The sequence below is a fragment of the Rutilus rutilus genome (assembly GCF_951802725.1).
Source record: "Rutilus rutilus genome assembly, chromosome: 4".
Taxonomy (NCBI): domain Eukaryota; kingdom Metazoa; phylum Chordata; class Actinopteri; order Cypriniformes; family Leuciscidae; genus Rutilus; species Rutilus rutilus.
In genome coordinates this window covers 30,586,106-30,658,194 of record NC_140212.1, presented here as the reverse complement: position 1 = coordinate 30,658,194, position 72,089 = coordinate 30,586,106, and the positions used below count along the sequence as shown (strand labels likewise).

The following is a 72,089-nucleotide window of genomic DNA, read 5'->3' as shown; positions in this document are numbered from 1 at the left end:
ATTGGTTTAGATATTTAAAAAGCAAGTCGAAGCAAGTTTGGTCCACTGCCGCAGCAGTGTCATCTACTCCGCTCCCACAGGAGCTCAGTTTCTATGTCCAAAATTGGTTTAGATATTTAAAAAGCAAGTTGAAGCAAGTTTGGTCCACTGCCGCAGCAGTGTCATCAACTCCGCTCCCGCAGGAGCTCCATTACTCCATGCCGCAGCAGTGTGTAACGATGTAGTCATATAATAAGCAATTAAATGTTCATTTTTCCCAGATTATCAGTCAATTTTCATTTGTAAAAATGCGGAATTGACGGTTTGGGAGCCTCCAGCCTGTATACTCACGTCTGGGAAGTTTAAGAAAAACGTGGACCAGACTATAAGGAAAACGGAGTCGTGAGTACACTACTAGGCCAGTTCTGGATGACTGTTTTCAAGTGACTTGACTTTTGACTTTTTGACTGTTTTCTTTGATCAGGGAAATGTATTTATATGACTATGTGAACTATTGAACTACATGAACTAAACTGTTGGAATTACTGCTGATCTTGTGACTTGAGCTTATTTTGTTTATTTTTTGTAGTCTTTGTGGGGAACAATTTGTGAATTAATTTGTTTTCTTTTTCCTATTCAACTCAAAGTCATTTTTGAGACACTTAAAACTGTGTTGACATTTAATAATATACATATTTGAATGAATTCTATTTGTTTGTCATATTGAATGCAGTAGTGGTCTATTTAAGAGTGTTTTTTGGGAGTATTATTGCATTGCAATTCTTTTCTCAAATAAGTGAGGGGTTTTGTGAAAGACTGCACAAGACCTTTGTACGTTTTTGTACTGAACTAAATTAATGACAGAAAACCTGTCTGGCACCCCAGCATAAAAAAACCCAAACCAAAGAGTGTGCGAAAACGTTACAAGTGTCATCTACTCCGCTCCCGCAGGAGCTCCATTACTCCATCTAAACTTGCTCCACTGCCGCAGCAGTGCCATCTTCTCCGCTCCCGCAGGAGCTCCATTACTCCATCCAAACTTGCTCCACTGCCGCAGCAGTGTCATCTACTCCGCTCCCGCAGGAGCTCAGTTCTATGTCCAAAATGGGTTCAGATATTTAAAAAGCAAGTCGAAGCAAGTTTGCTCCACTGCCGCAGCAGTGTCATCTACTCCGCTCCCGCAGGAGCTCCATTACTTCATCTAAACTTACTCCACTGCCGCAGCAGTGTCATCTACTCTGCTCCCGCAGGAGCTTAGTTCCGTGTCCAAATAATTTGGATATTTTAAAGCTTTGAAAGCAAGTTTGGTCTACTGCAGCAGCAACATCTCCACCTCTACCGCAGGAGTTCCGTTCCCCGTAGCAGTGTTTACTTTTCCGTCCTTTTGCTACCAGCTAGTTGGATAGCAAGCCAAAATAAATTTGATCCACTGCCGCAGCAGTGTCATTTCTAGAGCTAGTTCTCCATCAACTTGCTTTCACTGCAGCGGTTATTCCTTTCTACTCCGCTTACGCAGAAGTACATCACATATGACCATCTCCAGCCTACCACCTTAAAGGCACACCTATCCAACGCCATGTTAGCTTTGCACTCTGCAAGTTTTGGGGGGTCACCAACATCATGGCGGCTGTCCGGCATTTATTTGCAGCTTTTGGGGGGAGTACTCTGGGTTCGGGCCGAATACCGAGCCCGGAGCCCTCTCCTCGGACAGCACGCCAAATACGCATTTATTCTATCTGACTTATTTGTAAGTGTGAACTAGTGAAATTATGTTTTATAAACAAAGTTCGGGAGGAGCACGTTCAAATAATCAATCCAATCTACTCGTCATCAAACAATTATGTCTACCCTAATCAGCATGACAAGAAGTATATATATATCCACTCTGTCAACTCACCTAATATTCCTTGACAGTTTTCCAGCATCCCTCCACCACCCCGACTCCTCACTCTTGGCTCAATCTTTACAGCCAGGAATACGGGGGGAGTACTCTGGGTTCGGGCCGAATACCGAGCCCGGAGCCCTCTCCTCGGACAGCACGCCAAATACGCATTTATTCTATCTGACTTATTTGTAAGTGTGAACTAGTGAAATCACCGACTGCAACTGTGCGGTTTCCGGATTTGTAACTAGTGATGTGCTGGACCCCCTGCCACATCTGCGTTGTGTTATTGCTGTTGAAGTAGTCCTCAATCCTCCTTTTATAAGCAGCCTTGGCCTTCCTGATGCCTTTTTTCAGGTTGGCTCTGGCAGCGCTGTATTGTGTCCCATCACCCGACCTGAAAGCAGTGTTTCTGTCCTTGAGCAGACACCGGACTTCTTTCGTCATCCAGGGTTTCTGGTTAGGATATATGCGGGTACACTTGTCCACAGTGACAGTGTCCAGGCAGTGTTTAATATAGCACAATACATTTGTTGTGTATTCCTCCAGCTCCTGATGCTCAAAAATGTCCCAGTTCGTTCTCTCAAAACAGTCCTGCAGCTGATGAGAGGCACCTTCAGGCCATATTTTAACAGTCTTAGATGTGGTAAGAGCACTTTTCCTGAGTGGGGTGTATGCCGGAATTAAAAGCAGGGAAATATGGTCAGACTGGCCCAGGTGTGGAAGTGTTTTAACCCTGAACCCTTGTTTGATGTTAGAATAGGCCTTATCCAGTGTATTTATTCCTCTAGTAGCACACCTTATGTGCTAATGGAATTTAGGAAGTACCATTTTTAAATCAGCATGGTTAAAGTCCCCCGCTATGATGTGAACAGCCTCAGGATACATGCTCTGTTGCCTGCTAATGGTGTTATGTAAATGTCCAAGAGCTGAGTTAGCATTGGCATCCGGTGGAATATACACGGCAGTTACTATGACAACAGTAAACTCCCGGGGAAGATATATGGGCCTGCATTTAACAGTCACAAACTCCAGATCCGGGGAGCAGTGACTGAGAGGGTTTCAAGAAAAATCCTCCTCCAAAAATAAACTCCAGCATATTCAGTTGTCAGACATGACTGGAACTTCAAAAGGGACCGGATTCTATGGTCAGATGAAACAAAAAAAAAGGGCTTTTTGGCAGAAAACCCACCAGATGGGTTTGGTGCAAACAGGGATAAAAAGTACCCCATGCCTATGGTTAAATATACTGCTGGATCTTTAATGTTGTGGGCATATTTTTTTACTGGAGGTCCTGGACATCTTGTTCAGATACATGGTATTATGGATTCTAACAAATACCAACAGATAAAAAATCAAAACCTGACTGCCTCTGCTAGAAATCTTATAATGGGCTGTGGTTGGATCTTCCATCAGGACAACGGTCCAAAACAAACATCAAAATCAACGCAAAAATGGGAAACTGAGCACAAAATGAAGCTTCTGCCATGACCGTCCCAGTCCCCTAAACTGAACACTATAGAAAATGAGTGGGCTGAACTGAAGAGAAGAAGCACCAACATGAACTTGTGAATCTGAAGGATCTGGAGAGATTCTGTATGGAGGAATGGTCTCTGATCTCTTGTCAGTTATTCTCCAAACTCATCAGGCATTATAGAAGAAATCTCAGATCTGTTATCTTGGCAAAAGGAGGTTGCAAAAAGTATTTAATAACAGGGTGCCAACAATTATGGCCAGCGTGTTTTGGAGAAAAACATTTATTTTATAATGTGATTTACCCCCCACTTTCAATTATTTTACTTCAATGAAAGGTTAGATTTTTGCGAATTTTTTTAATGAAAGAACAAAAGGAGAGTAAACAATGCAGATTTATTTTTTAAAGCCATTTTTGATCTTATTTACCAGGGGTGCCATTAATTCTGACCACCACTGTATATATATATATATATATAGAGAGAGAGAGAGAGAGAGAGAAAGAGAGAGAGAGAGAGAGGGAAGTCGTGGTACCGATTCAGACAAGGGTTCCTGCCCCACGAAAATGTATGGTCAGCGCACCAATGATTGTCAAGTCTATGCGCCGCACGTTACTGCAAAATACACATTTGCAGCATAAAATCAATCGCCTGAAACCATACTTTCCAGCGCAGGCAAACCGCTGGATGGCTAACCCCCTTTCGTCAAAATCCAAAGATGAGGGATTTGCATTTGAATCTATCGGACGACCCTCTACGGCAGTGGTTCCCAAACCTGTCCTGAAGGTACCCCAACACTGCACGTTTTCTTTGTCTCCCTAATCAAACACACCTGATTCAACTCATCAGCTCATTATCACATGGGTTAATGAGCTGATGAGTTGAATCAGGTGTGTTTGATTAGGGAGAGAAAGAAAATGTGCAGTGTTGGGGGTCCTTCAGGACAGGTTTGGGAACCACTGCTCTACGGTGTCAAGCGACGAAGAGGGGCTTACGCGGATATTACGTCATTGACAGGAGACAAGCGAACCGGGATGAGCCATTATTTAAAATTGGAATTTCTCTGATATTAAACATCTTTGGGAACTTTTGGGATATCGTCGCTGTCAGGTGGAATCCTCGTATCTCCAAAACCATTATTTTTCAGGAAATAAAAAAAACTGCATATTTTCTTGAGTTATTAAACATTGTATCGTTAAAGTTGGTATTATACCTTATATTGCTATCATATACTGTTGTTGTATACCAACATTAACACAACATTTCCCCAAAATCATGTTAAATCGGAGATACGAGATTTATGACTTGAGCAGGGAGATACTACCCTGGTAATCGAAGTCATTAGTAAACATTGCAAGATGGCTATGGATGAACACCAGTTGTTTGAAACGGCTTTGGTCTCTACAATGAACGAGTTAGACTTGGCTTTTTATCTAAAACAGGAACAGAAGATGTCGCTCGAATCGTTCCTTTGCAAGAAGGGCGTTTTTGCTGTTTTGCCGACCGGATACGGTAAGAGTATAATCTACCAGTTAGCTCCGCTGGTAGCTAAGCGTATGGGGTTTATTGTTGTGATTGGTCATAGTGTTATCCAATTGCGTGCAGTGAGATTTTCAAATGCATGCTTGGTGCCGCCCCTCGAGCTGGGCGATTTTCATTAGTCGACGCCAGACCATTAATCTTTTAGATTCTAAGGAAATCATCTCTGTTGTCACTATCGATAAAAGGCAGACCAGCCGTAATTCTGTCATAATGGAGAAAGAGGCTTTTGTAACCACAATGGACAAGCTTCTTAGCGAAGTGCGGATTTCAGAAATATGCACCGATGCTCACGCACAAATCGCATCTATTATGAGTAAGTTGGTAGTTCTTGTCATATTATGTACAAGGAAAATATAAATTTGATATTCAGCAAATGTGTATGAATAGTCTGTTGTTTTGTTTTTCATTACAAGATCAAACAACTGGGCGATATAAGGACACTGGAGTTGTGCACTCATGGGACATATGGCATGGAGCAAAGAATTTAGCCAAGATGATTACTGCAGTATGTTTACTTTTTTCATTTTTATAAAATACTTGAACCTATATCTTTTTGCAGATTTGTTATAAAAAAAAAATTATTCTAAAATGTATTGAACCACATCTGTTATATGCATACTTAGGAGGCACAGCAATCTGGACAAAAGATCCTGCTGCACTGGGTCAAGCACATTGTGAATCACTTCTGGTTCTGTTGTAAGAAGGCAGACACGGTACAGCAGTTCATTGTAAGTAATATATCTCCCAGTAGTCATCTCTTCCTGTGACTAAATACAACAACATTTCCATGTAGCAAACTTGCATGCATCAAGTACAATGCTTCTATGTGCAGTGAGATTCAGTGTTTTAGGATAAGATTCTATTTGTGCACAGCATACTCATTATAAAACACATTACAATACCGACAATATCTAGGCTTTTTTTGTTCTTTGACTGTATGGTCTGATTACAAGATTTGTATTTTAGAAACTATGGAGCAGTGTGCTGCACCACGTTACAAATGAGCACGAATGGTATCTTGGTCACTGCCTGCACGGTAGCCTGCCAGAAATACAAGACAAGCAATGGCTGGAGAGTGGTTCCAAAGCTCACAAGGCACTGGAAGCGATAGTTCTAAAAAAGAGGTGGCTCAGAAATGTCCACCGATATCTACCTTTCAGGTAACTTATGGAAGCACCTTCATGTCTTTTTCAAAATGGAATTAGTCACCAGTAGTCATCACTGTGATCAATGTTTTGAATACTACTCGAAATATGAACATAGGCTAATTTATTTCTCCAGATCAACCTGTGAGCTGGAATCATTCCACAATCACATGTTGATGTACGTCAGCAAGCGGTTCAGCTTCTCACCACTGGTCTACGAGGCAAGAACTCTCCTCGCAGCCCTGGATTATAACCACCATAGAGATCGACCGCCAATGCTCAATATAAATGGCCAAAAGATGTAAGATTTAAAAATATATTTTCAATCACTCAGAACTTTCTGTAGAACTTGATATTTCGTCCTTCGAATGTGAATTTTTGTCTAAAATACAAATTATTTTTCATTACAGCTTTCGCAGACAGTTCCAGAAGAAAACTGGTAGATGGACTGTATATGCCTTGAAGGTTGCAAAAGACTACAGTTACATTCCTGATCTGCAAGCGGAAATTGTGCGCACAAGACTCCAGGCTGATGTGGGGATGCCAAGGCGTAGGGTTCCAAGGCCTGAGGACCCCAGGACACTAGGCCTCCTTCCAAGTGTCTAACCTCCTTCGATTGACAGCATTCTGGAGTCACATGTCAGTAGAGGCATAGGTATGTACAGCAAAAAATCTTTTTTTAAATACATTTAAAATAGAAGTTATTTATCGTAAGTTAGGACAGATTGTATGATAACTCTCTATTTTATTTACTAGTGTTATCGATCAGTGCAATGCACTTATTACTTTTCATCTAATTTCAAATCTTTTTTTTTCTTCAAAAAGGAGCAAGCTCTACACTACCAGAGTCAAGAGACGAGCACTGAGCTAAAACCTCAGCAATCTGAACCCCCAAGTTCAGAAGTCTACCTTCAACTGAGTCAGCCAAACTATTTTTGTAGTTTAATTTTATCCTGAAACTTGATGCATATACCTAAAAATGTTTGTAACTATTACACCTTAGAAAAGTTATCAAATATGTAAATAAATTGTCAAATCATTTCACACAATTTATTTTTATTTGTTGTTATAAATAAATCTTACAAAAAAACAAAAACAATTGTTTTATTTACACTATCACTCTTCTAAACAGGTTCTTATCAAGAAGGCAGCAAATAAAGAATAACATTCTTTATATTTGTAATACATTTTAAATTGTAGAGTGGCAAACCAATTTTTTACCAAACAGGTATGACAACATATAAATAAAAATTACAATGTAACATTGAATAAATAAATATAAATAACAAAAAATAAAAATAAACAAGTCCTTTAAACATAAATACCCGTTTATAGGAGAACATTACTAAGCAGCATGTTTCTACAACACAGCAGCGATGAATCCAGTGTACTGCCCATTTGGGTCAGGGAATTTCTCACGTACTCTGCGCACACAACAGCTAGGGATGACAATGCGGTTTCCCGCCCCAGGTGAACCACACTGCCACAAGACAAAATTTCTGTAAGCAGCATAGCGGTATTCCCGGTTGTCATCCCCAGGCTCCTGTGTGTCAACGGCGTGACAAGCGCAATACCTGCGCATCCAATATGTATAACGACATGTGGGGCAACATGCTTACACATGTGCTGTCTGTCATGCCACAACATTTTTTTTCAATATCAGATGGCATTTCAATGCATCTTGTACAAGAACACCATCGAGGTACATCCTGTAATTGTTGTTCCTCTTGATGAGCAGGCGGTTGGAGGACATCAAAGATGAGGCCTGGTTCTCTATTCATGACTCTAAGCAAGAGTCCTTGAGCTTCAGCCACGTTCATATTTCCTATAAGATTCTGAAATTGATTCTGATTCAGATTCTGAAACGCTGAAACTATTTTGGATACTTGAAGTATGTCCATACTCACCTGTGTCATCAACATCCTGTCCTCTTGCAGCCTAGACACCCTCAATCTGTCCTCTTCACACAGTCCAGATGATGCAGTGTTTCCTCTTCCTCTTGCTGCCTGTCTTCCCCCTGTAGACCTTCTACGTCTACTTGCTGTTCTTCCTCTTGTTACACTACTGAGTTCAACAGCTCTCGTTTTTTTCTTCCACTCTGTAAGCTCTTCCCATCCCTTTTCTTTTTCCTCTGTCCCCACCTTTTGTTCTTCCACGTGATGCTTCATGGCAGCTGCTCTGGGGAGGACTCCAGGTCTCATCAGTATTTGACATGGATACATCCAATGAGGATCTATCTGTGTCTTCCTGCAACATAACAACAAATAAGCAAATATAAATAATTGTACAAACAGATATGACATGGCAGCTGACAATACATAGATATACATAAAAATAAACTTGAAAATGTATATAATGTTTTCACTTTTACATAGTTATGTGGAGTGCATAATCCTAAGTCACATAGAAGTTGCAATTCAGCATGCTTAATTTTATATATTTCAAATGTAGCATTCGGTAATAGTTATGTTTATGTAAGGAAAGTATTATTGCTTTAGGTTTGTGTTTAGTTTATTGACATTGTTTATCACGTCTGGTGTTTATAGCCATGTAAATAAATATAGCATGTGTTATACATAAATGATGTGGGTATGTTCAATGTACTTTTACAACAATTGTTTAGAACACGTAAAACTGCGCAGCGTTATCACAACAATGAATTCGACAAATACAGTAACATCTATGATAACCAATTTAGAATTAAACCTTACTTTTCTTGCGGTTAATTCATTTGAATGAAACAAAAGCATGTCATTAAACGCAACATTTACAAAAATAGAACTTTACCTCATCCATGAATGATTTTTCGATTCCTGTCTGACTCAATATCCACGGTGGAGTTGAAAACGACAGTTCCCATCATTCCACGATCCTACACATCGTCATCAAACTATGCCCTTGTTGTTGTTGTTTGGAATGTAGCGCCCTCTAGCGGCCAAAAAAAGTTGCATATTGTAGCTTTAACCAAAGCTAACGACTGTGGTTACAAACATCTTCCTAAACTCCATTTTAAAGGTTTAAGAGCTATAAGTGAAGCAGAACAAAAATCGATGAGCTGACTACTAGGCGGAAATTAGCCAAATCTGCACGCAAATTTACCTTCGTGGCTCACGGGCTTTCTTCTACACCGAAGCATTACAGCTATCGATTTTTAACAAAACAAGTCTACTCAAATGTATCTAACCTAACTATTTTCACTCGTTATTGTCTAAAAAACAGATCCAAAGATAGGCTTACTTGGCACCAGTAGACAGCCCTTTTTTCTCCCATAAATAAAACCTTGTTACTTGGGGTATTTTACATGCACAGTGCCAACTTCGAGTCAGTAAAATAATAATAAAAACAATTTAATGCTGGTATCCAAAAGATTTAATTCAAGTATTATATTAGATACATTTTAAAACTTCATTGCACACATATAATAAGCCTAGTAATAATAAGCCTAGTAATAAGTTGACATTTAAAATAAATCAATAACTGATATCATAGTTTAACACAGATAAAATCAGAGTTAAGGCTTGCTTTACGTGTTGCTCGACGAGGATTTCTTAATCGTTGCGACTTTCAATCTTGAGGAGACAAAATGCCGCAATGCTCCCGCCGCGGAGTGAAGAAGAGGAGGAGTTACGAGGATTCTCAGACAGTTGAAGTGTCCAATGGAGTAAAGAGATTTGCTCTCAAGCTATTTTCAACACTTTAGATTGGTCAATAATTTGTAAAAATAACAGACCCACGTGGGGAATGACCAATAGCATCGATTTGTGAAAAAATATGAAATTGACAAAATTTGGACATTAGAGGTTTCCGCCCGACAGCGACTATATACAAAATATAAGTACACAACTGCAGGAAATATATCACACTGTGCAAGTGATTTTTTAATATTTTATTACAAAAATCTTACATATTGTACCTTTAAGGCCAGTTGCAGTAGAGATAACTTCTGTTTCTGTTGCAGTAGATTTAACTTCTGTTTTAGAATTGAATCATTGTGAACCACTTTTAAATACCTTATTAATTTAAATATTAACTAACTGTTGATATTTTGCTTTATAATTTGTTTCATTATAGACAGTCAGCAAGTGAGAAAAAAAGGTTTTAGCAAAGGCCAGGTTAACAAAGTTCAGGAAAAAAATTATACAGCAACCCAAGAACTACTCGAGGAGTACAGAAGGAAGGAGAGAGAGAGAGGTTTGTGTAACAAGTGTCTAAAGAATTTAACAATTTATTAATTAAATGAATTGCTGTTGGTGCAAATAGATTCATCATAAGATTTTAAAATTCGTAAAGGAGGTAGCGGGTTGTGGTGAGAAACAACAGACAACACAAGTTAGATGCAAACTGGTATGTAATTTGATTTCCAGTGAAAATAATAAACAGGTTAATTACAATATCAGGCAATAATACACAAAGTTCAAGCATGAAAACCTCCCCTTGAGTGCACTCTTCTTTTTCTCTGTAAATCCTCTGGATTTTTTTTTCTTCTTCTATTCTATTCATTTTTTAAAAAATCTGGATCTGTTTCCTATCAGTCCCTGTATTTGTCAGTCAATCTCGAAAGGGAACTTAATAGTCTCTAATAGGAATTGTCTTTATTAAAGCAAGACTGGAGAATGAAAGAAAGGATATTGTCCTCTTCTTTATGAATTGTTGTCCTTTCGCTGTAGCAGATTCGGGTGGCTCGGCATCAAACGTGAGATTTCACAGGATATCGCAGAAGATCACAATCCGTAGAACCAAGGAAAAAATAGAAATACAAAGAAGAAGAAAAAAAAAGAAAAAAAAAACCTGGCCTGATCACAGACCAGAGCATTCATTTAGTGATTTCAGAAATAATTTCACATCAAAGATCGAAACAATCAAAATAATCAATTAAACATACAAATATAATGTTTTCAAGAAATGATATTACACTAATTTACCTCTAGAACAATCCTATTCGTCTTTCTCACACAGGCGCATGTGACCAATAATGGCGCCGGTGAACTGAAATGGAGGAATAACCACGCGGTTCACAATGACCACACTTATAATCATTTAGAATGAAATAGTAAAATTAAACAATAGAACATAGCAATATTATTTTTTTCACAATAACTTTTAATCCTATATTAATCATTTCCCTCTATAATAATCGTCTTTTGCTTTCACCCAGGCGCGTCTCACAGGCACGCATGGCCAGCAATGGCGTCGGTGAAAAGAGGAATACCTACGCGATTCTCTATAGGCCCGGAGTAAAATGTGACTCAACAACATTTACTCAGCTTCTCCATACACTGCACGGCATGAAATTAATCAAATTAAGGTTTTCTACTTTTCTTTTAACTATATACTTTTAACTTTGATCGCAGAGATCAACTCACGTCTTCTCTCCTCTATGCTCAGCTCTCTCTCTCTTCGTTATGCAGGCACGTGATGACGGAGCGCTCTCATTGGTCAATCACAAATCAACTAATAATAACTTAAAACTTCAACCGTTTTACTTAAATCGCTTTTACACGTCACTTTTCAATCTTTATTAGGGAAATTAGATGTTAATAAATTGTGAATAAATTAAACTTGATTTCCTTTATTTAACCAGGGTTACATTTGGTTTGCAGATGTTACAGCAGGTGTACTCAGCTATAAACACCCTACAGAGCCTTTTAGCCACTACTATAACAGGGTAATATATTGATTATGTAAATTATATAACAAATCATTTTGTAATAATTATAACTGGTAGAATGGTAGTTCTGTAATTCATGTTCCTGAAAACTTCTGTTAGATCTACCTGAAAAACTTGAAGCACTCTTGTTACGTCCCTCAGCTCCGCTGTGTTCTAATTATGTGTTTGAGTTTCCCCTGCTCTTAATTACAGATGAGCCACACCTGAGCGCAGCCGTATACTGAAGCTACAAAAGCTATCCCGGACGAGCCCCCAATATGTTACGGGCGGACGGATACCACCCCTAACATAAATGGAGAGGCGCACACAGAGCCTGAGCCAGGAGTCTATGCACTGCCGTGCTGTCGTTGAAGCGTTAGGAGTCCACCCCGGGAAACAAAAGCGTTCCGCCTTAGTATTACTGCCTCTGTTTCTGAACAACCTACTAAATAAACATACCCCTTATGTTGGACACGAGCTGATCTGTGTGCGTCTCTCCATTTATGTTAGGGGTGGTGTCCGTCCGCCCGTAACACTCTTTATTTCAAACTGGCAAAATAAAGAAAACTGAAGAGCTGACTAAGAAGCAACATGAAAAAAAAAACAGTGGCGGGAGAACTCAAAGTGTTATTATAAAAGAAAGAAACAGCTTTACTAGACACAACACCATCTAGTGAGGAAGATGATTCACTTCAGCTTATTCAAGAAGCAAATGAAGTTCAAGAAAATCTTCAAGTAGCCGCCAACTTAAAATGTCAGGTTTTGTGGTCAGACCCAACTAACAGGCTGCTGAGCATGCTCAGATTGTCACAGATGATGCTCCTGAATAACCTTTTTGTTTAAATTTTTTTTTGTCAAAGTATTCATTCAGTTGTTACTAAGAATTAACACATTTTAGCGGTGAACTGAATTCTCAAGTTAGAGAAACTAAGGAAGTTCCACATCATTCTAATGTGATGTTAATGCAAGATTGAATACTTATAATTTTAATAATAGTAATTAAATTCTCATAATTCTCAACATACACTATTATCAAAAGATCTAAGGCTCTCTTTTTAAAAGTTTTTGAATCCTCAACTTGTGATTTATTTTTTTTACAGTGTAATTCCATCAGCTCAACTCCTAAAAATTTTTTTTTATTTATATTCAGTCACCAAGACAAATAAATCTACCCCAAAAGAAGCACCTAAAATAAAAAATATATATAAAAAAACTATCAAAATTTAAGGGAAAGTTGCACCTCACAGAAGAGAAGCTTCTGGACAGGACTGAAGAGATTGTAAACCTAAAGAAAAAACTGAGAAGACTTGAGAAGAGGGAGAGCAAGCAGGTACTTTTGTGAACATGGAAAGCAGAGAGGTCCATAAAAAAAACTAGAAAGAGAGGTCACCAGAAAATATTACCCAACAGCCAGAGAAGATTAATCTGCAGAATTATTATTCTTTCACCAAGATAAAGTTTATTCTGTAATAAATAGCAAATCTGGTGAAATTCGGAAAAAGGGACCAATATTTTGCAAGAGAGCCTTGACAGACAATATGTGACCCTGGACCACAAAACCAGTCACATGGGTCAATTTTATGAAATTGAGATTTACACACCATCCGAAAGCTGGATAAATAAGCTTTCCATTGATGATTGGTTTGTTAGGATAGGACAATATTTGGCCGAGATACAATTATTTGAACATTTGGAATCTGAGGGTGCAAAAAAAAACGAAACATTGAGAAAATCACCTTTAAAATCGTCCATTTATGTTCACGATTGTGCTGCATTCGCCCACAAAAAATTCTTTATATATATATATACACATATATATGTGATGCGATCTGGGAAAACCCGTCCGATGTCGCGCTGGGCCGTTTCAGTAAATTCCAAAATAGTTTGAATGTCAGTTTTTTTGTCCAATTTTTTTTTCCCATTAAATTATTATTCTATAACATCTTTTCTCTTATCTCTGAAAATATCTTGGCAAAATTCCCTTGTTTAGTACAGAAAAACAGCGATTTATAGTGTCAAGCTGAAAATACTCTCTTTCTCTAATGCATTCTATGCGACCATTTTCTCTAACGCCCGTCAGAGGTGAAAAAAACAAAAACAATCGCCGTATATCCCATACACCTGTCCGTCTCTTACACTACAAAGATAGTTTACCTTTAAAATAAACCACATACATGTACAGTGAATGTGTATAGTGCGCATTTCGCGCCAATCCTGTTTAAACTATAACGTCACAGAGTTTTATAACAATCGCGAGATGGACAAGAAGCGTCTCGACGGTGACAGTTAATTAAACTTGTTTTTCTCAAAATTCCGTTCCAGAAAATCATAGCGATCGGCCGACTTCAGATAAACATAACTTTTGCTACCAACAAGCTATGATAAAAATAAAAACAGATTTGGAAAGTGTTTGATTCCAGCTTCCATATGATATCACAACCTGTAATAGGTTAAATTTCACCATGTGGTGGGTTTTCCCAGATCGCATCACACATGTGTATATATATATATATATATATATATACACACACATATATATATATATATATATATCTATATATATATATATGTGTGTGTGTGTGTGTGTATATATGTATATGTGTGTGTATATATGTATATATGTGTGTGTATATATATATATATATATATATATACACACACATATATACATATATACACACACATATACATATATACACACACACACACACACATATATATATATATATATATATATATATATATATATATATATATATATATATACACTCACCTAAATGATTATTAGGAACACCATACTAATACTGTGTTTGACCCCCTTTCGCCTTCAGAACTGCCTTAATTCTATGTGGCATTGATTCAACAAGGTGCTGAAAGCATTCTTTAGAAATGTTGCATATTGATAGGATAGCATCTTGCAGTTGATGGAGATTTGTGGGATGCACATCCAGGGCACGAAGCTCCCGTTCCACCACATCCCAAAGATGCTCTATTGGGTTGAGATCTGGTGACTGTGGGGGCCATTTTAGTACAGTGAACTCATTGTCATGTTCAAGAAACCAATTTGAAATGATTCGAGCTTTGTGACATGGTGCATTATCCTGCTGGAAGTAGCCATCAGAGGATGGGTACATGGTGGTCATAAAGGGATGGACATGGTCAGAAACAATGCTCAGGTAGGCTGTGGCATTTAAACGATGCCCAATTGGCACTAAGGGGCCTAAAGTGTGCCAAGAAAACATCCCCCACACCATTACACCACCACCACCAGCCTGCACAGTGGTAACAAGGCATGATGGATCCATGTTCTCATTCTGTTTACACCAAATTCTGACTCTACCATCTGAATGTCTCAACAGAAATCGAGACTCATCAGACCAGGCTACATTTTTCCAGTCTTCAACTGTCCAATTTTGGTGAGCTTGTGCAAATTGTAGCCTCTTTTTCCTATTTGTAGTGGAGATGAGTGGTACCCGGTGGGGTCTTCTGCTGTTGTAGCCCATCCGCCTCAAGGTTGTGCGTGTTGTGGCTTCACAAATGCTTTGTTGCATACCTCGGTTGTAACGAGTGGTTACTTCAGTCAAAGTTGCTCTTCTATCAGCTTGAATCAGTCGGCCCATTCTCCTCTGACCTCTAGCATCAACAAGGCATTTTCGCCCACAGGACTGCCGCATACTGGATGTTTTTCCCTTTTCACACCATTCTTTGTAAACCCCTAGAAATGGTTGTGCGTGAAAATTCCAGCAACTGAGCAGATTGTGAAATAATCAGACCGGCCCGTCTGGCACCAACAACCATGCCACGCTCAAAATGGCTTAAATCACCTTTCTTTCCCATTCTGACATTCAGTTTGGAGGTCAGGAGATTGTCTTGACCAGGACCACACCCCTAAATGCATTGAAGCAACTGCCATGTGATTGGTTGATTAGATAATTGCATTAATGAGAAATTGAACAGGTGTTCCTAATAATCCTTTAGGTGAGTGTATATATATACAGCAGGAAATTTACAAAATATCTTCATGGAACATGATCTTTGCTTAATATCCTAATGATTTTTGACATAAAAGAAAAATCGATAATTTTGACCCATACAATATATTGTTGGCTATTGCCACAAATATACCCGTGCTACTTGTGACTCGTTTTGTGATCCAGGGTCACATATGGCAAACCTTCATAGAATCTTCATAGGCACAAACTTTCCATGTCTCAGTTCTGTAAACTTAAGCCATTTTGGATTGTCCACCGTAGAGTAAAAGACAGAGAAACATGTGCATGTAAAACACATGAGAATTTTGGCCTGAAGATAAAAAAGCTGCACCGGGCTTGGATTCATAGCCACATCCTCTCCAAATGACATTGTGCAGGCCAGTGTGTGTGTAGTGACAATGACATGTCCTGCATGTACAGGACATGAAGCGATTGCAAGTATAAGAAATTTCCCACAACACTGGATCCTTCACTGACAGGAAACATCATAATATGGGAGGGGTGGGTTACAAAATCTGTACCAAGAAAAGGTACAGATGGGTCCACTGAAGAGAAGGAAGTGAGGAATGTTTTTCTTCAGAAGAGACATACTTCCATCGAAAAGCTTGTAGAACTGACACAGGACCACCTCTCAAACTTCTCAAGACACATTTACAATATCAAACATCAGTATGAAAGAATGAGGAAATTGAGAGAGTTCCTTACCCAGAATTAAGTAGTAGTTCATGATGACTACAGTGAGAACTACTCCTGTAAATATGCCAAAGAAATAAAAGAAACTCACTTTGGAGGAGGCAACCAGCAGGAAACCCTCCATACTGGAGTTATTTATCTCAGTGGGGAGAAGGTGCAGTCCTTTGCATCGCTTTCAGCCTGTCTTCAGCACAATGCCATAGCCACATGGGCTCACCTTAACCCAGTACTGAGGAGCATACAAGAGGAGCATCCAACTGCAAGGAACATCCACTTCATTTCAGATTGCCCATGGGACAATGAGAATTCATCAGGTGAGTAAACATACTGAATAACATTTTCAAACTAAATGCAAACAGGCTAAAGTAACTGTACCTAAAAAGAGAAACATTTTCTTTATATCAGGTTGCTGGATGAAATATCCTTAAAACTGTAAATAGGAGATGGTTTAAAACTAAGGTAAACTGAGTACTGAAATGTAGTTAATTACTGTATATGCTAGGAGTATGGATGCAACTAAAAAGAAACACAGTTATGTGGGTTCATTGAGGTAATCTCCTGCAAACTCTAAAAGAGAGATGTTTAATTTTAAAAGATATGTTTAACATACACAATCTGTCATTTGATATTAGTATGTCTGTATTTAATACATGACTTTTAATCCATCTAAAATTTCTATTCTTTTCTCCTTAAGCTGACATCAACAAAACCAGGCCTTATCGACACCTGAGAAGTGTCCTGCTTTTGTAATTTTGCCTGTGGCTGTTTCAGTCCAAAAGAGTTTGACTTCCGAGCCAATGTGGAGTCAGAAAGAGAGAATGCTGAGTCAGTTTGGGAAGTAGGAAAGTGGGTCCTTGTACAATATACCGGAGAACTGTTCCCTGGTACAACCACGCAGGTATAAAGAAATATTTGGTGGTATGGATATGTGGTGTTGTTGTTGATGAAGAAAAATCCTTACATTTTTATTTATTTATTTTTGCCTTCTAGATTGTAGATGGTCAGTATGAGGTTGACACTATGAGTTGTGCTGGACCAAATCAATTTTACATTCCATCCATAAAATATGAGGTAGAAAAAGTCTGGTACTACTTTGATGACATCAAAGTAATTATTCCAGAGCCTCAACCTGCAACATCCTCAGCTTGACACTTATGACAATCTAGAAAGTAAATGCGTGCAATCCCGAATTCAGTTCTCTTTCACAGTTTATTGTGCTTGAATGGTCAAATACAAATTATTTATTCACATAAAGTAGATAAACAGTCTGTTATGCCTACGTGAGTGTAAACTGTTGGGAGCAACTCAGATGTGTAACAGTATATTAGATCTGTGGATTTGTTCTTAAAGGGAATAATGTTAATCCAAAAAACAGCTTTTAACTGAATCACTTTGTATCTTTATTATTAATCCATTTATATTTAATTCATACAGTGAAGACTATAGTGTTTTTTTGTTTTGTTTTTACATTTGATTTTTCAATTTCTGTAGTATTTATTAAAACATGTTAAATAAACCTATGCTATTGTACCAGAAAAACTTAGTGTATTTAATTTGTATATTTTTTCTATTGTAGTTCTCCTATTTATTTAACAGTTTTATATTTGCAAAATGTTTCTTTTTTTTTTTTTGTATCAAGGAATTTTATGTACTAAGTAGTTTTTCTGTTTGTCTCTGGGCTGCCTTGCTTTATTACAGAAGTAACTAACTAAAATGGAAAGGAAAAACTACATTTTCAAGGTTTACAATTAAATTAATTTTAATAAAAAAATCTACTATTAAACTATCTACTGTAGTCAAATAACCCTAGTGAAAATAAATGTACTAAAATGTATTTGAAATACATTTATTTTATGCTAAGTATAATACAAATATGTTAACATGTACAGACCCTTTCCAAAAAATTAGAATATCATGGAAAAGTTTATTTATTTCCATAATTCCATTCAAAACGTTAAACTTCCATAGATTATAGATTCAGGGCCCACAACTTAAACGATTTCAAGTATTTAGTTGTTTATTTGTACATAATTTCAAAAAATTTGAATATTACATGAAATCACACAGTAATTACAGTGATACCATGGTCATTGAACCAGGTTTTGGTTATTTTGGCAGTGTGGGAAGGTGCAAATGATATTCTATGATATTCTAATTTTTTGGAAAGGGTCTGTATATACTTAAAGGGATAGTTCACCCAAAAATGAAAATTCTGTCATCATTTACTCACCCTCAAGTTGTTCCAAACCTGTATGAGTTTCTTTGTTCTGCTGAACACAAAGGAAGATATTTGGAAGAATGTTTGTGACCAAACAGATCTCGGTCCCCATTGACTACCATAGTATATTTTTTTCCTACTATGGAAGTCAATGGGGACCGAGATCTGTTGATTACAAACATTCTTCCAAATATCTTCCTTTGTGTTCAGCAGAACAAAGAAACTCATACAGGTTTGGAACAACTTGAGGGTGAGTAAATGATGAATGATGATTTTTGGGTGAACTATCCCTTTAATATAAATACCCTGCAATTGTACTTTTGGTATACTAAATTCTTATATGCTAAATTGAAACAACTAACTTACTGCACTTTAGTTATCAGGAAATAGTGCTGAGGTGCAACTAAAGATATACTTAAGTATATTTGATTGTGCTACAGTGGAACTATTGCAAGTATACTTTAGGTAGATTTGAAATATCTGACATTTAAAGGCACACTGTGTAGAAATTGTGTTTTTGTCAAACAGCGACCCTAGAGTCGCTGTGGAATACTTGCACTGTCGTAAACACACACAAAAAAACTTGGACAAAAACTACGATAAAACCTGTTGGAAAGCATCTTTTGCAACGATTTTTGTGTGAGCATATCAGTGAACACCCCTGACCACTCGGTGAGTTTCACGTCTTTGTAAACGAAAGTTTAATGCGTTTTTAGGAAGGATTGTTCCAGTGCCCATAGGCTGCCATTCTGTAGGTGGGGGGGAGAAGCGAAAGAAACCTAAAATTCTCGGGACAGCAGCATGTGTCCAAATTTTAATCTTAACCGTTCTATTTCATCAGAAACGATCTGTAACCAGGGCTTTAAGTGTAAAATACCGAACTTGTCCTTTAACAGCTCTGATAATCGAAAGCTAGCTAGACATATGTGGAAATTATTGGACTGGTCTAATTATCAGCAATGGATGAATGAACAGCATGTAAAAAAATGACATACTACAAGCAAGCGCAACAACATACAACAGAATGCAAACAAGTTTACAAAGAGATTTATTTACTGGCCACTTCATGCGTTTTCTCAGATCGGATAGCTATCTGATTTATCAAAACGATTCCATTTACACCTGGTCACATAAATGTGTTTTTGCGAAACGGATTTAAATCCGATCTTCAATTCCCACACTATATGCAGATTTAAGAGTGCACGTCACCGAAAGCAACAGATATGAGCTGCATTTTATTGATCATCAGCTAAAATTTCAAAATCAAAGACCGCAATAAGAGAGAGCAGCAACAGCCCTGGTAAGATCATTTCATTTCTTTACTTTTAATGATGATGATTGTGTGTTAAGCGTCTGTAACTCACTTTCACTTTGATTTGCGATAGTTTGCACGTTGTCTTGATGAATAACGTTAGATGCTCAGCTTCTCATCTGCGATGATGCGTGTTCCAGTAGCTAGTATCGTCATATCTGGCTATAACATATAGCCTATAACACGTTTTTTTTTTTTTGCATTTTTGGGAGGAGTACAATTTACATATGTGGTTTCAACAACCAGATGCATTTACACTTGTCCAGTTTCGTCTGGAATGCGGCACAGACCTCCTCCTGAAGTGGTTTGAGCGATCGGATTCAAATCCGTCTTGAATGCATTTCGGAGGGCATTCACACCTGGTCTTTTCACGATCAGATAGCTATCCGATCTGAGAAAACGCATGAAGTGGCCAGGTGTAAACAGCCCCCATGACAAAAAAATACGCACGAAAGCCGAAAACAAATGCTGGTTGGCCTCTCACATCCAAATTTGAGGAAGTGGTGGGGGAAGTGATGTACTTTTTTCTTGACTTTTTTCTTGAGTAGCAAATCATCATATTATGAGGAAGAGGCTTTTGGACTGCGCATGCGCCGCGACTGAGTGCGTTGTTGTGTTTGGAGCTCCGTCGAATTAATTCAGAAACCTTGTTTTTCTTCTTTACACTCTTTTACAAACGAACTTTTTCATTTTTATAGCGTGTGAACATATCTGGAATACTATTCTCCTTAAAAAACAATCGGATTGCTCTGATATCGCTACATATATCCAACCTTTCGAACTTCCGCTACTAGCCTTAGCCCGCTAGCATTACACGCGTGGTCGCGCCTATCGATCGACTTATTTACACCCGTATCACTGAAAGCTATAATTCGCCATTATAGCACATCTGCTATAATGGCGAATATAACGGATGTGTGTCTAACGTTACCTTTGAGTGCAGGTGAGGACACCTTCGAGCTGCATTCTGTGCAGTTAGAGCTGGAATCCGTGGAGAAGCAGATCCGCGACCTACTAGAGAGACAGGCCGAGCTACGAGATCGACGTTTCGCGCTTGAAACATCACGCGCCGATGCTCAAAAGTCAATGGTTAGTGCTAACCTTTTGACTCCGACCTCGTCTACTCCATGTGTTTCTCTGCCCAGGATGCGATCATCCCTGGTTTCATTCACTCCGGCACCGACACAACAACATGGACCCTGGATGATTCCACAGCGGAAGACGCGGGCCAGGACCAGAGCTAGGACCTCTCCGCCCCTCCCGGCCTTCGAGATCTCCACCCAGAACCGCTTCTCCCCTCTACGCGAGACGGAATGCGACGCTGTGATCATCGGCAGTTCCATCGTCCGGCATGTCCGTGCTACCATAGGTAAAGGTAAGGTTCGCACTCACTGCTTTCCTGGTGCTCGTGTTCTCGATGTCGCTGCACAGGTTCCCGGGATTCTGAACGGTGACGAGCCCGTCGGAGCTGTCGTGCTGCACGCGGGAACGAACGACATCAGGCTACGGCAGTCGGAGGTTCTGAAGAAGGACTACAGGAGCCTGATCGAGACGGTACGCAGCACATCGCCTGAAACAACGATCATCGTGTCTGGACCGCTTCCCACCTACCGACTAGGACACGAAAGGTTCAGTAGATTATTTGCTCTAAATGAATGGTTAATGTCATGGTGTAATGAACAGAGACTGCTCTTTGTAAATAATTGGAATCTTTTCTGGGAGCGACCTAGGCTCTTCCGTGCTGATGGCCTGCACCCCAGCAGAACCGGAGCGGCTCTTCTGTCGGACAACATCTCCAAGACGCTACACACCATATGACTAGTAAGTCAAAGTCCAAATCACACTCTTTGCTGTCCAAACTTAATTGATATAAGTACCAATGTAGAACATTATATTGAAACTGTGTCTATTCCTCGTTTAGTGAGATCAAATAATAAATCTACTGCAGGATCTAAGAAAAATCTAATTGTGATTAAACCAGAAAATCTCAATATTAGTGAACAAAAACAATTTATAAAGCTAGGTCTTTTAAACATCAGATCGCTTACACCTAAGGCGGTTATTGTAAATGAAATGGTCACAGATAATAGTTTCGATGTACTTTGCCTTACTGAAACCTGGCTTAAACCAAATGATTATTTCGGTCTTAATGAGTCTACTCCTCCTGGATACTGTTACAAGCATGAGCCCCGTCTGATTGGTCGTGGCGGTGGTGTTGCTATAATCTATAAAGATATTCTTACTGTTACTCAGAAAACAGGTCACAGGTTTAATTCGTTTGAAGTACTTGTGCTAAATGTTACTCTCTTAGATGTAAGAAAGAAATCCATATTATCTCTAGCCTTGGCTACCGTATATAGACCGCCTGGGCCTTACGCTGATTTCCTAAAAGAGTTTGCAGACTTTCTCTCAGATCTTTTGGTCAATGTCGATAAAGCATTAATTGTTGGAGATTTTAACATACACGTAGATAATTCAAATGATACTTTAGGGGCTGCGTTTACAGATTTATTAAACTCCTTTGGGGTCAAGCAAAACGTAACTGGTCCCACTCATCGTCTTAATCATACGCTAGATTTAATTATATCACATGGAGCCGATCCAACCGATATAGATATTATACCGCAAAGTGATGAAGTCACTGACCATTACATGGTCACTTGCATACTACGTACCGCTGAAATTTGTCATGTTGCGCCGCGTTATCGACCAGGCAGAACAATCCTTCCAACAACTACAGATCATTTCTCAAATAGCTTACCTGATCTGTCTCAGCTGCTCAGTGAACCCAAACAAACAGATGAACTAGAGGAAATGACTAGCACTATGAGCACCATTTTCTCTAGTACATTAGACATCGTTGCACCAATTAGATTAAAAAAGGTTAGAGAGAAAACTAAAGCACCATGGTACAACAGTGTTACGCATGTTCTAAAGAGAGAAACTCGTAATTTAGAGCGTAAATGGAAACAAACTAATCTAGAGGTCTTTAGAATCGCATGGAAAGACAGTATGTCACGTTATAAAAAGGCCCTAAAAGCAGCCAGGGCTGAGCATCTCCGCAAACTAATAGAAAACAACCAAAACAATCCAAGGTTTTTATTTAACACCGTCGCTAGACTAACAAATAAACAGACGTTACCGGAGCAAAATATTCTGTCACAGTGTAGTAGTAATGATTTTATGAATTTCTTCACTGAGAAAATAGAAAGCATCAGAAACACAATTGTAAATGTACAATCTTTAATGGTGTCTTATGATTCAGCCTCAATTATCACCCCGCAAGAACAATTACAGCGCTTTGCAACTATAGGACAGGAAGAGTTAAATAAACTTATCATTGCATCTAAACCAACAACGTGTTTATTAGATCCAATACCAACTAAACTACTGAAACAAGTGTTACCTGTAGTGGAAGAGCCTCTTCTCAATATTATTAACTCGTCTTTATCCTTAGGTCATGTTCCAAGAATATTCAAGTTGGCAGTTATAAAACCTCTTATTAAGAAACCACAATTAGATCATAATAACCTAGCAAATTACAGACCCATTTCAAATCTTCCATTTATGTCTAAAATATTAGAAAAAGTTGTGTCCGCTCAACTGTGCTCTTTCTTGCAAGAAAATGATATCTATGAAAAGTTTCAGTCAGGATTCAGACCGCACCATAGCACAGAAACTGCGCTCGTTAAAATCACAAATGATTTACTTTTAGCTTCTGACCAAGGCTGTATCTCAATACTAGTTTTACTTGATCTTAGTGCTGCGTTCGATACTATAGATCACACAATACTCTTAGACCGACTACAAAACTACACTGGTGTTCAGGGACAGGCATTAAACTGGTTTAGATCGTACTTATCAGACCGTTACCATTTTGTCTGCGTAAATGGGGAAAAATCGAAGATAACGTCAGTAAACTACGGTGTACCGCAAGGATCTGTGTTAGGCCCTCTGCTATTCTCAATATATATGCTGCCACTTGGTAATATTATAAGAAAACATGGAATTAATTTCCACTGTTATGCTGATGACACTCAATTATATATTTCATCACGACCAGATGAAAACGCTAAATTATCTAAATTAACAGAGTGTGTTAAAGATATAAAATACTGGATGACATGTAATTTTCTGCTATTAAATTCAGATAAAACGGAGGTATTACTTATTAGTCCAAAAAACTGCCCACAAAACCTCTTACAATACAACTTTAATTTAGAAGGGTGTCCTGTTACTTTATCCTCTACAGTAAAAGACCTGGGTGTTATATTAGACCGCAACTTGTCTTTTGAAAATCATATTTCATATGTTACAAGAACAGCCTTTTTCCACCTTAGAAACATTGCTAAGCTACGTAACATGCTATCTGTTTCTGATGCAGAAAAGTTAGTTCATGCATTCATGACCTCGAGACTAGATTACTGTAATGCTTTATTAGCTGGTTGTCCTGCATCCTCAATAAACAAGCTACAGTTAGTCCAAAATGCCGCCGCTAGAGTTCTTACTAGATCAAGAAAATACGATCATATAACACCAATTCTGTCGTCTCTACATTGGTTACCTATAAAGTTCCGTATCAATTACAAAGTATTGCTACTGACCTATAAAGCCCTAAATGGTTTAGCTCCCGTGTATTTAACGGAACTTCTATCGCCCTACAATCCATCGCGCTCTTTAAGATCACTAAATTCGAGGCTTCTGGTCATTCCTAGGATATCTAAGTCCACTACAGGAGGGAGAGCTTTTTCACATTTAGCTCCTAAACTGTGGAATGGCCTTCCTGATATTGTTCGAGGCTCAGACTCGCTGTCCCAGTTTAAAACTAGATTAAAGACGCATCTCTTCAGCCAGGCATTCACATAATACTTACATTTTATACTACAGTTGAGACGACTCGACGCGGGCGATGTTTATGCCCTAAATCAATACATGATTAACTAACTGTATTTCTCTATGTACATTTCTGAAATGCACTTTCTGTAAAGCTGCTTTGAAACAATATGTATTGTGAAAAGCGCTATACAAATAAATTTGAATTGAATTGAATTGAATTGAATGTATGCTGTAAAGCAGTCGAATTTTGTAGTTCTTTTTGTGCTCGGGTTACTACCCGAACCCCGAAGTTACATAGTGCCAGTAAAAGCGATACAGACCCCGTCAGGCTCTGGCAGACGTGTCATTCAACCTATTGTAAGTCGATGTACCATCACAAGGGTCTTGGAAATATATTATGAAGGTTGAAAAGCTACATAGTGTTCCTTTAATGAGATATTATACAGAGATCATACCATTCTTACTAATAAGATAATATTAAAGTAATATTAAAACACATTTTTTGCTTAATATAAAGAAATGTGTATTGTGCATTAAAGAAGTACTCCAAATAAAGTTTAATTATAATATTTATATCAGGAAGTTTCAAGCAATATGTCAGTAAATATGTTAATGGATTTGTAGTATACCTATAAAACAAATGTATTTTAAATACATTTTTTTTTTTAAATCACTAGGGAAGTAACACAAAACAGTAAACTACAATCAAATTTATGCATATTTTGAATTGAGAATCAATTTTTAAATCGTGACCTCAATAAATTATATGAATCGAATCGTGAGGTACCAAAAGATTCCGACCCCTACCAGAAAATATACTAGAATTGACAGTATTTATTGAGCCTTTTAAACAGGGGGTTCATGAGTTTTTCAAACATTGTAAAATTGTTTTTAAAGAAAATTGCACTCGCCTTACCTGTCAGCAGTGCAGCTTGTGAGCAAAGTTTTTCTGTCCTTAAGCGCACTAAAACCTGCCTAAGAAACACCATGAGTGATGAAAGACTGAGTTATTTTTAAGGGGTATTGAGTGTAGAGTCAGAAAGAGCTTGAGGCACAAAATCCTGGCCGCCATTCTCCTGGAGGATTGTGTTGCTGTATTTGCCGCAACAGGAGAATAAAGTTGTTTTGACCTTGTTGAGCTGTGATGTAGTACAAATATGTGACCAAGTACAGATTACAATTTACATTAACAGTATAATCATAACTAATGTTTGTTTATTTAATTAAGGTTTTTTTTTTGTGAAACTATGCAATATAATAACTAATGTGAGTTGTTCTTTTGATGTTAACTGTAAAATTGTGCTTTTGAATTGAATAATTTTCATTTGAATTGAAGTAGCACTTCATCCTTTATTTTCTTTGGATACATACTGCAACAGTATAATGATTGTTTTGATTAAATGAAGAGTTAATCATCCATGTTTTCACTTTGCACTTTGAATAATTTGCAGTTGACTTGTGTAGTCCCTTTTGTCTATTTGACTTGAACTCCCTCAGCTCTATAGTGTATAGTAATAGCAATGTATAGTAATATTAATGCTAACGTTTCGAATTAGCTCATTAGCTGCTTGTTCTGAACTTCACCCTGTTCACTTGCTTAAAAACACTACGGTTAATTTCACATTTATGTTCTCTTCTTTTAGAAACCAAGACTGGCACTGGCAAATTTGAGAAGCCTGAATTTCCTGACAAGTTTACCAAGCACTGCTCTGGCAATCAGTTGCCTATTTTGTATTTATCTTTTGTCTTCGATGATAGATGTTTGTAAGAGGAAGTGTTTTTTTGTTGCCACACTCTGATGCTGTAGAAACTGAAAATCAAGTTTTTAATGTTGTTTATATGTCTATGTGGTGTTTTTAATATGCTGTACATTCATGTCAACACCATTGCTGAGTATTTTCACCTTAAAACTGCAGTGAACCAAAGACAGTCTCAAAAACGCAGTCTGAAATCGCTGTTGTTTCTGACGTCACAAGCTACCTTGTAACCAATCAGATCAACGTGTGATTGTCAACGAGTGGAATATTCATAGAACCACGTATACTAAATGAGGCAAGGTTGTAGAGTTACATTCAAGCTATTTTAAGGCATGCAGATATTTGTTTTCCATGGAAAAAATGCTTAAATGTGTTATTTTGGTGATCAAAGATGAGTTTTAAGGGATAAAATGATTGACTAAAGGGGGGCTTTTATATTAACGTTCAGTGAACGATTGCTGCACTGCTGCTCCTGGAACGTCTTGACTGCATCCGGACTCCAACCTGTTAACATGGGCACGGAAAAACAAACACCGTATACACACTGCAAACGGATTATGTGTGAACCTGGCGTGAAGAATTTTCCCTGCCATTCATGCCATTTAATAACTGCTAGGTGGTCCACCAGTAATTCTTCCACACATTCTCCTCATAGGTTCTCCAGGCCCTCTCTATGTGTTAGGTATGAGCTCCTGTCTAGGCATCAACAAATGCTACACTGTGGTTCACAGTATAAAGCCTGTAACCTAGCTGGGGCAGAGCATGTCTGTAAGCCCTCCACTCATCACTGATGATGATGATGATGATACTTCTTGCCATGGTGAGCTATGACTGGAATCAGTTCTCCTCTGTTCCTCATTTCAACTGGAGAACTGGTTTTGATGATTTGTCTCCTTGGTGTGTCACTCCCAGTTTGCCAAACACCTACTTCCTCCTTTTCCATCCACCATCTATTATACTGCCACACCACCAGACCGTTCACATGCTGCTGAATTATGTATATATATATATATATATATATATATATATATATATATATATATATATATATTATATTTTTAAGCATTTAAGGGCAAAACTGTAATGTTTGTGTGCAGAAATCATTTATACCAGATATTACAGTATTAATATTCAGAATGATACATGTTAAAAACAGTGTATGACTTTAAAGCAGAGTTCATATTATGTATCATTTTGAGGTATGACAAATCTCATTTCAAGATAAAAGACATTTTATTTTCAAGGAACAATAACAATATATCACAATAAAGATATTTTAATTTTTTTAATTTTTTTGTTTCTAAAAATAAGAACAAAGAAGCAAATTACCAACAATAGGACAAATACAACAGATCAAAAACAGAAATATATATATATTTTTTTACATTAGGTTTCTTTTCTTTTACATTAGGTTTCTTTAGGTTTTTTTGTAGAAATATTGGCTCATCTTTCAGGAAGGTCAAAGGTCATCGTATAGATCATGTGTCACTCGTTGATGAATGCTAGATGCAGAAGAGCCCTTTCATACCTCATATATTTCTGAGTTATCTGGATTTAACTGATGATGATGATTTTACTCAGTCCTTGTTTTGATCTTATCTCAGATTTGCAAAGTATCAGAGGCCTGTTGCACAAAAGTAGAATTAAGACATCCGGGATAAATGACTCAGCTGAGCTCAATGAAGCCAAAACATGTGCGTCCAGGCTTAATTGGTTGCACAAAGACCAAGCCAGGATGAGCAGACACGGATTCATTAAGCCAGGTGAAACCAATCCTGGATAGGTGCGCGCTCACGGCTCACTCAAATAGACCCCGCCACAGATCACAGATTAACTGATTTACCATGGCAACTAGAGCCGCGTACTTTTCCCCGTCGGAAGCACAAATCCTCATGGAGGCATACGAGGAGGTAAAAGATATAATTAAGAAGAAAGGCAACACCGCCACAGTGATAAAGCAAAGAGAAAAAGCGTGGCAAAGTATTGCAGACCGCCTGAATGCGTAAGTAGTGCACAATTACACACTCACCGCTCCGCTGAAACATCACAATTACAATTTTTACATTACATTACATACATAAATTACATTTAATTCACATCTCCAAAAACGCAGTTGTACTGTAATTATGAAACGGTTAAATTTTTAATTGAAATGCACTGCAGATATGAGTGAAATTGTGTAAAGTAACTCCATCACACTGTATAAAGCTATGATAAATTATTATTAAAGCCTTACATTATTATTTAACGTTACTACGCTCAGTACGGTTTAATCTTAGCCGTTGTACTCTGCTTCTTATGTTGTCCACCGTTTTTTTTTTGTGTGTTTCTCCTGCTTTTATTAATGTAAAGCTGCTTTGACAGAATGAAACAATTGTGAAAAGTGCTATATTAATTGAATAAATAGATGAGCTATAATAATAATCACTTTAATTTATATAGCGCCTCAAAGGACCCAAGGTCGGTTGCTCACTGCACTGCAAAAATGTCTTTCTTACTTAGTATTTTTGTCTTGTTTTCAGTAAAAAAAAAAATATCACAAAAATATTTTCTTGAGCAAAATTACCTAGGAAAATAAGCAAAAAAATCTGCCAGTGAAACAAGAGACCTTTTCTAAAATTAAGTGTTTATGGAAAAAGTAAACTTATTTCAAGAGAATTTTTCTTATTATATTGACAGATTTTTTATTTTTTTGCTTGTTTTAAGCACACATTTACTTAAAGTTTATATTTTTTGTCTAAACTATACTTATTTTGCTAGGTCATTTAGCAAATCAAGAAAATACATCTTTATTTAAGATTTTTTTTTGTTGATATTTTTACTGAAAACAAGACAAAAATACCAAGTCATTTTTTGCAGTGTGACTCCATTAAATGTTCTTGTGATAAAGTGTGTGTGTGTGTGTGTGTGTGTGCGTGTGATGTAGATTAAACATGAACGGGCCAAAACGGACATGGCAGCAGGTCAAAATCAAATACAAGAACATTCTGCAGAATGGTATGGTCCCTGACTAATATTTAACAAAGCACAAGCATATATTGTACCCAGAAGGTGCCTGCTCACACATTGTCTGTACTGTTTTAGCAGTGAAAAAGAATACCCACAGACAAGGCACGGGTGGTGGGTCACCAAAGGCTGACCTTACCCCAGCAGAGGACATGGCCTTGGAGCTAAATAAAGGCAGGCCCGTCTTAGAGGGGATCCCTGGGGGGAAAGAGACGAGCATAGGTTCCTCCCAAGATGCCACCCGCTTCATTCAAGGTATGTCCTTCCATCTCTACATGGGATACAACCACATTCATATTGAATCAATTTGGACTGTCTGACTTTGGTTTACCTATTGCCTTGCAGTGTCTGGCAGCACTGTGTTCCTGTTAGAGCCACCAGCACAAGCACCAGACGATGCTGATCCAGTGAGTACTCCATCAAAGGCATACTGTAGGCCTGGCATGTCTTGTCTACTAGCTTCAATATGAATCCGATTAAATGTGATAGGGTGAAAGCCCCAGTGCAGCAGCAACAGCACATGATGGAGACGATGATGAGGAGGAGACCATCTCTCTGGATTCCAGAAGGCATGAGGTATCATGTTAAGACTGTGAAAGTACTATTTACTCTACAATGGTGAGGAGTCCTCATCAAAATCAAAAAATCTAATTTCTTTTACAGGACCCAGATGCTATACAGTGGGAAAACCAGCCTGGCAACATAGTGCGTATTAATAAAAGGACACCACATCCTGCCAAATTCCAGCTGCGCTAATTGTATTGTGTTCACAGAGCTCACAAGCTATCAGAAAGTTGTATGGCAACCACCTCCGGCGCCAAATAGAACTGGCAGACATAGACATTCAGTACAAGAAGAAAAAGATGGAAAATCTTGCACTGGAGTCCGAAATAAAAAAGAGGACAATTAGGAAACTGGACCTTGAAATAAAAAAACTTGAGAGGGAGGTGAGATATGCCTTCAATGTACACTGTATGCTAACTGTAACACAAATGTATTAATCATTATTTTTCTTTCCTCCCCCAGCTCCAAGAAGATGACACAGCTCAAAATAAAAATTAGGTATATTCTCGTAAAGTCAAGTGAGCCATGACATATGAGCTCTTATTGTGAGCACACAGGACGGTGGCATCTTTCTAAGTTTTTATTTTCCCAGCAATCAGTACAAACAAGTCATCGTTATAAGGCACCGGCCTCTTTTGCCCACCCCCCTAGCACCAGGTGTGGCCACTAGCCTATATGAAGGCCCAAAATTGTGTGTTCCTTTCTGCTCTGACAATGGCATGCCCATTCTTGCGAGATGTGGTGGATGAAGAAGCACTTGTGCTGAGGAGAGCCTTCAGGCGAGAAAGGGTCTTCAGGGACCGGTTGGACCCACTGGCCTTCCCTGATGACCATCTATATGAAAGATACAGGTTTTCTGCAGATGGCATCAGGTATCCATGCAGACTACTGGGTCCCAGGATTAAGCACCGCACTGCACGGAGCCATGCACTGAGTGTGGAGCAAATGGTTTGTGTGGCCTTGCGCTTTTTTGCTAGTGGAGCCTTCCTGTACTCAGTGGGGGATGCAGAACAGCTGAACAAGGCCACAATTTGCCGCACAATAAGGAGTGTGTGTCTGACTATCAAAGCATTAGCAGATGTCTTCATCTCCTTCCCTGGCCACAGAAGACTCTGTGACATCAAAGAGGAGTTCTATAGGATTGCAGGTAAGAGGATCTACAAATTACAGGACAACTGTTAACACATAGTAGGATACTCATTACTTTGTGTGACAGGTTTCCCCAATGTCATTGGTGCAGTGGACTGCACACACATAAGGATAAAAGCCCCCTCAGGTGCCCATGAGGCCGATTTTGTGAATAGGAAATCCTTTCACAGCATTAATGTTCAGGTGAACATAACTTTTTGATATTGTCCATTGACGAACACTCTGCATTGCCAGTGATGTGCATTGATTGGTGTAATATTCCTCATCTTATGATTTCAGATGGTCTGCAATGCTGACTGTGTGATCAGCAATGTTGTGGCAAAATGGCCTGGCTCAGTCCATGACTCCAGAATCTTTCGGGCCTCTGAAATCTATCAGTGCCTATCACAAGGTAAGCCACACAACCCCTATTTATAACCATCATGGCTGTGTCAAGAATATCACTGTGTTTATGAGGTAGTAATGATGAGATTTTGTGTTGACAGGTGAATTCTCTGGTGTGTTGCTGGGAGACAGGGGGTATGGCTGCCAGCCTTTTCTCCTGACACCTTTCACAGACCCCCAGGAAGCACAGCAGGCCTACAACCATGCCCATGCCAGGACCAGGGCCAGAGTTGAAATGACCTTTGGCCTCCTGAAGGCACGCTTTCACTGCCTTCACAAATTAAGGGTCAGCCCTGTTAGGGCATGTGATATTACTGTGGCTTGTGCTGTCCTCCACAATGTGGCCTGCCTGAGGAAGGAGAGGGCCCCCAGAGTGCCACCAGCCATGGACTGGGACAATCCGGCAATCTTCCCTGATGACGACAGTGGTCGGCTGCTGAGGGACCAATATGTGTTGAATTATTTTAGTTAGTATGTGTGCTTTCAATTTTGGTTAAATATGTCCTGCGGTGGCAGAGGAATTTGGGTTTTTTTGGGTTCGTTTTTTTACGAATTTGGCCTCTTATGATGTTTGTGCGGTATACTGTGTGTAATACAAGGCTGCAGGGAGGCTACTGCATCCATTCATTTGTCTGTTCAGTTGATGTGTATGGATTTGTCCTGCATTTATTTTAGTGTGCAGACATGCAGGGTGTGTTATATACAGACCTTTGAATGTGTATGTATCATTTAGTATAATATGCTTTGATTCTGTGCTTTCCATCTTGTAGAGTCACTGTGACTTCAGTTTCGAAAGGAGCTGATGGTTTACCTGCTTTGTTTTGTCCTTATTCAATAAAGGAACATAATGTTACACATTGTGTTTTTATATTCATATGGAATGTGTATTTGTGTATTTGTTTATATGACAGAGTACTAGGGCCACACTGAGGAAAAAGGATAAAGTAATAAATTTATGAGGCTGGTTCTTTCTGCAGAAAAGCTACATATTCTTTTTACAGTTTTGATACTTATGACAATTTGATACTTAATATTCTGGCACATCAGCATGTCTTTGTTTATGAAACCATACTGAAGTACAATTTCACGAAATGCCCCACATCTGTCATTTTAACAACTGTCCTCCTTTAAAACAACACTTGTCTTTTTTTTCCCTCTGTGGCCCTAATATTCTATCATTTTATATATAGCCTTATAGTCTATGGGAAACTGTAAATTATCTAATGATAGCAACATCATCTAAAAATCATTATCCAAAATGATTGAAATTAATGATCACAAACGTTTAAATAATGACAGTGGGTCTAGTTATATGTGATAACAATGTATAGTGAGCAGTGAAATAACTATTGGTTTCCATTTGTGGTGACTGCTGACTGACATTAGGGATGAGATTAAATAGATCCTGAAATTTAGCCTGGTCTGGAGCAGGCTAGCTCCACAGAATAAATCTCCATGGTAATTTATACCATAACATATCCTCCTGCCCCCTATCCAGCTTTAGTGCAACCGGATTACGGATCAATTGAGCCAGGATCACCAAGATATCCTGGCTTAATCCCTTATCCTAGTTTTGTGCAACAGGCCCCAGATCTGTAATTTCAGTCCTGTTCAGGAGGAGGTTTATTTCAAGTAAACTGGATTAGATTAGAATAATTGTGCTCATACTTTCACTGATCAAGGGTTTACAGTATGATCAGATAATCTGGGTTTATATATTTTACATTTATTAATTGACATTTATCAATTTCACAACAAATTACTTTTTTATTGAATGATAAATTTAAAGAAAGGTCATTTTTAATAGTGTAACATTTGTTGTGGGTGTTCTCGGGGCTTAAATCTAAATATAAACTTTATGTAAATATAAATAAAACCCTCGGACACGGACGAGCTCTTTCCTTTCTTTACTTTCCACTTTTTCTCCTCTCTCCTCCTCCTTCACTTCCCTCTCAGTATTTCCGCCTCATAATAAAAGTCCTCACAACAACATTGACTTTAACAGAAATATATACTGCTGAATTAACATTGAAATAATCAAATATAACAGCAGCATTAATCTTTTAATATAATGTGCTAGACTTTTAACTCTTACACTACTTCCCCCTTATGAAAAGAAACGTCCTCGTTTCCTGATACCAAAAAAAAAAATACATCTGTAACAAAATATGCTTTCCTTACATTGGTACTTCAAAACAAAACACTTTGGGGGGTACAAGATTTTCAGAAAACAGGAATAAATCAAACATAATACAAATAACACTTTTTGAATGTGTCAGTTTTTCTGAACTTAGTTGCCATTACTCCAATCTTTCAACTATACATTAAACAATCCTGTACTCAAGAATTTTAGTTGAATATGAACAAAAATATGTGGAGATGGATATTAAAGTCATTACACATCCCTATACCGTAATGGAGGACGCACAGAACGTCCTGACCTTGTTCTCATGACACTTGCTGGCTGTTCTGTAGAAAGTTCTACATGGGATTCAGTTCCAGAACGCTCAGAAATTTCAACCTGAGGCTGAACAGGAGGTAATGTATCATCCCGCCTTTGAATCTGCTGAGTTGGCCTTACAGGCTCATGAAAAACATAAGGTCTGGAGCCTGAGAGTGCCGTAAGTGGGGGGCGTCCCATATAAGGGGATGTCATAACTGGACATGGATCAGGTGACCACACGGAGCGATAAGGTTTAAGCCGATTATAGTGAATAACTTTAGGCTTTGACCTAGAATCAAGCAGATCTTTCACTTTATATGTCACTCCAATGTCACCGGTCGGTGAGTCCAACCTGCTCAAAACTTGGTATGGACCAGTCCATTTCGGAGAGAGTTTGTGTCTTGACATAGCTGGAAGATCAACCCATACAAGATCCTGAGGTTGATAAGCCACATGTCGGAGATGGCGATCGTAGTAATGCTTTTGCTGTGCTCCCGCTGTCTGGATATTATCTGCCACGGTAGTAAAAGCAGAGCGTAGCCGTCCCAGCAAAGAGTGTACATATTCAGCCGGGGCTCCGGGTGTAGCCCTGGAAGATGCTGAGGGTACACCAAGAAGAAAGTCAGCAGGTAGGCGAGCTTCTCTCCCATGTGCTAAGAAGAAAGGTGTATGTTTAGTTGAGGAATGAACACTAGTATTGTAGGCAAATTCAACCTGTTTTAAGTGGTCATCCCATTCCCCACCTTTGGTATACAGATATTTTGCAAGCTGATCTTTTATGGACCTATTGGCACGTTCTACCATACCGTCTGACATGGCGTGATATGGAGATGTCCGTGTTTTATGAATCCCAAGCAGGGAACATAGTTCTTTCACCAAATCAGAATCAAACTGTCGGCCTTGATCAGTGTGCAAACTCTGGGGCACACCATGTTGGCTCACATAGTCTTCAAACAAGCACTTGGCGACAGTCGTTGCACGTTGATCAGTAACTGCATAGAGATTGAGATATTTGGTGAAGTAATCCATTACAACCAGAACATACCGATTTCCTTTCTGTGTAAGGGGCAACTCCGTTAGATCAGCAGCAACTTTTTCAAAAGGCATGCTTGTGACTATGTTTTGCATTGGGGCCTGCTGATGAGGTGTTTGTGGTCTCCTTGATTCACAAGCTTGACATTGGGCGCACCATAGAGTAATGTCCCTAGACATATGGGGCCAGTAGCATCTCACTAGAGCACGTTGCAATGTCTTTTGTGCACTGAAATGTCCGGTGAGTGAATGACCATGCAAAGTCTCAAACACGTTACGCTGCAATGCAGTTGGAACTACAACCTGCAGAATCTGTTCACCTGGCGGAGGTCTGACTCTTCGACAAAGGACATGATCTACAAAGGTAAGTCTTGCAAAGTCTTTCCAGAAATGTCTCAGTCCATTAGCAGCACCTTTGAGCGTTGTGTATGGGGGTCTTTTCTGCGTTAACACCCATTCACCGACAATGCTTAAAACAGGGTCAGCCTTCTGAGCCTGTAGCATATCGCCATTATGCATACCCAGGCATGTAACGCTGGAAAAGGCAGAAACCATAGAATTTGAAGACTCAAACCCAGAACTCGCAAAAGAAGAAACAGGTTGTGCAGAAGTAGGATGTGATTCGTCCACCTCAGTCTGCGTCGACGAAGAAACAAAATGGACAGGCTTGATCTCCAAGTCATTGGAAATGTTGTTCTCCCTTTCAGGTCGGCGAGACATGGCATCAGCATTGGCGTGTTTGTGACCATGTCTGTGCTCAATGGTCCAGTCATAGAGGTCGATCTCCAGAGCCCATCTTGCTCTACGTCCCGTTGGATCACCATCCAAAACCATCCTTCTCAGACTAAGCAAGGGCTTGTGGTCAGTAATGATTCGAAAAGAATGACCCATGAGATACTGACGGAAGTGACGAATGGACCAAACAATAGCCCACAACTCCCTGTCGTATGTAGACCATCGTTTCTCAGTAGGTGTCAAGATGTGACTGCCATAAGCGATGACACTTTCTTTGTCGTCAGCGTTCATCTGGGACAGAACACTTCCGATAGCTGTGTTTGAAGCGTCTGTGAAGAGCAAAAACTCCTTTGAAAAGTCTGGGTAGGAAAGAATTGGAGCATTGGTAAGTGCATGTCGCAACGAATTGAAAGCTTCTTGTTCTAACTCAGTCCAAACAAACAACTTTGCTTTCTGAGTTAGAGCATGCAGTGGCTGTGACATTTGAGCAAAACAGCGAATGAAACGCCTGTAATATGAGCACAGGCCTAAGAAGGCTCGAACTTCTGTAGGATTTCCGGGAGTAGGCCATTCCTTAACCTTCTGAATGTTTTTAACATCAGGCTGAAGACCGGCAGAAGACACAATATGGCCCAGAAATGTCACTTGCTGTTGAGCAAAAGAACATTTAGATGGTTTCAGCTTCAAGTTTGCTGCTTTCAAACGCTCAAAAACCTCTCTCAAATGTTGAATATGCTCTGCAAAATTCTTGCTGTAGACGATGATATCGTCTAAATACACAAGACATGTTTTCCAGGACAGACCCTGCAACACTAGCTGCATCAAATGTTGAAAAGTGGGCGGAGCATTGACAAGACCCATTGGCATTACTGTAAACTGATATAAAGAACGACCAGTAGTGAAAGCTGTTTTTGGTTTGTCTGTCTCCTCAAGCTGCACTTGCCAATATCCGGATGAAAGATCCATGGTACTGAATATAGAGGAACCTTTAAGCGCATCCAAGGTGTCATCTGTTCTGGGTAAAGGATGGGCGTCTTTAATGGTGACAGAATTAAGGCCTCTATAATCGACACAAAAGCGCCAGGTGCCATCTTTTTTTCGTACCATGACGACGGGTGCAGCCCAAGGGCTATGACTGACTTCCACAATACCCTTTGCCAACATGTCATCCACCTGTGACTGAATCAACTCTTGCATCGGAGGAGAAGTACGATAGGCACGTTTTTTAATGGGAACTGCATTGTCGGTATTGATTTTGTGTTTGACAATATTTGTACTACCAAAATCTGTAGGGTTCTTACTAAACAAATCACAATACTCATGCAAAAGTGAGTGCAGTTCGTTCACCTGAGGGTCAGAAAGATTCCCACTCTGAATCTCAAATGGAGGAGGTGCCTGTGTAGAAGGAGTGGACACATTACATACAGAATCTTGAGTGCATACAGAGTGTTGAACGACGTCATCTTGGTTAATTGGAGTGAATTCCCCCAGCTGCATACCTGATTGCAGTACAAAAGGGCTATTTGTTGGATTCAGGACTCGCACTACAGTTTGACCATTTTTAGCTACTGTAAGGGTGCGTGCAACTGCAATACCATCCAACTTAGATAGATATGGCTCAAGCAACCCACTGTAACCATCTGCTAAACCTGCATTAACAGCAAACGGTATAAGCTGAGCTGTACAATGCATCTCACACTGGGGAGGAACGGTAGTAGTTACAGTAATTTGAGCTGTGCAATGTGCAGGGGCAAGCTGAGATGTGCTTAACAATTGTAAAGTCTGATCATAAAGACAACATAACCCCTTTCCAACATGCAAGATTACCTCGTGCTTCTGGAGAAAATCCCAACCAAGTATGATACCCTGATTCACATTTCTGATGACCTGCATGTCATGCTGTAATGTCAGTGCACCTAATTTCAGGTTAACAGTCACAGTTCCCAGAGTATCTAGATTCTGACCCGTTACAGACTTTGACAGGATAAAATTACCCTTTAGTGGTCTTTTGCACAATGAAGGAAGTGCCATACGGGTAGTTTCATTAATAAATGAAATACTAGAACCAGTGTCTATCATGATGTGCATGTCAGTACCTTCAACAATGCCATTGATGTGTGCTGTACAAATGTCCTTCACCTTTGTAGCAGGGCAGTGTTCAGTCTCTGGATGGCTGGTGTCTGTACTCATCATCTGTACGGTGTCGTGTGGGGCTGGTAATGAAACAGCTGATGTGTGCCCCGTCGCATCAGCTAGTGGAAGTTTCCCTGATGATGGCTGTGATGATCTGGGTAGACATCATGTGGACCACTCTGAAGATCCAGGCTTGGATGCTGAGGTCTGTAATGATGGCCTTTGTAGTCCTCAAAGGTGACACGTTTGTGCTGAGGGCTTGGACTGCGTCGTTGAAATGACGAGCGGTTGTAAGACATGGTGTCACTCCGTTGTCCCCGTCTGTCGTCCTCGTAGTAGTCGGGGCAGGCTGTAGTGGAGTATTTTGGAGAATAGCCATCCTTGAACCTCTCCCTACGGTGAGGCGAAAACTCCACTCTGACATTATGCTGGTATGTGTCGTCACGTCGTCTGCCAAAGTCTCTGCGACGGCTGGGAGATCTTCTGTAGCTGTCAGGTGAAGGAGAACGAGCATCTGAACGTCTGGTTGGTGAATGTCCATACGGCGCATTCCATGCCATAGAATACCTTGTTGGACTGTGCCGATGTGGTGATGGCAGGGCCGGCCCTGACCAATTTGCTGCCCTAGGCAAGATTTTACCTGGCGCCCCATTTAACCCTGTCATTGTGTTCATGATTTAGCATATATATATATATATAGGCTATATATATATATATATATATATATATATATATACACACACACACACACACACACACACACACACATTACAGCAGAAATGTTTCCAACATTTTATTTTTCATAAAAAATCATCATATTAGAATGATTTCTAAAGGATCATGTGATAGACCGGATGTCACATGTGACACTGAAGAATGGAGTAATGATGCTGAAAATTCAGCTTTGCATCACAGAAATAAATGATAATTTAAAGTATAATAAATTGAAAACAAATTATTTTAAATTGTAATAATATATCACAATATTAAAAAAAATTCTGTATTTTTGATCAAATAAATGCAGGCTTGATGAGCAGAAGAAACTTATTTCAAAAACATTAAAAATAGTAATGTTTCCAAACTTTTGGCCTGTACTGTATCCCCCAAAAACTGCACAACTGTAGAGTAAAACATTAATAAAAAAGTGATAATAAAAAATGCGTCTTAAAACTGACATGATCGTACAAAATCACAGTCTGGGGACTCAGAACTCAGAACAACTGCTAACATTAAGTTTAAGGTAAAAATAACTGCCATGAAATTATAGTATCTTACTCCTATGCAATAAATTGTTCATTCACTACATCTCTTTACCTCTGTCTTTATCCTCTTCTCTTCTTTTTGGCACTGTATCTATCGCAGACTATGCTCATTTATAATGTGTCATGTAAATTCGGCCTTCCGTCACAATCAGGAAACTTTCACCGTGTCTAGAACTGGCGCGAGCTGCCAGGCCCGTTTCTACCAGGTTTCTACGAGCTGTGTGTTAACAAGTCAGCAGTGCTGTCTACATTGGATGCGGCGTCGGGCAGCTACACAACAAATTACCAACAACTGATCGCGCGCGCGCTCTGTTTCTGACGCACTTCAAGCACTCGATGGACGGGGGAAGATTGAAGAGCCGGAATTATTATTATTTTTTATTTTATTTTTTGCTTTATTTGGTAGTATTTCGAATTAACGGTTTTAAAATAGTAGCCTATTATAAAAAAAAAAAAAAAAAAAAAATTCACTCGTTCACTCATTCTGGCGCCCCTATGGATGAGTGGCGCCCTTAGCATTTGCCTATACCGCCTATGCCGCGGGCCGGCCCTGGGTGATGGGGTTTGGCGTGATCGGCTGCGTTCATCATGCAACTGCAGTTTCAGTGCTGAAACATCCTTACTTAAGTCTTTAACTGTGTTAGTTAGATCAATAACCGCTTGCTTCAGAAAAGTGTCAGTGTCAGAAATAACATTCACTGTCTGTGCTGCCGAATCGCCTCTCACTGCAGTTGGAAACGGCTGCACCAATCTGGCGGCCTGGCGTGCCCGCTCAGCTTGAGTAGCGACTTGGAAGGCCTCTTTGAACGTTTTCACGCCCCTTTCATGACATTTAATCTGGAGTTCTTGATCTAAACCAGCCAGAAATCGTGACAGTTTCATGTATTCAGAAGCATTCTGCTCAAAATCTGGAAAAGCTTCTTTGACCAGTCTACATATGTCTGCTGCATACACTTCCATTGGTTCATTAGGTAATTTGTGACGTGAATTTGGAAATGTTTGAAAAGATGCAATTACATCCTTCTGACCAAAAGCATCTTGCAATTGTTTTTTCGCTGCAGCAAAAGAGTGCTGAGTTTCAGATGGAAAATTTTCCCAAACAATGAACAGTTCAGGTGGCAATCTAGTAGGCAACTCTGCTGCTAACACTGCATCCAAATCAACACCGCTATCTTTATAGCGAGCCTCTTGAATTACCTCATAACGACGGGCCCACAGCTGAAAAGACTCAGAGCCATCGTTGCGAAATGGCGGCGGTAGAGGAATGTCCTTTGGTGTGTGTGCACGGCGCGGCCGCGCATTGGGCTCCCGCGCTGCTTGTGCTTCCTCGTCTGACATCACTGAAGTTTATTCGCGGGACATTAACGTTCACAGCGTCTCGCTGAAATCACAGTAACGTTAGTAATGTAACTTACAGACTGCGTTCGGCCGGAATGTACCGTTAGGCGGAAAGAGAAGTAGCCTAATAACAAAAAGAAACTCGAATATCCGACGAAAAACACCGCTGCCACCAGTGTAACATTTGTTGTGGGTGTTCTCGGGGCTTAAATCTAAATATAAACTTTATGTAAATATAAATAAAACCCTCGGACACGGACGAGCTCTTTCCTTTCTTTACTTTCCACTTTTTCTCCTCTCTCCTCCTCCTTCACTTCCCTCTCAGTATTTCCGCCTCATAATAAAAGTCCTCACAACAACATTGACTTTAACAGAAATATATACTGCTGAATTAACATTGAAATAATCAAATATAACAGCAGCATTAATCTTTTAATATAATGTGCTAGACTTTTAACTCTTACAATAGTAATAATGATTAATGAATAGAACTGAATGACTGAAATAGATCTTGAGAAAAGCAGATACACACCGTCACTCATCATGACTCACAAACACACACTGATCTGACTGTCTAAATGAGGATTCATTACACATTTATTCTGATGTGTTATTTCACTGACAGAAGTTCAACTGTAGTAATAATGTAATGAAGAGAAAATAGGAGACTATAACTTCTCATTATTACTGATTTATCATGCAGCTCAAAGCATTATGGGTAGAATCTCTACAGTCTGTTCTGATTCATCAACACAGTTTCACTGATGATCCAGTATAAACAGTAAACCCAGGATAGAGCGGTTGAGTGAATGTGGTCTGGACTGTGTGGATGAGGCTCATTGTGTCAGAGACGCTGTAGAAGGACAGAGTTCCTGCACTGTGATCCACATACACTCCTATTCTCCTGCTGATGGACTTTACAGGGAGTTTAGTCACTATCTTATTGTGTATGAATGAGTAACTGGAGGAAGAACAATCCAAATTCCAGGACTGATCATTATATCCAAACAAACACTCAATACCCGATCCCTTCCTGCTGATGCTCTTATATGACACTGATATATACACACCATTCCCACTCCACTCAATCTCCCAGTAACAGCGTCCACACACACTCTCTCTACACAACACCTGACACATATCAAATCTGTCTGGATGATCAGGATACGGCTGAAGCTCTGGGTAAGTGTCAGTAATCACTCTGTTCCTCTCAGACAGATGGAGGCGTTTATTCACTGTGTTCAGATCCAGAGTGAACTGATGAGAATCTGATGAAGAGAAAACACATCAGAATCAGGAATTATGAATCTGTCTGATCTTTTATTATAGCTGAACTCTTCATGTTCAATATATCAGCAGAGTCTCAGTAGTCAAGTCACCTTTATTTATTTAGTGCTTTGATCAATACAGATTGTTTCAAAGCAGTTCTCTTACGAGAGTCCTCTCGTACTGCGTTTTTGTAAAAACGCTACGGGAAAAACTCTTTTTTTCACGAATACTGAAGCAAAAAATTATCCTTAATTTTCATACATGTAAAGCGCGTTGCGGCAGTGCTTAGCTATGGCGAGACGGCTTGCTCGCTCATTGGCTGCTCTGCAGCAACTGCATAAGCCTATCGAGCGAGGCCTGAGGTGACGTCAGGCCAATGAGGGCGCTTCGCGCCCTCCTAGCCATTTCCCGCCGAGACGGGTGTGGCTAATCTCTATATAAGGAGCTCGAGAAGGCTGATTCACTTGATTTTCATCTCTTCAGCGAAGCTCTCACATCGCTGGATCACGAGGAAGCAAGCGTCGTTTGAGGCAAGCACTTCAGCGGGACGAGCCACTCGAAGCCGCTGGCAACGCCGCCTTCTACAGCCGTACCTGCTGCGCTTTCCGACGCCATATCCTTTCCTTATTACTGTTCTTGTGTGTGTGTGTGTGTGTGTTTGTTCCCCGCGACACTCACCCCCTAAAAGAGCTGCGTCTTTTTAAAGATGCCTTCATGTGGCTCGTGCCGAGCCCCACTCTCCCAGGGAGACCACCATGTCATCTGTGTCTCCTGTTTGGGTGAGGACCATGCAGCGCTCGCGCTCGCTGACGGCGGCTGCCCTGACTGCGAGCTTTTGCCGATGGTGACTCTGCGGACTCGCCTGGCATCTTTCTCAGAGTCTGCATTCCCCGCCGCGCTGTAAGAAGCGCCGCTCGCAGCGGGTCCCGGAACCCGCTCCAGCCCGACCAAGCTCGCCGGTTCGCCCACCTGCTTCACCGGCTTCTCCTGTATCACTTCCTGATGCTCAGCACCCGCAGTCTGCCGCCGCTTCATCAGAGGAAGTCGTTTCCGAGGCCGCGTCGGGGGAGAAGGATTCCTGCTCTCTGCTAGCTTCAGGCAGCGAGGACTGTGCGAGCTCCGAGGATCTCGCGCCTCCTGCCCGCAAGCCCACTACGAGAGCCAATATCGAGAAGGAGCTCATGCGAGTACTCGCGCTGGCCGCGGCGAGCCTCGGCCTCGAGTGGTCTGCACCGGAACTCCCCTCTCGTACCCGGCTGGATGGTAGCTTCCTCCCTGGTGAGCGCACTTCTCCGGAATCTAAGCCAGCTCCTTTTCTTCCTGAGCTTCATGAAGAAGTTGCGAAGGCTTGGAATGCGCCCTACTCTGCGCGAACGCGCTCGTCTGTGTCGCCAGCATTTTCCTCCCTGGATAATGCAAAAGACCGAGGCTACCTTTCACTTCCGCCGGTGGAACAGGCGATAGCGACCCACCTTTGCCCGCCCTCTGCTGGACGGCGGACTAAACCGGTGTTGCCTTCAAAAGCCTGCCGCATGACGTCGACGCTGCTCGCGCGAATTTTCTCCGCCGCTGGGCAGGCTGCGTCAGCGCTACACACCATGGCTACGCTGCAGATATTCCAGGGTGATCTCCTCCGTAAGTTGGATGAGATGGGACCTGAAGCTATCTGCATCGCGGATTTGAGGAGCGCTTCGGATTTAACACTCCGCGCTACCAAGTCTGCTGCACAAGCCATGGGAAGATGTATGGCTTCCGCCACTGTTGCTGAGAGACATCTATGGCTTACGCTCACGGAGATGGCTGATTCCGAGCGCACCGCGTTTCTCGACGCCCCGCTGTCTTCCGCTGGCCTTTTCGGTTCTTCTCTCTCCGAGTTCGTGGAGAGATTTACCGAAGCCCAGAAAGCGTCTCAAGCCTTCAAGCACTTCCTCCCGAAGCGCTCCGGTTCTGCAGCGAGTCGTGAAAAACAGACTCCGCGGAGCTCTCAGCCTCAGCCCCCGCCTTCGGCCACATCTTCACAGCAGCGACAGCAGCACAGCTCTAGGTCCCGCTCTCACTCTACCAGCCGACGCCCCGCTCAGCGCGGGCCGCGGCCGAGGATTGTGGTAAAGCCGGAAGCCCCGAAGAAGTCCTAGCACTCCTAGGAAAGCGCAGGTGTGTGAGTCCCGTTGCGGCCGGTCTCTCACCCAAGCGCGCCGCTGTTTCAGTCCCAAGACTTGCGACTGTTCCAGCGTTTTCTGCAAGACGCAAGCCCGCACAGTTGCCCGCTTGCCTGCACACAAAAGCCGTTTTCACGGCTACCCAGATATATCCCGAAAAGAGTGTATTTTCTGGTGTCCCGGCCACGGCCGATGGTGCTATAAATGTAGTGTCGATGCCCACTCCTCAGTGCCCATCCCTACACACAAGCACAGCCCTACACTTAGGGCTCGCGCACATAAAATCGACTCAGGTCGATTGCGCTTCCAATATAGTGAAAGTGCCCACTTCCCAGTGCCCACATACACTATGTCTCACAGACCACAGGCTCTCTGTAAAAACGAGACCTGTGCGCGCTCGCTCTGCTCAGGCAGGCAGCGCGTCCAAAGCAGTGAATATGCCCGCTTCCCGCCCACATTTACTCGCAGACATGAGTCCCGCGAGACTCGCTCAGCCCTCCCTCACTCAGTTAAGCACTGTAGTAAGGTCGAGGACGAGCGCTCTGCCCGCTGTAATAAGCGCGCCCCCCGCCTCGAATGCCACAGGCATAACGCCTATGTTATTGCGCCCCGAAGCACCTCTGTCGCACGGCGAACAGAGCGTGCTTCGCATCCAGCCCTTAGCCAGCCATGCAGAAGCATGGGCAGCGCTTCCAGGGGTTTCGGACTGGGTGCTAGGCATTATAAAGAGAGGCTTCTCGCTACAGTTTTGTCGACGCCCTCCCCGCTTCACAGCGCGCGTCGAAACTACGGTGATCTTAGAAGTAGCACACCTACTTCGCGCCGAAATATCAAAACTGATAAGCAAAGGGGCGATAGAGCATGTACCCCTAGCTCAAAGCGAAGGGGGGCTATACAGCAGATACTTTCTAGTCCCCAAAAAGGACGGTGGTATCAGACCCATACTGGATCTAAGACGGCTGAACAAAGCATTAGTGAAACGCAGTTTCAAAATGCTCACGACCAGGAAAATCCTCGCGCATGTTCGCCGAGGAGACTGGTTCATGTCAATAGATCTGAAGGACGCGTATTTTCAAATACAGATAGCGTCACACCACAGGCGATACTTGAGATTCGCCTTCGAGGGTCAGACATACCAGTATACAGTCCTGCCGTTCGGCTTGTCCCTGGCACCTCGTACATTTACGAAATGCATGGACGCAGCGCTCGCTCCTCTCAGACTCAGAGGCATGCGAGTGCTGAACTATTTGGACGACTGGCTGATCCTAGCTCAATCACGATCACAGCTCGTGGAGCACAGAACCATTTTACTCGATCACCTCGAGAATCTTGGTATCACGGTCAATTGGACGAAGAGTTCACTGAACCCCAGTCAAACGATTTCGTTTCTGGGTACCATTCTGGACTCAAAGTCTATGACAGCGCGGCTGTCGCCACAGCGCGTGCTGCACATTCAGCGCGCGGCGAGATCTTTCCGCTGCGGCGCGACTACCCCGCTCAGGACGTTTCAAAGGATGCTAGGTCTCATGGCCTCAGCATCACCAGTTCTTCAGCTGGGCTTGCTCCGCATGCGCCCTCTGCAGTTCTGGTTGAAAGCGCGAGTACCGCGCAGAGCGTGGGTGTCCGGCCGGTTACGTCTCAAGGTCAATCAGAGCTGTGTGACAGCCCTGACACCTTGGTTGGCGGGCGACTGGTACCGATCAGGTGTAAGCCTGGGGACTTCCTCGGGAGTGAGGATGGTGTCGACAGACGCATCCACCTCGGGATGGGGAGCGCTGCTCGAGGGCAGACCGTTCTTCGGCCTGTGGTCGAAACGAGAAAAGCTCCAACACATCAACTGCCTGGAAATGCTGCTCCACTCCAGCGGGATTTCCTTACAGGATATATGTACGGCGGCGGGTTGGGCCTCGCCGTCTACATTTATTAGGTTTTACAACCTAGAGGTTCCCGGCTTGCAGGCTAAGCTACTATCGGTGTAGCCGGTTCAGCTGTCTAACTAGAACACTGAAATCGCATGCGCAACGCGCTGCCGACTGTCTTATGGGCAGAACTGTGTAAGACCCACATTTCCCACATTTAGTTCAGGTTCCCCCACCCTGTCTATGTGATGTCATATTCGCGTCTGCTGACGCAACCATATAAGGACAGAGGGAATCCCCTCTTGTCTCTAGACTCTCTCTGTGAGGTCATGTTTTACGTCTGCGGACGCTACAATATAGGGAATTAAGGTTCCCCTCCCTTAATCCCAGACTCTTTGTGAGTCTATCTGGTGGTTATGCACTGTACACCTGGTTAGCTTCCAGTGATCGGTGTCTTTATCCCAGCACGCACGGCGTTTTACAAGGGGTTCCCGTAGTGTTTTTACAAAAACGCAGTACGAGAGGACTCTCGTAAGAGAACGTACTCGGTTACTAACGTAACCTCGGTTCTCTCTAGAAGAGGGAACGAGTACTGCGTTCTCTGCCGTGCGTACGGTTCACTCTGGTTCGCTTAGGCGATGAAAATCAAGTGAATCAGCCTTCTCGAGCTCCTTATATAGAGGTTAGCCACACCCGTCTCGGCGGGAAATGGCTAGGAGGGCGCGAAGCGCCCTCATTGGCCTGACGTCACCTCAGGCCTCGCTCGATAGGCTTATGCAGTTGCTGCAGAGCAGCCAATGAGCGAGCAAGCCGTCTCGCCATAGCTAAGCACTGCCGCAACGCGTTTTACATGTATGAAAATTAAGGATAATTTTTTGCTTCAGTATTCGTGAAAAAAGAGTTTTTCCCGTAGCGTTTTTACAAAAACGCAGTACTCGTTCCCTCTTCTAGAGAGAACAGAGGTTACGTTAGTAACCGAGTACGTTTTACAGTGATAACAGGAAAATAATGCAACAAAGATTGTTTCGTCTGTACAGCAGATCTAGAGGAAAATAGTGTCATTGTCCAGCTTAAGTAAGTTCAGTGTTGATTAATTTCTGTTGTAAAAAAGTTATTCATTTAGTTAATTTATCTATACAGCCGCTCTGGAGAAAGCAGTGATGTCATCGTCCAGCTCAGTTCAGTTCTCATATAATGGTGTCAATGCAGGAAGAGCAATAATATGGTTTACTAGTTTACCAGATATCCTGTGAAAATCATCATTTACATCAGTGTATCATTTACTGTATATTAATGGTTATTATTCTGTGTTTATTATAATTATGCCTAATATATACACCACTCAAATATTTGGGGTCAGTATGAATTTTTTTTAAATAATTTGATCTACAACGTTTTTAAAGGCACACCGTGTAACTTTTCAACCTTCATAATATATTTCCAAGACCCTTGTGATGGTACATCGACTTACAATAGGTTGAATGACACGTCTGCCAGATAGCCTGATGGGGTCTGTATCGCTTTTACTGGCACTACGTAACTTCGGGGTTCGGGTAGTAACCCGAGCACAAGAAGAACTACAAAATTCGACTGCTTTACGGCATACATCACTTCCCCCACCACTTCCTCAAATCTGGACGTGAGAGGCCAACCAGCGTTTGTTTTCGGCTTTCGTGCGTATGTTTTTGTCATGGGGGCTGTTTACACCTGGCCACTTCATGCGTTTTCTCAGATCGGATAGCTATCTGATCGTGAAAAGACCAGGTGTGAATGCCCTCCGAAATGCATTCGAGACGGATTTGAATCCGATCGCTCAAACCACTTCAGGAGGAGGTCTGTGCCGCATTCCAGACGAAACTGGAAAAGTGTAAATGCATCTGGTTGTTGAAACCACATATGTAAATTGTACTCCTCCCAAAAATGCTAAAAAAAATAAACGTGTGAGAGCGTGTTATAGGCTATATGTAATGTAATAGCCAGATATGACGACGCTACTGGAACACGCATCACCGCAGAATCAGATGAGAAGCTGAGCATCTATTCATCAAGCCAACGTGCAAACTATCGCAAATCAAAGTGAAAGTGAGTTACAGACGCTTAACACACAATCATCATCATTAAAAGTAAAGAAATGAAATGATCTTACCAGGGCTGTTGCTGCTCTCTCTTATTGCGGTCTTTGATTTTGACATTTTAGCTGATGATCAATAAAATGCAGCTCATATCTGTTGCTTTCGGTGATGTGCACTCCATTAAATCTGCATATAGTGTGGGAATTGAAGATCGGATTTAAATCCGTTTCGCAAAAACACATTTATGTGACCAGGTGTAAATGGATTCGTTTTGATAAATCATAGCTATCCGATCTGATAAAACACATGAAGTGGCCAGTAAATAAATCTCTTTGTAAACTTGTTTGCATTCTGTTGTATGTTGTTGCGCTTGCTTGTAGTATGTCATTTTTTTTACATGCTGTTCATTCATCCATTGCTGATAATTAGACCAGTCCAATCATTTCCACATATGTCTAGCTAGCTTTCGATTATCAGAGCTGTTAACAGACTTGCTAACAAACACTCGTTTCTCTTACGTGTTTTTTGCGTCATGTTTTATTGCCTAGCTTGCCTCACGAACTAGTTTGCCAGCTGAACTCAGGTGTTGTGAGGTGTATTTATCACGTAGTCCTGAGGGATATCAGACGACGCTGTTGACGTTGATTCCTGCGATTATCATGAGAACAGTTTTCAATATCTCACATAATTATCAGGACATAAATAAGCCTAACGTCTTCGGAGTCTATCTGTGCCTGTTCCATGCCCGACGCAGGTACCGGTGTGCAGGGTGGGAGGTGGGGGGGTGGAGGGGTATTTACGACAGTGCAAGTATTCCACAGCGACTCTAGGGGTCGCTGTTTGACAAAAACACAATTTCTACACAGTGTGCCTTTAAGTATTCTAGGCCTATTGTTGGTGATTTTCAGTGCTGTAGCCTTTGGCAATCTTGTATGGAAGGCATTTTCTGCCAAATTTAAATAAATAAATTAAATGATTAAAATGAAAATTAAAACCAGATTAACGATTTCATTACAGAAAACTGTACGCAAAATATGTGACAAAATTGAAAATGAAATGAAATGATTTAATTTTCCCGGTGACAGTGCATCATCCCTGAAAACTAAAATGCAATTGGTGATTTCACATTTCATTTTCACTGCAGTCTCGAGGCAAGACTGCCAATATTAAAATGAAAAGCCAAACGTGAAAAAGAAACTACAAATACAGTTTTTACAAAGCTCTTTATTAATGCTCACGCAATAATAGTGACACAATTCAAATTCAAATGTAAATTTTCGTTTTCATTTTAATTCCTCTTTTATTTCGGTTTTCATTTTCGTTTTCATTTTCAAAGACAACCTGCATGCAAATTCTATGTTAATGAGTGGGTGTGGCTTGTAACGGCGCAAGAGGCACGCCTTCTGTAAAGCGAAGTCGCCGACGTCCCTGTTGCATGAGTTGAATGAGTGAAACAAAATTATTTAAATGTGATTATATTGTAATCGAGACGACGAGATATGGCGAAATCTGTTAGTGAGCTTTTGCGGGAAGCTGCCGCAGCATTAGTGGAAACAACCAGCCTGACCAGCATAGCCTACTTCAAACCCTCGGCGCACTGCAGTTCCTCGGCCTGAGTCGCGGGCATCTTCAGTTGCCAGAGAAACTGTTCAAAGTATCCGGTATAAGGCCATTATGATGTTAGACTAGATCATAATCGATGAGGTTCATTCATGTATTATGCTGTTTTGGAAATTCAACTATTTGGGTGTAGCCTACAAAAGTCTTAGTAACACAATTTCTCCAACAATTATAGCCAGACATTAATACCCGCTAGCTTTAACTGAGGACCTCGGCCAACAATGTTTCATATTCGCGTCGTGCCTAACAACGCCCTTCAGCCGTGACTTATTCAGATACAGCACTAGCCTGGCTGTATATGTCCGCTGTTTACGTGTCTTTTGGTTATTTTACGTTTGTGTACAAAAAGAATCACAATGCTGATTTTCATTTTCAGTAACAACTTCTGGATGAGATCGAGAAAGCGAGTGTACCTGCATTTACAGTAGGCTAGATATTATAGCATTTTCCTTCAGGTCAGTCCTATATTCATGATAAAAAATCCGTTTGAATGTCCGGTGTGATATTTTGTACTTTTAACAGTTAAGGGGTTGTCCGTGCCTATAGTCATGTCAGTTGCGTCTTTCTTCTCCGTGATCACAAGTTTGAGTCATTTCAAAAGTCTTGTCTACTGACTGACTCACTCATTAAGAGTATTTGTCTCCATCTAATGGAGAAATAATGTAACTTCTCCTGATGCTTTATGGTCAGGGACTATTTTTTTGTCCAGCGGAAGGAATTGGCTTTTAGTGATTTTACTTCATGAAAGTTGCATAGATACATATTTTTCGGGTTTAATATTTGTATTGTGTGGAAACCGTTTTATCTGTATCTGAATAAGTCACGGCTGAAGGGCGTTGTTAGGCACAACGCGAATATGAAACATTGGCCGAGGTCCTCGGTTAAAGCTAGCGATCAAGACTTGACTTATTGACTTGACTAACAGTTTCTCTGGCAACTGAAGATGCCCGCGACTCAGGTCGAGGAACTGCAGTGCGCCGAGGGTTTGAAGTAGGCTATGCTGGTCAGGCTGGTTGTTTCCACTAATGCTGCGGCAGCTTCCCGCAAAAGCTCACTAACAGATTTCGCCATATCTCGTAGTCTCGATTACAATATAATCACATTTAAATAATTTTGTTTCACACATTCAACTCATGCAACAGGGACGTCGGCGACTTCGCTTTACAGAAGGCGTGCCTCTTGCGCCGTTACAAGCCACACCCACTCATTAACATAGAATTTGCATGCAGGTTGTCTTTGAAAATGAAAACGAAAATGAAAACTGTGAAATAAAAGAGGAATTAAATTGAAAACGAAAATTTACATTTGAATTTGAATTGTGTCACTATTATTGCGTGAGCATTAATAAAGAGCTTTGTGAAAACTGTATTTGTAGTTTCTTTTTCACGTTTGGCTTTTCATTTTAATATTGGCAGTCTTGCCTCGAGACTGCAGTGAAAATGAAATGTGAAATCACCAATTGCATTTTAGTTTTCAGGGATGATGCACTGTCACCGTGAAAATGAAATCATTTAATTTCATTCTCAATTTTGTCACATATTTTGCGTACAGTTTTCTGTAATGAAATCGTTAATCTGGTTTTAATTTTCATTTTAATCATTTAATTTATTTATTTAAATTTGGCAGAAAATGCCTTCCATAATCTTGAGCTTTCTTTAAATTTATATCTGTTTCCTCAAAGGTTAAAGAGATTTGTTACAAAATCCTGTTTAGGATAAATCCATAGAGGAATTTTTACAGAAGAGATTTCAGTTTGTTCTTACTTTCCTGAAGCTTTTTTACTACTGTGATTTTACCTCTAAATCTTGGATGAATGTTTTTAATTGGCTTACAGTGAAAAATAATCATATTTATTCATTAGTTTTAGAGGACATCCTGTTTTAGAAGAATATGTTGAGTCCCCTGATTTACATCTTTGTTAAAGTCACGAGCCAATTGATTTTGCTTCCAGTGCCCCTCGATGTTCTCTCCATTGAGAAACACTAATTTACATGATCAACTCTAAAACTCTTCTGTCATGTTTTCTTTCACCTTCTACAGGAAGAACATGAAGATACTCAGTGAGTTTTTCTGCTGGTTTTCTTAGTGACTTACACTGTAGGAAGTCGTTCCTGGTTCTGGGAACAATGTTGGTGAAAGTGACTGTGGAAATCAACAGACATGAAGAGTGTGATTATCATGTCAAGAGAAAATGATCCCTGCATCCGTTCCTAAGACATTTCTAATATGATCTTCTACATGATATGAGATGATGAAGGATCATTTCTGAGAGCTGATGAATCTCCAGGACTTTACCTCTGTCAGAGATCTTCTTCAGCTCCTCTTGGCAGAAATCCTCCAGTTTGTCTCTCAGCTGACGGACAGATTCTCTCACACCATCAAAAGAGGAGAGAGAACTGAAGGGATTGTCATTTACGTCTGTAGATTCAGGAGGAGCTGAGAGAGACTGGAAACTCTACAGAAAACAGAAATCAAAGCTCATCACCTCCACACTTCATCAATAACCTGCACTACTGTCAGATTTCAGCGGCTCTTGTTGATCTTTAGTAGTGAAACTGGTGCCATCAGGTTCATGGATTTCACATTGTTATAAGAAAAGTGTTTAAATATAGTGTATTAATAAGTTTTGAGTTGTTGTGGTCTGGAAGCTCAATATATCTTTCAGAATTTTTCAGACCCTGTTCTTCTAGATCTCTGTTACCTGCAGGAAATGGATGTGATCCTGTGTGTGTGAAAGCTGCTCCAGCTCAGCGTCTCTCCTCCTCAGATCATTGATCTCCTGCTCCAGTCGCTCCAGTCGTCCTTCAGCTCGACTCACTGCAGTCTTTTCCTGATCTCTGATCCGCTGTGTCGCCTCAGAGCGGCTTCTCTCAATGGAGCGGATGAGCTCAGTGAAGATCCTCTCACTGTCCTCCACTGCTGTCTGTGCAGAGCGCTGTTAGGACACACATCACAATCACACAGTGGCTTCAGTGAGTCCTGACTGAGACGTCTCAAACTTCTCTTCTTCTCCAGACTTTCATTTCATCAACCATTTTTTATAATATACATCATTGACATTTGCAGAGTATCAAACATACTAAACTTTATTTTATTTGCTGATGATACAAATATTTTATTTTCTTCTGACAATTTACAGCAGCTTATGGGGGTGATCACAAAAGAAATTAATAAATTAAAACTGTGGTTTGATGTAAACAAATTATCATTAAAAATAAACAAAACAACGATTATGTTATTTGGAAAACATAAATCAAACCCTCAAGTAAAATTGACAACATAAGTATAGAAAGAGTATATGAAAATACATTTCTTGGTGTGATTTTAGATCACAAAATCTGCTGGAAACCGCACATAAAACACGTTAAAGCAAAATTGTTAAAGACCATATCAATATTAAATAAATCATGACATATTCTGGATAATAAATCAATGCATCTTCTCTATAATACTGTCATGATTTGAGGCTGCGTTCCAGTCCACTTTTAGACTTTTAAACTTCACTAAGCACTTCTCCTTGGGGGAATCCCTGCCGCCATTTTGAAGTGCATTCCACTTTGTGAAGTGGACGAGGGAAGTTTATATGGACAGACCCTCGACCCCTCGATTTTGACAGAGGGAGCGAGTCTACTTCATATGTACACTTCAGGCACCTATATGTCCCACAATGCAGTACGAATGTGACGTCCCCACAGATCTCATCTAATCACCACCACAACAAACAACCCAGACACGCCTACATACATTTGGATGTTGCATTAAACAAATTCTTAAAAGGAAAACAAATGTAAATAATAAATAAACTCCATAGCTGATTCCAAGTGATCAAGGGCTGAGGACGTTCCAATTCAGCCCATTGCAGTTTCCGCCAGCAGTGGGCACTCATGCAACGTAAGCAATGACACTAGTGTTGTGTTCCCCTTGTCTTGTGTGGACTTTTGTTATTTCCTGTTCTGTGCCACATTTTGTAGTCCTTTGTAGTTTTTCATGTTGATCTCATGGTGTATCTTCATTCCTCATTACCTAGTTAAGTTGTTTGCCCCCGTGCATTTATAGCCCTTGTGTTTCACTTGTTCTTTTGTCAGTTGTTGTACATGTAATGGTTGCTTTTGTTTCTGTGATCCTCGTGGTTTTGTTCCTTGAGTTCTGTTTGATCTGTTTGTGTGTTACTTTTATTAAAAATCCCTTCGCCTTTTCCCAGCACGTTACAGAGCAACTGACCAAAAAATGGATCTAGCAGGGAGTAATCAGGACCCTGTGAGAGTGCTTTGCTCCATTTTTCAGGATGGTCGGTCCATAGAAAATTACAGTTTTTGGCTTGCTACCATCTAGCAGCATTTGATGATGCCCAGCTTATGGACTGTTTTTCGAGCGGGCTGGATGACAACATCGCCCAACTGATGCCGGACGATTATACAGGCTGGACCCTGGGTCAGTATATTGACCTCGCTCTGTGGCTGTGTGGATCTCCCTTAAAGGGGACCTATTATGCAAAATTCACTTTTATAAGGTGTTTGAACACCGATGTGTGTCCACAGTGTGTGTCAACAACCAGCCTGTAATGGTAAAAATCCACCTAATACTTTTTCTATAATCCCATATATCATTATCAATCTCTCAGATCAAGCTGTTTCAGATTTCCCCGTTCTCCTCCGTAAAGGCGGGCATACACTGTGCGATGTCTGTGCGATTTCAGCAAGGTATCTACTCACACTGAACGAGTAGATCGCATGCGATGTAAAGCCAAAGCTCAGGACTTCTGTGCTCACACTATACGGTCCGAACGTCGAGCTGCGACTTCACTGCTCACACTATACGTGTGAAATATGTGCGAATCAGCGCGATAAACCCTCGTATGAGGTTGCGCCTAGATGATATCATGTATCCATATTGTCAAAACAAGCATCAGCTATCAATATCAAGATGATTTAGCATTTCCAATTTATGTATTAAATTATTAGTAGTATTATTGTATTATTATTATTATTATTAGGGAAGGTAGGCTACTTTTATTATTAAATTGATAGGCTATTATAATTAAATTGCCACGCAATAATTTCATAGCGCGTCACCGCATAACCAACGCGCTGTGAGGATAATAAAATATTACATAGACAATTTTCAATGAGGAGGAGTAAGCTTCTAAAACATTTTGGTCGATTACAATGGATTATAGGCATATAATTAATTATTAACCGTCTATAATATGTCCGAACATTGCAATAATTCATCAATGAAAATTAAAAACAGCTTTAATTCAAAAACATTGTTTAACAAATTAATAAAAGAGGCAAAGTGTACATCGCAGGTGGCTTGGAAGAAGTGGGTAATCGTTAATCCATTTTGCAACACGAACTGGAGGTAAGCAACAGTAATTTGTAGCTAGTTTGAACTTGTCATGGTTGTTAGATCCACTGTCTCTCTAGTCTTGTGTGTGTGTGTGTGTGCTGATCGTTTCATGTGGGCGTTACCGCTGATTATCTGATTCTCTTATCAGCGCCAGCTGCATTCCATCAGCCAGCCTATTTAATGCCTTGTCTTTTGTCTTGTGTTTGTCAGATTGTTGTTGGAGCTTCCCCATGTTGTTTCCTGTTCCTGTTCTCCTTGTGTGTTCTCTTTTCCCATTTTGAGTTCATCGTGTTGTGCTGATTCCTGTTTCCAGTCTCGTTGTGGGTTCTACACTTTGATCATCACTCATCGCTCCGGGTTGCCCATGGAAGTCCCTGCATCACCAGTCTCCTGCTGTCTGCAGCGTGTTGGACTTATTGTTGTCATTACCAATAAAGAGATCTTTTACTTGCAACTTGCATCCTCGTATACTTGACTCAACAGAACTTAAAGATCTCCCCCTTTTTTCTTTTTTTTTTTTGCTGCAGATGAAACTTCTGTTTTGTGAGGGAAAAACACTGAGTTTAGGGCAATCGGTTCGTAGCATTGCTTAAACTGTGCGATATAGTCACGAGGAGCGACCAAAATTTCTAACATGCCAGAAATTCATCCGACCATCCGATTGCCGGTCGGGAGAGGTTAATCGCCTCTCATTTCCCCCTGTACACTGCACGAACACTGCACGACAAACGACGCACGACAAAGCTGAAAATCCGACCCGAAAAAGAGTCGCACGAGTCAGAATTTGGTTCAAAATCGGACGAAAATCACACAGTGTATGTCCACCTTAAAGGGTAACTAAACCCCTGGTCAGAGCCTGACTCCACCCACTGGCAATATTTGAAAAATGCTAGAAAAGTGGGCAGACCCCAGCGGAGATAGAGGGGACGAACCGTGAGCGGGGGGGCGTGCACCTGAGAGACCTGCTGTCAGACTGTCTAAAATGGATAGTTTGCTCACAGGGTCGCAAGACGACGTAAATATGCATCTGATGAGTTTTATCGAGTTGATGTCAATAGCGCGCACGCTCTCTATAGGCATTTTCATATTTTGCTTCTATGTGAAAAAATCCAGCAAAATGCGCCGGCGCGTTTGTCGACCCCAGAGGATTAACTTTAGCCTAACCATAAATTGTGATTAAAATATATATGATCACTCACATCAAGACGGCGCTGCGGTGGTGGAGTCCATGCAGGATCGAGGAACAGCGTTTGGCACTGCGTCGCTGTTCAGCGCGAGCTGTGTGGAGAAGCCCATTTCCACCTCTATTGCGTTGGAAAAGCAATTCCGAGTAAAATGCAGGTTTTACACTCACGGTCTTCCAGGCCAAGTGCATGCAAACACTGGCGCCTAATTTCCAAGTCTGCTGGAAAGCTATGCAGTCCAGCAGTGCAGTTGCACCCAGCAACAGTACACCTACCACTGTACTAAATACAGATAAATCTACGCTAGCTCATCCAAGGGCGTGGTGAGCTCGTACCAAGGGAGGGCGTGGTGAGCTGGAACCTGCCTACGTCACACAGTACCGCAACAACCAATAGGAAAATTCAACTGCAGTAGCCACCGTTCAACCTGAAGAGGGCAGCACTCAGACGTTTTTACACCATATATTGTAGAATTAAAACCCTTTATACCCAAATGTCAAAAAAGTTACTCGAATCAATGAACAGCATTAATAAAGCCCCATTCTTACAGATCATTAACTAAAAAAAGTTGGTTTAGGGTTTAGTTACCCTTTAAAGGGGTCATATAATGGTACATGCACTTTTACAAGTTGATTGTACTGAAATGTGTGTTGGCAGTGCCTGTACACAACCATCATATAATGATAAAAATCCATCCAGTGGTCTTTTTTTAATCTCCTTGTATGTTTTCTCCTGTCTCAAATCGAGTCCCGTCACATGGTCGGACACCCCTCCCACGATTGTTAATTGACAGCAGCGTTTCAACACAGACCCGCCCTGAACGAGCTGTCATCATAGTCCGCCATTGTTGATACGCTGGAGCAGAATGGCGTCTAAGCGATTGTGGTGTTCTGTTCTTGGGTGTAATAAGGAACACAGCAGTCATTTTGATGTTCCTAAATCCGAACCGCTGAAGACGCAGTGGCTGAGTTTTGTTTTCGAAGGGAATATTCCCCACGATCAACATCAATGCTTTCATGTTTGTGCGAATCATTTCACACCAGACTGCTTTACAAACGAGGGTCAGTATAAAGCTGGATTTGCTAAGAAGCTGCTCCTGAAAAATGGATCGGTACCAACTATTCGTGTTCCTGCTGCACCTCCAGAAGAACTGAAGTGAGTGTAACGTTTTATTAACCTTTATATTAATCTTTGCAAATCGCTAGCACTCTTCACAATGAATGCGGCCAAGGTTTACACTCAGGGTACATTACGGCATGTTTTCTATATACAACGTTCTCAATAGAATTGGAATTTGAATTGAATTTACTCCGCCCCACAGGACATTGAATTGAATTTGAATTGGAATGACAGGAAGTGGAATTAAATTCATGGCAATTCAAAGCAATTCCACACAGTCACACAACAGAAAGAATGTATTGAGTCTTGCATGCATTCAGTGTTAGGAAGGTTACTTTGGAAATGTTATTGCTTACTGTTATTAGTTACCCATTATAAATGTGGTTTGGATTACTTTATTTGGACAACTTTATCAATGCAAAGCAATTTCGTTTTAAGTTGATTAGTAACTAATTGAATTAAACATTTTACGTCAGTAATACAACTAAATAAGTTACTAATCAACTTAAAACGAAATTGCTTTGCATTGATAAAGTTGTCCAAATAAAGTAATCAAAATAAATACAATTACATTTAATTTTGTAATTTAATAACAGAAATTTCATTTCACGTAACTATTTACTCCTCAACCCTGCATACATTTTGTTCTAAAATAGATATTGATCAAATTCTTGAAATAAATTACCCCCTCAATGTTGTTTAATTAGTTTTGTTCCAATGTAATTTTCATTTCATTTCAAAGTAATCACATAAACACAAAGTTGTTGTAAATGCAGTTATCATTTATTCCAAATGCAAAAAAATTACTGAGCAACACTGTTGCATCTCATTCTCAATAGCTCCTCAAATGTTTTTTCATTGAGTCTGCATCGTTCTGGTCTGAATATCTTTCCTGCAACACTAAAGATTCTCTCAACAGGTGCAGAGTGAAGTTGTAAGGGACTTCTGAAACTTAAAAAGTCCAGTGTTGCCCATCAAATTGTGCTTTCAAACAAATGTCCACCTCAAATTATTTAGCAACCATTTTAAATATTTGGTTAAAGTAAAGCATTCTGGGAAATGGAGTCATGTTCCATCATGTTCCACAAAATTACAATTACAATAAATCAAACTTAATTATTTGTTCTGTGACTAGTGCTTTTAACATTCATTGCTAGGGGAAAACATATCCTTTTAAAGTAATCTGTACAAACTAATATAATTTATAATGCAATCATATCTGACATATACTGTAAAGCTTCATTGTTAAACACTTCACTTAAAATATGTATATGAATTTCTTTGAATTTTTGTTGAATTGCAATTCTGCTTCCTTTAATTCAAATTCGAATTGTAATTCTAGATCCTGTTTTTGACATCAATTCAAGAATTGAATTGGAATTAAGGAGTCATTCTCAATTCAATTCTGAATTGTGCACAAGCCTGCTGAGGACATCAGAGATTTATATTACATCATGTGAAAATGGGCATAATCGATCACCTTTAACAGTTGGGGAAGTGGAGGAGAATCCACCCTTTAAAAAAGGGCCTCACCCCATCATGGCCGCCCTTCCAGAGTCCTCGGACAAGATGGCCGCCACTACGCCTGTGTCTCCGGATAAGATGGCCGCCACACCTGAGTCAGGTCTGGACGATGTAGCGCTGACCATTATGGCCATGGCCATTTGGTGTGTATGGTCTGCACACACATTGATTTCGGCGGCTCCCTGGCCCGCTAAACTGTCGAGTCCACCCTGGCCCCCTGCAGCATGCTCCGCCATGGCCGCCTGACCTGCCACAGTTTCCAGGACCTTTTTCTCCCCACAGACCTGGCCCTCCATCCCTCCCCTGTTCCGCCTCTGCTCCACCAAACTTTGTTTGTTTTTTTGTTCTGTATGTGGAATGTCTCCTTAAAAGGGGTATGATTCTGTCATGATTCCTGTCTTATGTGGACTTTTGTTATTTCCTGTTCTGTGCCATGTTTTGTAGTCCTTTGTAGTTTTTCATGTTGATTCAGCTTTCCTGTAGCTCAGACAGTAGAGCGTTGGCACTTGCAACGACAAGGTCATGGGGTCGATTCCACGGGAAAGAAAGAACTTATAAGAATGTAAATGTGTACCTTGAATTGCAATGTAAGTCGCTTTGGATAAAAGCGTCTGCCAAATGCATAAAGGTAAATATAAATGATTAGTCTCCCCAGGTGTATCTTGTTTCCTCATTACCTAGTTAAGTTGTTTGCCCCCGTGCATTTATAGCCCTTGTGTTTCACTTGTTACTTCCTCAGTTGTTGTACATGTAATGGTTGCTTTTGTTTCTGTGATCCTCGTGGTTTTGTTCCTTGAGTTCTGTTTGATCTGTTTATGTGTTACTTTATTAAAAATCCTGCATTTACATCCTCGCCTTCACCTGCTTTCCCCAGCATGTTATATGATAACATATAAATGTTATAGTATAAATACACTTATACTACCATATTTGAGTTACTGTGTGGAAATCTGGGGAAACAACTACAAAGCCAACCTACAGGCGTTATGTACATTACAAAAGAGAGCAATCAGAATCTTTAATAACGTTGGATATCAGGAGCAATCAAATGTATTATTCTTAAAGTCACATAAGGTTATATAAGGGGTGGGAAAAATAATAAGCTTCTGCTTCATCCCGCTCCTTTTTCGAACATAATTGTTATAATACTTTATAGATATTTTCTTTCAGGTTGTGCCAACATACATATTGTATTTTTATTTGTATCTTTTTGTTGATTGAAATAAAAATAAAGAAAGAAAGAAAATATAAAAAGACTCACCTTATGAGACGCCACAGCCTCTCTCAGCTGCTGAAGATCTTTCTCTCTCTGCTGGATCCTCTGCTGGAACGACCTCTGCGTCTCCTTCAGCTGGTGCTAAAGGACAAACCAATGACAGGAGAAACATCACATTAATCATCAACTAAACAGATATGAATCCAGTATCAGTGAAGTGGTGAGATTGAGGGGTTAAAGGTCTTGCATGAAAAGATTATAGGTTCAATCATAAGTGCGAACATTATTTCATCAAGTTTTATTGCCTAGCTTTATATAGATTCACCCAGAAATGTAAGTTCTTCATTGTTTACTCATCATCATGTCTTTCCAAACTTGTATGATTTCTCTTGCTGGATACAAAAGAAGATATTATGGAGAATGTATTTGTTTCTAAAGCCCAAATCAAACATGGTGACACGTCAACAACCTCAAACCTAACTGGCTCATGGATGTCACATGACTTAACATGCCACCATATTTAATATATTTTCAGAAGACTTTGGGTGCTTCTCAATATCCCTCCTCATTTCCTCGCTCCTCCGTCCTCCATCCTATGACCCGGAAACCGATCGAGCTCAGCCATCTTGAAGGACATCTCAATCCTCTAATTACACCACAAGGAGACGAGAAATGAGGAGGCTTCCTGAGGAGTCATGAGTGAGGATACATGAGTGTATCCTTTGCGGAAGTGTTTTATCGACTAAACGTGACCCACTTATCAATTCTCCTCCCCCTTCACATCGGTCACAATCATTGTAACCATTGGCAGGGCTCAATCCAAGGGGCGGGATAAACGGTTGTCTTTCAAATTCCCTCTGCACGCAATAGGATAGCGCTACAACCAACCAGAGAGTTTCCCACCAGTGGAGCTAGTTGATAGATTAAACTTTTGCCGTATCTGGCCGGCAAAACTATGAACACATCTTCCTTTTTTTAAGAATGACTTAAGTGCCGTTCTTTTCTCAAAGAAAAGCTTAACTCCAAGTCCTCCAGAGTCGCGGCCAAAGCCGACTCGAAAGACCGCTGTTCACCAGCAGCAGCCGCCACTCTTTGGAACCGCCGCAACTCTGCCGTCATTATGTTAAGCCCGCCCGCTGACTCTATACACGATGTGATTGGCCTGACTAGAGTTTGATTTTTCCAGCTCGAAAGTCAACGGAGAGTTGCTAGACTACCCTGGCTGCAAAATAAAATTTGCTGCCGCTAGGGTGCGTCTAGATTTCTTGGCTACTTTACCTTTGCACTTTATATAAATCACACATATTGCAACCGGGTATCTTGCTTTATTATTATTCATTATGAATTTCTTGAATAACCAAACTTCAACAATATAAGGGCAGATCTTTTGAGCACTAATGATGATGGGATGAAGTGTTCAAGTATTCCAATGTATAAAAAAGCTTTCATTCGATTCCTCCGTCCTCCAAATTTTTTCACTTGCAGCCTTCCCTCGCACCCTGAAGCTGGAGCTGAGACGCGAGGAAAGGTAACGAGGATACACAAATAAGAAATGAGAAGCACTCTCTGATCAGCCCCATTGGAGTTGTATGGATTTCTTTAATTCTACTTTCAAAATACGGACAGATGAGAAATTCCTTAAAATACCTTCTTTTGTGTTACTCAGAAAAAGTGAGTCATGCCAGTTTGGAATAACATGAGTAAATGATGAATGTTAATTTTTTTGGGTAAAATACTGGTTTAAAGAGGTCCTATTATGCTTTTCCCCATGATAGGAGTCCAAGAGACACAGTTTTTACCCCCCCGAATCTAAACCCTATTTTCTAATGCAGACTAACTTGATGGTTAAACTGTACTTTTAACACTATTCCTCAACAGTATACAACCTCAATCTTTTATTGTGTTCTCACTACTTTTATAATGACTGCTTTCTGAACTATGCAGTTCAATGCTAGTCAGATGTTATAATTGAAGTTACAAATGTAGGTTCAGGAGGAGCCTAATCATTCAGTCCTGTCAATCATCATTTTGAGTGAATATAAGCAGCAGCATTGCGCCGTCCCAGCAACAATTCCTCTGTCATCCCATTGCTGTTTATGGTAAAGCGAATTACATTTCCGACATACGTGCTAATCACAACAGACTGGGACCGGCTGACCAATCGATTTCCAGAAGGCTGGTTTTAACCCCCTGAGGTCGGCAAACGCGCGGGTGCGTTTTGCTCGATTTTTTTTCACATAGCAGCAAAATAAACTTAAAATACTCCGTCATTTATGGTCATACAGACTTAAGAAATATGAAAAAATAAACTGTTAAATGTCTACTTTTTTATGTGTCCACTTACAGGCGAAAAAAAACATTGTGTTTTTGTAAAATAAAGAAAATAAACAGGGTGTGCTTTCTGTCTGTCCGTCTCGGTGAACTTTTTTTTTGGAGCACGTCTCTAAACTTAAACAAAACTCAGCGAATACTATTCACCCAGGCATGAGCAATATATCTTTATAATCATTCAAGTGTGTACTTTTAAATGATCTAATTCAAAACTAAATCAAATATTCTCTGTTTATGTAATCTGTATGAAAAGAGAGAGATGTCAGTCGTTCTCATCTCAGCTCATTATTTTTAATGTGATCCCGCCCACGGAGAGCGCGCGCTATTCAAACGCAAATGATCTGAGGCAATCCATGCAAACTGTGAACGCCCCCATATCAGCTCGAGAAAACACATCAAGTTTAATCAGATCATTGTACTTGTTTACACCGTCTCGCAGCGCTGTGAGGAATAATACTATCGTAATAATAATAATGGAAAATATACCTCAGAAGCGCAGGTATTTCGAGGAGCAACGGATCCTGAGCTATACTGTAGTAAGTTTTTTTCATTCTCAAGTGAATCACGTTTCTGTGTGTGAATGAATGATCCGCTTTTAGCAAACTATAGCCTATTCATACTTTGCACGTAACGTCACAAGTACTGGCTGGCGGGCAAGAACGTCGTTCTCCAGCAACAAAACCCAGTAAACTAATCAAAGATCTTGCCAGGACGTCGCCAGTTTTACTATACAAAATTTGGTGTTTTGAGGTGTAAATGACATGCCATATAGTTGTTATGCGATTGGATGCACTAACCGCAGATGAGATAAGCAACCTTCACAGTATACACGTCTGTGCAGTGATCATCATTCCATCACTCCATCAAAGGTAATTTCAACATTTGTTTGAATACAATGGGTGTATGATCATGTAATTAATCGTGTCTTTAAGTTACTTTAGTTTTGTCAATCAACACCACCAGCTGGTTCGGCGAGTCAGCTGTTTGTGTTATGAGTCTAAGCTAGGCTAACTGTACGTTCACACCGCCATCGGCGAGAGCGGCAAAATTCATTGAAAATTAATGACTTCCGGGCACTTTGACGCTCTCGCCGGTGGCGGTGTGAACGCACAGTAACAGCTGTCGTCTTTTGCTAACAACAAAAGTGTGTGATAGGTTGTTTTGAGGTTTGTGATATCTATGGTTTTCATTGAGAACCAGAGATGACCCAACAGTAGAGCTTGATGACCCAACCTTGTCTGCTTTACACAATTTAGCTACCTTGGAGTTAATCCTAGTCCATAGTTATGCAGCTAGCTCGCTAACAGACTTGATAGCTACTAGAAAGACCTGGAACTACAGGACTCAACATTGAAAATACCTGTTTGTTGCCTGCCAGGTATCCATGGTAGTCACGTGACTGCAAAGTATGAATTGCTATTCTGAGATGAGTAAAAATCGACTGAAATATGTTGAAATAAAATGTATTTGTATAAGCAACGTATTAAACTGCAAATTAACATATGAAAGACAACATTTCGTTGACTAGTTTTGGATAGATTATATATTTTTACTGTAAAATATCTGCCACCTCAAATAAGCTTTTGTTTGCCAATTTTTGCTATATATTTCCAATGCAGGCTATATTCAAAGTAATGAATCCTTAACTTTGAAATATGCATGATAAAATGTATAGTTTTTACAAAGAAAGATTACACTTGAATTGTTGTTGTAATTGTAACCTTTTTAATAAAAAAATATATTTACAAGTTCCAATTATTGTGTGCGTGCAACTACCAGTAAGTATACTGAAGTTTGTTGTTGTTTTTACCTCACAATAATGTCGTGACATGTTGCTGCTCGTTGTCGTATAATGGCGGAGCTTTGCACTGCTCGTGTGTTTAATTGAGAACGCTGTTAATTAATGGAGGTGTTGCTCTGCAAGCCTTACATGTCTCAATTGAAATAATGTTTGTTGTTATTGCACAATGTGTAACGTTGTTTATTTAAGGAGTAATTCTGCAGCTCATAATTATTATATGTTCAGCTGAATTTAGTATGTTGTATATTGTTGCAGTTAATGTGCAGCAAATTAATCACATCCGTATTACATTTTCAGTCTATAGTGTTTCATCGCCATCTAATGGCCTGGCAGCAGAATACACCGTTTTTAGTCGCTTTCACAGATCGTGTGAGTGGGGATTGTTTTGACAGTGGTGTTGTCTGTACATGGAAAAATCTAAGGAAAGACTTAGGTGTAAACGTACACTAAAACGAATTTAGAGTAAAACCATTAAATGATGTACATGTAGTCTAGTTAGTAGACCCCATAAACAATATCATGAGCCTGTAAATGATCATAATGGGTTCTGTAAGTTCATACCTGTTTCTCTGTCCTCTGTGCTGCCGCTGATACAGTGTCGTGGTTTTTATGTTCATCCATCACACACAGCAAACATATACACTTCTGATCAGTGCGGCAGAAAACCTCGAGGATCTTGTCGTGTTTCTGGCAGATCATCTCCTGCAGTCGTCCAGTGGCATCAGTCAGATTGTGTCTCTTTCCTTTAAACAAACTCTCATGTTGTTCAAGGTGATTCTGACAGTAAGAGTTCAGACACACCAGACAGGACTTGACGGCTTTGTGTTTTCTTCCAGTACAGACGTCACACTGCACATCTCCAGCTCCAGCGTAACAGTCAGCAGCAAGTTTAGTCTTCTTCAGTTTCTCCACCACTTCAGCCAGAATGGTGTTTTTAGCTAAAGCAGGTCTTGGCCTGAAGGTCTGTCTGCACTGAGGACAGCTGTAGACTCTCTTCTCATCCTCCTGATCCCAGCAGTCTGTAATACAGATCTTACAGTAACTGTGTCCACAGGGAATGGCCACTGGATCCTTCAGGAGATCCAGACACACTGAACACATGAACTCATCCTGAGAAAATCTGGCTTCTGCCATTTTACTGCATGAATACAGAGACACAACAGCTCAACGACACTTCAGTTTTACTTTCCCTGAACTCATGTGATTCCTGTTTCCTGGTTCTGTGTTTGAGTGCCGTGTGCAAAACAGGTGTGTCTGTAAAGCAGCTTCCTTATTCCTGATCCTGAAGAGCCTCATTCCTGCTAAGTTTTTAGTTTCCATGTGTTCACAAACACACATTTTGTTTAATAAGTCTCAGACAGACACTCAAAAATATAAGTTAGAGAGAAGCAAGACAACAACCTTAAAAGTTCAGTAATTCTCTATCCTAAATACTACACTGTTACTGGAGGACTGAAAACTGTCCAGAAGAGTCACCATGAAGTCAAAATCGCCAAATCTTAAATTTAATATTGCAGTATTTATTATACATTATTTACCTGTGCACATAGGACTGGGCAATACAACAATATTTATCAAAATATAATTTTCCTCAATAAAATTAGAACAAAAGTTCATAAAATGTTCCATATAAGAGGAACATAAACAGCGTTAACGGCAACACGGTCCATTTATCAGCTCAGCTTAAATGACACTGCAGCGCTCTAGATGCGTTCACTTGCTGATTGGTTTTGAGGGATAAGCATTGTTCCCTTTCGAAAGGGAACTCGCACTGCTAGTAGTGACGTCATAGGCTGTCGCCGGTCAATATCGATTACCGTGTTTGGATAGCTTTTCAGACACCAGTTCATGTGGAGTACGGTTACAGTCGTAACCCGAGACGTTTTTGCTTGCATATTTTTATAGTTCGCACACTCCACCAAAGACAAGAAAAGTCAAAAAGCCAAAGCAAAAAAATGGTTTATATATTTTTTCTTTCAATTTAGTGGTGCGAGTACCTAGACGTATTTTTGTGAGACATGTATTAAAAAAATAGTTTGTTTTTGAAGGACAAGACAGTGGCAGAAATTCTTGACTGTCTGCAAAACGTGATTCACGCCAAAAAGACCACAGTTCTCAATTTGAGGCATTTTCGCTAGTCAGTGTTCTCCAACACACAGATGTTGATTTTTTTTTTGCTTGGTTAAAGAGGTAATAAATAATTAATACATTTCGAAATAAATTATTATATTTTCACTTGATATACATGTATTTCTGAGACAGTACACAACGCTAATCTTAGATGAGTTTCACGACATGTATACTTGCAAACTTTGTGCACACACATGCAGTACAATCTGTTCATTTCTATTTGTAAGGCACATGCAAATTCAAAGGCATGATTCCAATTAAACTATAGTTACATTTTTTTGCTCTGCCTGGTTGCAACAAACCCTTTCGAAAGTTTGAAGCATTTTAGTCTCACAGCTATAGACATGGAGAGGGCAATGACCGTGCAGAAAGTGTTGATAAGGCACTGTTTTTGAGACACCTTGCTTTATTTTATCTCAAATTACAATCTAAATCAATTGTAATTCAAACAATTGTAAGTCACTTTCAAGAAATTCATGACATGAGTAAGGAACACCTGCTTTAGACAAATTAGCTGCATTACAGCTTGCTGAAAGGGATATATGTGCTATCATCACGTCACCATATCCCTCTTGTGAACATGCTTATGACTTATGAAGATTGGAAGCAATGATTATAGTTAATATAGTATTTTTAGTTTTTCTTACACAAAGAGTTAAAAGAATGAAAAATATTAGAATTTTTCTTACACACACCTATTGTTTTGCTTCAGAAGACATTGATTGAGTTCATATGAATTAGTGTCATGATCGTTGTGTGCTTTTTGTGTGCATCAAATGAGCGGCAGCCAATCATTACCATTGCAGACTCACAGAGATGGATTATTATGGAGTAAATGGGAATTTTTGGGGTGAATTATCACTCTAAGGACATTGTGTTTTGTCTACACTTGTGATTTTGATGAAGATCAGATGACATTTTTATGACCAATCAATGCAGAAAACCTACCAATTCCAAAGGGCTTTTCTTCCCACTAGTGCTTATGTACTTATTCTGCTTTAAACCTTTGTTCATGCACATACAAACTTAACAGATCTCTATATATATACACTCACCTATAATATACAGGACACACACTCAATCACTTAAAGGGGTCATGAACTGCAGTTTTATTATGTTTTGCTAGGGTGCACTTATAATGTTAGTATGATTTTTACATCAAAAATTGTCATAATTTAGAAATAAAAGGCATTTTTCCTACCCTGATTTTAGCCCTCTGATTTTAAATGATGTTTTATAAACAAAGTTCGGGAGGAGCACGATCAAATAATCAATCCAATCTACTTGTCATCAAACAATTATGTCTACCCTAATCAGCATGACAAGAAGCATATATATATATATATTCACTCTGTCAACTCACCTAACATTCCTTGACAGTTTTTCAGCATCCCTCCACCACCCCGACTCCTCACTCTTGGCTCATTCTTTTACAGCCAGGAATACGGGGGGAGTACTCTGGGTTCGGGCCGAATACCGAGCCCGGAGCCCTCTCCTCGGACAGCACGCCAAATACGCTTTTATTCTATATGACTTATTTGTAAGTGTGAACTCGTGAAAGCTCTGTTTGAGGAGGAATGTCTGCTGTGAGACTTCAGTGTAAACGCCCACTGCTGTGATTGGCCAACATCTTTGCATATGAAATACAGTAGCTGCATAATCATAAAGTGTTGATTATAACATTATTTCCAGATCTATGGCATTATATTTAGATCGTGGCATGAAAGGTTGCAGTGATGAACATTGTAGCCGATCACTGACATGTTGAGCGAATGAATGCAGTGATCTCGTCATTTCAACATAATTTCTGCAATCTCACAAATGCTTTAATCATAACTAACAGTGCAAACACAATGTAAATAAGAGATTCATTGATTATAACCAAAGACTATAGATAAAATGGACTTTGTTATAACAGGAGTTTTGGCACGAGTCCAGAACTCAGTCACAAAAAATGTGAAGTTGAACGCCAAAGTTGGATTGATGAAGTAGGCGTTGATTTTCTTCTACAGGTGCAGTCTTTCACTTATCTATATAAGGAGCCGTCTGCTCTCTAATCACTCTCGTGGTACTTTGATGTCATAAACTGATCAGTCTGTGCAGCGCCAGTTCAAGTCGAACAAGCCTTATGACATAGACACATTCCACAACGAGTCGTTCTCTTGGCTTGTGGTCCATTCTAGTCATGTCATAAAGATGGTGCCGTTGTGTCAAACACTTATGAACATTCAAGTGGCTGTTGAAACTGCTAGGTGTGCCATTTGCCTGCCTCGTCCCTCTCCTTTGCCCCATACTTACCTTCCAGTATACCAATGTTGACCTGGAAAAGGAAGCGTCGGCAGAAAGCAGGGTGGAGTTGCTGTTCGGCTTAGATCTCCTGCGTGGTCGGCGTCTACTATGTCAATCCGGCTTGGGAAGGTCTGTGAAAGACGTGTTCGCCGGCACCTGCTGAGTACGGGTGCATGGTCGCCGTCTGCTGAAGAAAGGCTGTCTCCTTTGTCTATCGGGCTAAGGATGGCCCGTGAACCCCATACAGAAGTCACATATATTGAAATTAGTGATGTGTCGTTCATGAACGATTCGTTCATTTTGAACGAATCTTTAATATGACTCGGGACTACCGAGTTGTCTCAGAGAGTGATTCGTTCATTTTGTGTTGACCGCGCATGCGCATTACGCAACATATGGGTCAGTGACTCGTCTGTGTCTGACTCTGATCTGTCTGCTGGGCCGGAAGCAGAAACGATTAGTTCATCTTTCGAGTCTCGAGTTCGGGTTCGGACGGGTTAGAGTCTTTCGTTCTTCCTGTCAGTCCCATAGAGACTATGCTGTCAGGGCCGGAAAGAGAAATGATTAGTTCTTCTTTCGAGTCTCGAGTTCGGGTCCGAGTCTTTCGTTCTTCCTGTCAGTCCCATAGAGGCTATGCTGTCAGTAACGGAAAGAGAAAAGATTAGTTCATCTCTCGAGTCTTCGGGTTCGAGTCGTTCGTTCTTTTGTCATGTGACTTGTCACCGTATTAAATACTAATTCACAACCTTTTTACAAACAAGCGCGCTGTTATTTTTTTATTTTATTTTTACTTTTACAGTTACGTGATGCGTTTCTGTTCTCAAATGTATAGGCTATATTTGTGAATTTCTGTCATGAAGATTATTTTCGGTACCATTGAATATTTAAGAGTTGGTTAATGCAAAGCTTTATCTGTATGATAGGGGAAACCACTTTGATGAGACTTGTTTACAGTGGATTATACTTTTCAGTTAATATCATAGACATATACATATATGGGAATTTTGTTACAAATATGGGAACTATTACTAATTTTGAATCAACTGTAATTTATTTTTCTCTATTGAGTTGTTATATGATTTTTTTTTTTTTTTGTCCTTGTGTTATTAATGAATAAAAATCAGCTTAAAAAATTGAAGTGAAGCGTTATGTATTTTGGATTCATGCCTATTTTTGAGTCATTCACTATGTTTTTTAGTGTTATTTTAGTGATTTTTTTAGTCACCTAAAGTTTGAAACCTACACCTTTGTAACATACCTTATAGGCCTATAGCCTATATATATATATATATATATATATATATATACATACAGTGAGGAAAATAAGTATTTGAACACCCTGCTATTTTGCAAGTTCTCCCACTTGGAAATCATGGAGGGGTCTGAAATGGTCATCGTAGGTGCATGTCCACTGTGAGAGACATAATCTATAAAAAAAAAATCCAGAAATCACAATATATGATTTTTTAACTATTTATTTGTATGATACAGCTGCAAATAAGTATTTGAACACCTGTCTATCAGCTAGAATTCTGACCCTCAAAGACCTGTTAGTCTGCCTTTAAAATGTCCACCTCCACTCCATTTATTATCCTAAATTAGATGCACCTGTTTGAGGTCGTTAGCTGCATAAAGACACCTGTCCACCCCATTCAATCAGTAAGAATCCAACTACTAACATGGCCAAGACCAAAGAGCTGTCCAAAGACACTAGAGACAAAATTGTACACCTCCACAAGGCTGGAAAGGGCTACGGGGAAATTGCCAAGCAGCTTGGTGAAAAAAGGTCCACTGTTGGAGCAATCATTAGAAAATGGAAGAAGCTAAACATGACTGTCAATCTCCCTCAGACTGGGGCTCCATGCAAGATCTCACCTCGTGGGGTCTCAATGATCCTAAGAAAGGTGAGAAATCAGCCCAGAACTACACGGGAGGAGCTGGTCAATGACCTGAAAAGAGCTGGGACCACCGTTTCCAAGGTTACTGTTGGTAATACACTAAGACGTCATGGTTTGAAATCATGCATGGCACGGAAGGTTCCCCTGCTTAAACCAGCACATGTCAAGGCCCGTCTTAAGTTTGCCAATGACCATTTGGATGATCCAGAGGAGTCATGGGAGAAAGTCATGTGGTCAGATGAGACCAAAATAGAACTTTTTGGTCATAATTCCACTAAATGTGTTTGGGGGAAGAAGAATGATGAGTACCATCCCAAGAACACCATCCCTACTGTGAAGCATGGGGGTGGTAGCATCATGCTTTGGGGGTGTTTTTCTGCACATGGGACAGGGCGACTGCACTGTATTAAGGAGAGGATGACCGGGGCCATGTATTGCGAGATTTTGGGGAACAACCTCCTTCCCTCAGTTAGAGCATTGAAGATGGGTCGAGGCTGGGTCTTCCAACATGACAATGACCCGAAGCACACAGCCAGGATAACCAAGGAGTGGCTCTGTAAGAAGCATATCAAGGTTCTGGCGTGGCCTAGCCAGTCTCCAGACCTAAACCCAATAGAGAATCTTTGGAGGGAGCTCAAACTCCGTGTTTCTCAGCGACAGCCCAGAAACCTGACTGATCTAGAGAAGATCTGTGTGGAGGAGTGGGCCAAAATCCCTCCTGCAGTGTGTGCAAACCTGGTGAAAAACTACAGGAAACGTTTGACCTCTGTAATTGCAAACAAAGGCTACTGTACCAAATATTAACATTGATTTTCTCAGGTGTTCAAATACTTATTTGCAGCTGTATCATACAAATAAATAGTTAAAAAATCATACATTGTGATTTCTGGATTTTTTTTTTTTGGATTATGTCTCTCACAGTGGACATGCACTTACGATGACGTTTTCAGACCCCTCCATGATTTCTAAGTGGGAGAACTTGCAAAATAGCAGGGTGTTCAAATACTTATTTTCCTCACTGTATACCCTTACAGAAAAAAACACATGAATTTCACATGTGATCACGTTTTCCACATGTGATCACGTGACCTCATGTGAACAATGTCACCACATGTGAACAACTTTTCACCACATGTGAACAACATGTCACCACATGTGAACATAATGGAGCACATAATGGAGCACATGGCACATGTGGAAAACATGTTACTACTATAGGTTATATAGAGCTCATGTGAAATATATTTGCACATGTTGTAATAGGCATTACCATGTTGTGAATCATGTTACCACGTCACAAATACTGTACATTTTCAGCTTCATTGTAATGGGAAGTTCAGATCATTTTACTGACTCGGATCTTTTGAATCTCGTTCATAATTAAAATGTTATATGTTAATGAACAAATACCCAAACACATTAACTTACGTGATGTTGATGTTTCATTCATCCCCATAAGCTGAGATATGCAGTCTAGTGCCGGATACAAAAAGTGATAATTAGCCTAAGTGGTAAGTAGGCTACAGACAAGCAGAGTCCTGCACGGGTCCGATTTTGTAAATCCGTACCCGCAGTGCTTAAAGCCGCATCCGACCCGACCCGCTCAAAATAGAACCGACCACCCGACCCGCACCCGAAATAAAATCAGTTTAGACTATCACATTATAGACACACTTACAAAAATGTTTATTGCCTGGTCATACAGAAGTTATTACACGACCATTAACACAAGGACGACTGCAGCCGAA

At 40.4% G+C, this 72,089-nt stretch overlaps 3 protein-coding genes across 4 annotated transcripts; 2 read left to right on the top strand and 1 right to left on the bottom strand.

Moving 5' to 3' along the window:
• The first annotated feature begins 29,352 nt into the window (after positions 1–29,352).
• Positions 29,353–30,691, top strand: LOC311289737 (uncharacterized protein). 2 transcript variants are annotated; one of them, XM_084407978.1, is made up of 8 exons: positions 29,353–29,472; positions 29,560–29,736; positions 29,827–29,888; positions 29,971–30,057; positions 30,145–30,186; positions 30,255–30,428; positions 30,508–30,543; positions 30,638–30,691. In XM_084407978.1, the coding sequence occupies exons 1-7, from the start codon at positions 29,409–29,411 to the stop codon at positions 30,541–30,543; spliced, it is 642 nt and encodes a 213-aa protein (XP_084264104.1). In that variant the 5' UTR covers positions 29,353–29,408; the 3' UTR covers positions 30,638–30,691. The 2 variants fall into 2 exon arrangements, with proteins under 2 accessions (XP_084264104.1, XP_084264103.1); XM_084407977.1 differs by lacking the exon at positions 30,638–30,691 and having other exon boundaries at positions 30,255–30,589.
• A 68-nt stretch (positions 30,692–30,759) lies between these two features.
• Positions 30,760–32,292, top strand: LOC311289814 (putative nuclease HARBI1; the record flags this gene model as incomplete). The annotated part of the gene is made up of 4 exons (XM_084408059.1): positions 30,760–31,192; positions 31,262–31,377; positions 31,474–31,585; positions 31,680–32,292. The coding sequence occupies 4 exons, from the start codon at positions 30,760–30,762 to the stop codon at positions 32,048–32,050; spliced, it is 1,032 nt and encodes a 343-aa protein (XP_084264185.1). The 3' UTR covers positions 32,051–32,292.
• An 8,329-nt stretch (positions 32,293–40,621) lies between these two features.
• Positions 40,622–65,240, bottom strand: LOC311289713 (tripartite motif-containing protein 16-like). The gene is made up of 6 exons (XM_084407943.1): positions 64,586–65,240; positions 59,938–60,033; positions 52,202–52,435; positions 51,796–51,955; positions 51,595–51,642; positions 40,622–41,789 (listed from the first exon to the last, which is right to left on the bottom strand). Exons 1-6 carry the CDS (start codon positions 65,156–65,158, stop codon positions 41,269–41,271), a joined length of 1,632 nt encoding a protein of 543 aa, XP_084264069.1. The 5' UTR covers positions 65,159–65,240; the 3' UTR covers positions 40,622–41,268.
• Between the last annotated feature and the right edge of the window lie 6,849 nt (positions 65,241–72,089).

Bases quoted from the DNA above. Each gene is read 5' to 3' on its own strand.
- LOC311289737 (XM_084407977.1), top strand. From the start codon at position 29,409: ATGAACGGGCCAAAACGGACATGGCAGCAGGTCAAAATCAAATACAAG. The intron at 29,737-29,826 runs GTATGTCCTTCC...ATTGCCTTGCAG, and splicing joins TGCCACCCGCTTCATTCAAG to TGTCTGGCAGCACTGTGTTC. The intron at 30,187-30,254 runs GTGCGTATTAAT...TTGTGTTCACAG, and splicing joins AAAACCAGCCTGGCAACATA to AGCTCACAAGCTATCAGAAA.
- LOC311289713 (XM_084407943.1), bottom strand. From the start codon at position 65,158: ATGGCAGAAGCCAGATTTTCTCAGGATGAGTTCATGTGTTCAGTGTGT. The intron at 51,956-52,201 runs GTAACAGAGATC...TGTTTTCTGTAG, and splicing joins ATCACATCCATTTCCTGCAG to AGTTTCCAGTCTCTCTCAGC. The intron at 41,790-51,594 runs GTAAGTCACTAA...TCTCTTCATCAG, and splicing joins CAGGAACGACTTCCTACAGT to ATTCTCATCAGTTCACTCTG.